Source organism: Cannabis sativa, chromosome 8, assembly GCF_029168945.1.
Source record: "Cannabis sativa cultivar Pink pepper isolate KNU-18-1 chromosome 8, ASM2916894v1, whole genome shotgun sequence".
Lineage (NCBI taxonomy): Eukaryota > Viridiplantae > Streptophyta > Magnoliopsida > Rosales > Cannabaceae > Cannabis > Cannabis sativa.
In genome coordinates, this window is record NC_083608.1 from 37,469,398 (window position 1) to 37,541,486 (window position 72,089).

Sequence of the window (72,089 nt, forward strand, 5' to 3'; positions counted from 1 at the left end):
ATTCCAGAGATCTTCCTGAGGTTGAAGATGGAGTTCGAATCTGCTTGATCTGAAGGGAGTTCAGATTACTTTGTTGAAGGTGGTTCAGCTGTGTGTTTCTTGTGTACTGAGATCTAAATGTGTTTAGATCTCAAAGCTTGAGGTTGTTCAAGCATTAGGTAACTTTGTATAAAAGTCAATTTAGATTACATTGTTTGATTTGAAGAATCAGAACTGGAAATTGTAATTGAATTGATTGTTTAGTGAAAGTTACTGTACCCGGTTCAAGGGAACCCAAGCACTACTCGGTTGGATTGTGTTTCCAATGCAGAGGAAGCTTGTAAATTCTGTGTTCATTGATTTTAAGTTCAGTTCATAACATAGAATTACTCTGTTAAGAATCATCAATTAGAACTTGTAGTAATTAGGACTTTCAGAGGCACACATCTTTACAAAGGGTTTCGAAAGCAGTTATGAGAGGTAGATTTACCATGGATAACCGGATGAACCTATCAAGGCTAACGTCAATGTCGATGCGGATGAGATGGTTGGTGTCATTGAAGATTTCTTTCCTCCTATAAATGATGACGAAAGAGCTGGTGATGATGACATGCAGAGGGGTCAATATTATAATGGCATATTTGAGAAGATTGAGATCGACAGAGTTGTATCCTGATTGCGATTGAATATCCTCACTCAACTTTATATATATGATAGCAGGAGGTAAGAACATGGTATGCCCATAAGATTCGGATGAGACAAAGTATATCTAAACATAGATACATTACCTGGATGGTAACATGGAACCGATTGAGATCATGGGATAGACTACATCATCAAGGAATAATGAGTGCAATGAACTATTATATTTGCGGCACGGAACCAGAGATAAACAATCCTTTTTTTTAGGTGTGTTTATTAAACATTGTGTTGAAAGGGGTCTTCATAGGGCGGCTCTAGGATCTCACCAATACCAATTTGAAAGGATTGATCCTAAACTGGATTAGATGCAATAAAATTGACTTAAGAAGAGGAATTTACATCATGATCTTCAATGTTTGCGTATACATCATTTGGAAAGTAAGAAACAAGATTATATGTGAGCATGAAGTTCAAACTGTACATAGCTTTCGTAAAAAGAATAGAGATTATTGGGGCTAGGATTAAAAGTCTCAAACTAGACAAAATTGGTATAGGTGATAGAGAATTGTTTGGAAATTTGATTTTGGACATGTAATTGCATAGATCAGATTTGAGTTATGAAAGAATTGTAACTAATTTATTTATTTATTTATTTATTTTGATATGGTAAGATCTGGATGGAATTTTAAACAAAAGATATGAAGTGAATTGTAACTATTTGAGTTTGAGCAAATTAACCCCCTTCCCCCCTCTCTCCCAAAAAAAAAAAATAAATAAAAATTGGCATCAATATTTGTCACAAGTGCTTGCTGGGTTAGTCAAAATCCAATAGTTAAAATAGATTTCCCTTTTTCTCAAAAAAAAGGTCCTTTATCTCAATTACACAGCTATGTATGATAGCTATTTTAGTGAAATGAAAACCAGTAAATGAAACCACGTATATAGTACGTGCTAGTAGCCTAGTAGTATGCTGCTTATAGAAATAGAGGATTTATATTCGTACCATATGATTGTCGTCAAATAGGTTGTACGACTCGGATCTAATCAAGAGAATGACATCACTTTCTTGTTCAAGACTTCATATCCTTTTGGAACAAGAAAAAACAAAACAAAACAAAGCATTATATTTTCTAGCTAGGTAGGCGGTGGTGGGATGATCGATGCCATGGCTTACAGCTTCGACATGGTTGGTACAGCTCAAACCTATACCTATAGGTATATAGCAAACATCCTGCAACTAATTAACTAGACTTGAGTTTAGTCTATTCATCCACATAACCAAGTCCTCATATTGAGAGATAACTAATAAGAGAAAATTGCCATGTATGGATTCTGTTGTCAATTTTACACTTCGTTAAGAAAATAAATAAATAAATCTTACACATGAGGAATGTAGCAATTAATTGAAGAATAGAGGGTCCCATAAAAGGTCATTTTGGTAATGAAAGAAAAGAAAAAAATAAACACTTTTTACGTGATGACTTTGGGTAGGCTAGTCCATTCCTTAGGGCGAGTGAGAGCCACGAGAAAGGAAGCCATGTGGCAAAGTTCTTAATCGCGGGAAATGTACATGTTTCTAGTTTTTCAAAGAAAATAAATAAATGATTCCCGTGTATTGTTTTTTTTTTTTTGTGGTAAATGCCATAAATTATCAAAATTTTGTCATTATCAAGTCCAGCATCTTAGATTCAACCAGGTTTGGAAGCCAGAGTCAGAATTGACTCCCATTCCCATGGCCGAAGCTAGGTCATACAATTGTCTGTTCTTCTTTTAAGTCTTCTACTTTTTTCAATTTTCTCGAGTCTACTGTTTGTATTGTTCTGCTCTTGTTTCAATTCGTAATTTATTTATACACATATTTTGTTTCAAATTTTTCATCGTTGTATTGTAGGATACAAGTCCCGTTGCTTATGAAAAGAGATTAAAAAAGCAAAAAAAAAAAAAAAAGAAGCCACAATTGACTTATAAAATTATAGTCTCCATTAGAGATTTCTTACAACAGGAAATGAAATTCACTAGAATATAAAGTAAGAAACACCATTAATGGTAATTCTTAACATGCCCGTAATATATATATATATAATAAGGGTACATTTTTAGACATGAAAGCTTAATAGGATATTCTCTATTAATTTTTGGTTGATAATTTAAGAGGGACTGACTGATTGGGTTGAGTCCTTTCACTGAAGCTTGAGGTTTCTCATCCTGAAATGGAAAACATATTTAAATAGATGAGCATTAATTAGGATTATATAATATTATATATATAGCCGAACAAGAAAGATATATGAGTTGTAAGAGTCAGTTACAAAGTACAGTTTGTTTGATACTCATGATCATATTGGTCATTCTAGATATAATTTGCGTGAGTAAGAAAAGATGAACATAAAAAAGAAGCTCAATCATATTAAGTTACGCCGGCAGGTTCGTAAGATATATATACTATTTATTGAGGCATTGTTCTGTTAAAGTTGAAGAATATACTAGCTATTAGAGTCAAAGTCTTGGAGAATCTTGGAGCATATATAAAGTATTTAGATATGATTTTACTGAAAGGTACTTTTACGTTTCTTTAAGGACCTACTACATCGATGTAAATTGGAAATGGATTTAAATAACTTAAAAATCTGGCTTTGAGGCATGCATATTCAAGTACCATAAAAGGCTAAGTTAGTCAAGAGAAAGTGTCCTTTTTTACGGTAGATATGGCATTAAGTATGTGTGAAAAGTGTGGTGCTTTTAAAGCCATCGTGGTTAAATAATATTATTTTCCGAATATGGTAAAATAATAGGCAGTATATAAATGTGTTATGTTTAGGTCCATGGAATTAAGGTTGGAAACTAGTACCTCTTTTCATCTTCGTTTGTGCTGCCTTGGGTACTCCCTCCAGTTGTCCTATAGTTTGGGAATGGGACTTGGCCTGACTCAATATGCTTGACATCTTCCACAAGGAGTTCATAGTGCCTTTTCACTTCCTCCGGGGTCTTACCCCCGACCGCCTTCGCAACATTGTACCAACGGTCAGGGGTGTCCTTGTCATACACAGCTAAAGCCTTCTCAAAAGCTTTGTTCTGTTTCACAGTCCAAGAGCCACGAGATGATATTGAACTAGATGCCATTATTACTGAAATTTGGTGTTAATTATAGGGACTGATGATTCAGCAATGAAATCAGCAAATGGTCTAGTGTAAGTTTTACAGAAGCAAAAGCAGTTTCGAAGTTGGAATAAGAAGAAGAAACTAAATAAAACAGGTGAAGAGAAGAAAAAGCTTATATATTGAGAAGGGTGACAAAGGTAATGAAGAGATATGAAGACTCAATCAAGTCCAGGGTTGATGAGCAAAGAAGTATGAGTGCATGCTTTTATAAGCGGGAGAAGAGCAAGGGAAGGTGGGGTAGCACTATTGGCAACAAAAAATGGACTAAAATTTAAATGATGTGTATACTTAGGAACCACAAAATGAAGGAGGACAATTGTGAAGAAGAAGAATATAGGAGAATCAGTACTATCAAGAATTGTTATGATTAATATATAAATAATGTAATATGATTATACTATTCATCGTCTCGTGGCATTATAACTAATTAAGCCATGAAGATTAAAACAGTATATATGTGATGATAGATTCTATATATACGTCAAAACACTGATATCTAAAAACTAAAAAGTGGTGGCTTATAACTATGAACTAATTCAACTGGCAAATTCACGCAGTTCGGCTTTTACCTTGTGTGCAAAAAGGCAAAAGAGGGAGGAAAAAAATATTTGGAGATAAAATTGAAGTTTTTTATTATTATTATTATTATTATTATTTTATTTTCCTATTGCATGCTACGAAACATTTAATATATTTTCATTTTAGAGCATTGCTATTAGGTACCAGTGGTGTCTAGTACATTCTCGACATGTTGCGTTACGATTGACTAACGATATTTTAAAAATTATTATATTAAATTATATAGGATCCAATACTTAATTGGACCAATAGCGATATTAACACATAGGATGCCTTTAACATTTCTCTTCATCTTATTATGTTTTCTATGATGATGTCATTTGGTTGTTTGGTTGGATTCATACGAGAGGGATATCTTCACAATGCCCAAAAAAAAGAGAAATAATTGAGTGTTAGAAAATTAGTGTAAGTATTGTGAGTTTTCTTTCGTCAAAATAATGATAATAATAAGGGTAAATACCATTTTGGACCCTCTGTTTTACAAAAGTTATCAATTAGACCCTGTATTTTGTTAAATAACAAAATGGACCCTGTATTTTCTAAAATAGTACAAATAGGACCCTGAATTGATTTTTTGTCAAAATAAAGTTTAATTATAATCCGATCTAAAAATGCTATATGACAAAACTGTTTACATTTTTTGTATCTATTCGTATTAAGCATTGTCTTCAAGTTGGTTGTATTTAAAAAAAAGTTATCAAAAATTAAGCTCAGGGTCCTATTTTTACTATTTTAAAAAATACAGGGTCCATTTTGTCATTTAACAAAATACAGGGTCTAATCTGTAACTTTTGTAAAACACAGGGTCCAAAATAGTATTTACCCTAATAATAATAATACTACTAATAATAATAAGTAATATTTTGAAAAGTGAGTCACGTTATATACATTAAATTATTATTATTATTATTATTATTATTATTATTATTATTATTATTATTATTTTGAGAGAGTAATTATTATAATTAGTGCAATAAAATAAGTTTAGGAGCCTATATTAATAATTCTTTTAACAATATACATAAAAGTTAAAAAAGAAAATTACAAAATTAAAATTCTAAAAAAGTAGAGCACAATGTCTATCATTAGACTAATATCACATGTTTGTGACTCGTTAAAAACTTTTAATATTATTTATTAAAGGGTAAATACCCATTTGGTACCCATTTACCTTCTATTCATTTTTAGAAACACATTTTGTACTTAAGTGTATTTTAACTTTTTATATTTTCCAAAATTACTCCATTTTAAAATATTAACTCATTTTCAATTAATTCAAATATAAATCATTAAACCAAATTAAAAATTAATTCTTAAGAAGTAAATAATTTAAATTATAATAAAAATTTTAAAATAACTTTAGTTAACTAATTTTTTTTAGATCCTCTAAATTAATACTCAAATACCAATCATGAAATATACTACTCTTATGTTACTTATTGGTATTGAAAATTTGATATATTTTTGGCTAACACTTTATCTAGTATACTACATTCTTAAATTAAACAAATTTTTAAGATAATAATTAGTTAAAGAGCTTGATCAAAAAAATACAGAAAAAATAATTATTTATTTGACTTTCACATTATTTTTTTGTGAGGGATTTAAAATCTATATTAAATCAATTAAAAATAATTCAGTAATATATTAAAATAGAATAATTTCGAAAATGTTAAAAAATTAGAATAATAGTAAATGTGTAGTTTTCGGAAACACAAAAGTGATCATTACTTAAAATAGAGGGTACCAAGTATGTATTTTGATAAAAAAAAAAAAAACAAAATAAGTATTTACCCTTTATTAATCAAAATATCTGAGAATGAGACAAAATATTAAATTACACCAACAACAATATGTCACATCACATCACCTTATGCCTTTAATATTTCTCTAAAAAGTAAGATAACACACCTCTTTTAACATCATAATTACATAAATATATATTTATATATAAAATGTGGTTATTTAACGAATTTTATTAGTTTAACGAAATATTTTAAGAATACAAGAATAGTCCGTCAAATTTAACGGTATTAGTAATTTTAGTTTTATAAATATATATATATATAAATATTAATATTTATTATTTTAGATTGATTTGATTGATATATATTAATATTATTTATTTAAGGTTAATTGAACTTATACTAATTTTAAATTAATTTAAATATATATAAACATTAATATATCATTTGTACTATTGAGAAGTTGGTTCAATTTTAATATTTTTAAACTTTATATGTATTTTCCTTTAATTTTTAAAACTTTAAATATTTTTTATAAAATTAATAATTAATTTGTTGCCTTTAATTTATAAAATTTTAAAAATACACATAAAAATAAATACTAAAAATATAACTAAATATACGTGCAATTCACGTAACAATAATCTAGTATATATGTATATACATATACAGTATATTTATAGAAAGTAAATAGATGATAATTAAAATATTAGGAGTTTATTATTATGCTTACATTAATTAATTTTTTTTATTTGTCATATTATAATAGTATTGCAATGAGAGTAATTAATTATGAGAACACAAAACTTTTTAATTAAATAAGCTACATTATTATTAAATGATAAAAAGATATGAAAAAAAAATAAAGAATGAAAATGATAGAGTATAGAAAATGAAGTGTTAGATCATATACCCTCAAATGTGTATCCAACCTGTCAAGTGTAGGCTTCTCGTTTTATGTTGTAAGCCCAACTGTCATAACTGCCATCTCGACAGTTATGACAGTTGGTCCTCCTTAATGTTTAGGTTGCTATAAATACTATTAGACTCGATTTTCTCATACAGAGAACCAAGTGTAATTCTCAGCTTGTAAAGCTTACTCAAAATTAATAAAACAATAATTTTTCATTGTGGTTGTGCTATTGGTTTTGTGGAATACTTTTGTGTGTGTTCATTAGAGTTCTCTTGTTGTGTATGTGTGTGTATGAATACAGTTTGTCATTAGTGTTTCTCAGTAGGTAGTATCAGAGCTTGGAGATCAAAAATCAGATTCAAATGTTTAAGATTCTTGAAGATCGATCCAAGAAGAAATTAATGGGAAATACCAAGTTCGACATTGAGAAGTTTACTGAGAAGAATGACTTTGGATTGTGGCGTGTCAAGATGAGGGCGCTGCTTGTTCAACAGGGTCTACAAGCTACACTTCTTGGTGAAAGAAATCTACCAAATGGATTAACTTTAAAGAGAAGACAGACATTCTTGAAAAGGCTCACAGTGCATTCATTTTGAGTCTTGGAGACAAAGCTCTTAGAGAAGTGTCAAAGGAAAATTCAACAGCTATAGTATGGTTGAAACTAGAGAGTTTGTACATGACAAAGTCACTGGCTAACATGTTATTCTTGAAGCACAAATTGTATTCGTTTAAGTTGACAGCAGGGAAGAACATTGAAGATCATCTTGATAATTTCAATAAGGTGATACTCGATTTAGAGAATATAGGGATCACAATCGAGGATGAGGATCAAGCAATCATTGTACTGAATTCTCTTCCCACAAAAAGCTATGAGATTTTTTTGGATACCATGGTGTATAGTAAGGATTCATTGACATTAGAGGAAGTTCAGAATGCATTAATGTCAAAAGAATTAAAGAGAAAGTTAGAACAACAAGAAGAAGGTGCTGGGAATGGTTTGTTCATCAGAGGTAAAACTCCAAAGAAGAAAAGTAAGGGACAGAACAATTCGAATAAAGGCAACCATAATTCCAAGTTCAAGAAGAGATGCTTTGTATGTAACAAAACTACACATCTAAGAAGAGATTGCCTTGTCCAAAGAACTAAAATTCCAAGAAAGATGGTGATGCTGATGTAGTTTCAGATGGAGAAGGCACTGATGGATACGACAATGCTAGTGTTTTGACAATCTCCAAGAATGGATCAGAAGGTGCTTAGATAATTGACTCAGGTTGTTCTTTTCAAATCTGTCCAAATAGAAGCTAGATTTCAAGTTATTCAACTGTTAAAACTAGTACTATAAAACTTGGGGATAATCGATACTGTCATGCTGAATCTAGATGGAGGAAATGTTACGGAATTAAGGCATGTTCGACATGTACCAAATATGAAAAGAAATTTGATCTCAGTTGCTATGATGGATCAAGATGGTTGCTTTGTTAAGGTTGAAAATGGTACGTTGAAGGTAATAAAAGGACCTATGACAATCATGACTAGAGTTAGTAGGAATGGTATCTATATATTGAATGGATCTTCAGCCAAGAAACATGTTAATTCCACCACTCCAGATAACAACATATCAACAATGATTTGGCACAGAAGGCTTGGCCATATCAGTCTTGGTGGTCTAAAATATCTGAGTAAGAAAGGAGTGTTTGGGAAGGATCAGATCACTGATATGGATCTGTGTGAACAGTGTGTTTTTGGAAAATCAATAAAGATTAAATTTGGGATTGGAAAGCACACCTAAAGTAACAAATTAGACTACCTTCACTCAGATTTATGGGGGCCTTGAAGGGCCTTTTAAGAGGTGGAGCAAGGTACTTTCTAACTATTATAGATGATTATACCAGATATGTGTGGATTCATATTTTCTGAAAAATAAAAATGATGCCTTTAACAAGTTCAAGGAGCTACGAGCCATGCTTGAAACTTAAACTGGAAAGAAAATTAAGAAATTAAGAACTGATAATGGCCTGAAATTTTATGCAAATTTGTTTAATGATTATTGCAGAATGGTTGGTATTGGAAGGCACCTAATAGTTCCAGGGAACCCTCAACAAAATGGCCTTGCTGAAAGAATGAATTGAACCATTCTTGAAAGGGTAAGGTGCATGTTGATATACTCTAATTTTCCTAAGAGTTTTTGGACAAAGGCTACTGTCAGAACATGCTATCTAATCAATAGATGCCTTTCATCTGCAATAAATTGCAAAACTCCAACTGAAATGTGGTTTGGCCATGTTACCAACTATGACCATTTGAAGATCTTTGGATGTGTGGCTTATGCTCACATCAAACAGGGAAAACTTGATCCTAGAGCTAGGAAATGCATTTTTGTAGGATACCTTGAAGGAGTAAAAGGGTATAAGATGTGGAGCATAGAGGAAGGAAATCATAAAAGGAATTTCAGTAGAGATGTTGTATTTTATGAAAACACCATGTACAAGGATCTTTCGAAAGAAAAGGATTCACACATAGCTGGTAATAAGATCAAAGAGAGAGTTCAGATTGAGGTCGAGCAAATTGAGAAGGTTCAGATGGTAGATGACACTGTTGAGCAAGAAGCTGAACAGAAAGTTGAAGAACAAACTGGTGAAGAATCTGGGAATGATGATGAGCATCAGGATTACCAGTTTGCCAGAGATAGGAAAAGGAGAAATATCATACCACAAAATAGGTTTGGATATACTGATTTAATCTTCTATGCTTTGAATATATCAGAACTTGATGATGAGGAACATAGCTCCTATGAAGAAGCTATGGTGTCCATTTAGAAGTTAGAATGGAACTCAGCAACGCAGCAATAAATGGTATCCTTGAGGAAGAATGGCACTTGTATAGTAGCGAAGAAACCAGTAGGGTGTAAGGTGATAAGCTGTAAATGGGTGTATAGGTACAAAGAAGGTATTCTTGGAATTGAGGAGGCAAGATTCAAGGCCAGATTAGTAGCTACATGTTTCACACAGAGAGAGGGAATTGATTACAATGAAGTTTTGTCTCCTGTTGTGAAACACACCTCCATCATATTACTCTTAAGCATTGTTGCTATTGAGGATCTAGAATTGGAACAACTAGATGTAAAAACAGCTTTTCTTCATGGAGATTTAGAAGAGGAAATCTACATGAGGCAGTCAAAAGGATTTTGAAGAAAAGGGAAACAAAGACCATGTTTGCCTGTTGAAAAGATCCATATATGGCCTAAACAGTGCTCTAGGCAATGGTACAAAAGATTCAATAAATGTGTACTGGGAATTGGTTTCAAGAGAAGTGCCTATGATAGTTGTGTTTATGTTAGGTACTCAAGTTGCATTATATATCTTCTCTTATATGTAGATGATATGTTAATTGCTGGGAAACATATGGGAGAAATAGACAAAGTCAAGAAGCTTCTGAGCAAGGAATTTGAAATGAAAGACTTTGGCTCAGCTAAAAGAATTTTAGGGATTGAGATTACAAGGAACAGAAAGTTGATAAGCTTAAAACTTTCTCAAAGTGGTTACATCTCTAAAATTTTATCTAAATTTGGTTTCGCTGATGTGAAACATGTTAACACATCTACTCAACTCTTTAAGCTATCTACTTCTCAAGCTCCATCCAATGAAGAAGATATTAACTACATGGAAAATGTACCCTATACTAGCATTGTAGGCAGTATAATATATCTTATGATCTGTACAAGACCAGATCTCAGTTATGCAGTGAGTAGGATGAGCAAATTTATGGGACAACCTGGTGTGGAGCACTAGAAAGCAACCAAATGGATACTTAAGTATCTAAAGAAGACACCTGAGGTTGGGCTCATAAATGGAACATGTTCTACAACCTCAAATGTAGTGGGATATGTGGACTCAGATTATGCTGGTGATCTTGACACTAGGAGATCACAATCTGGCTATGCATGTGTTTTTGCTAAACTAGTGTACAATAAGTTGGAAATCTAATCTCCAAGCTATTGTGGCTCTTTCTACTAGAGAAGTAGAATACATAGCTTGCACAAAAGTTGTCGAAGAAGCCTTGTGGCTCAAAGGAATAACAAGGGAACTAGGGATTGATTAACAGACTGTTTGCATTCATTGTGATAGTCAAAGTGCTTTGCATCTCAGTAAGAATTAAGTCTTTCATGCGAGAACAAAGCACATTGATGTTAGGTTACACTTCATCCGAGATTTCCTATCAAATGTCAAGGTTTAAGTTGTCAAAGTTAGCACTGAAGAGAATGATGCAGACATACTTACTAAGTCTCTGCCTGCAACAAAATTTGAACACTATCTTAGCATCTTAAAAATCTCAGATTCCTAGTCTAAAATCTGATACACATTATCCGTTCAAGGTGGAAAATTGTTAGATCATATGCCCTAAAATGTGTATCCAACTTGTCAAGTGTAGGCTTCTGGTTCTATGTTGTAAGCCCAACTGTCATAACTTCCATCTCGATAGTTATGACAGTTGGTCCTCCTTGGTGTTTAGGTTGCTATAAATACTATTAGACTCTATTTTCTTATATAGAGAACCAAGTGTAATTCTTAGCTTGTAAAACTTACTCAAAATCAATAATACAGTAATTTCTCAACTTAAGTTTGTGTGGTTGTGCTTTTAGTTCTGTGGAGTACTTTTGTGTGTGTTCATTGGAGTTTCCTTGCTGTGTATGTGTGTGTATGAATACATTTTGTCATTGGTGTTTTTCAACATGAAGAGACCTCACACAACACGCCAAAGCATACCGTATAATATGAGTATTATATACTGTTAGATAGATTAATTAAATGATTATATATATAGATGTAGATAAGTAATAAAAAAGTATTTAGGATTTCTAGTCAATGTTTCTCAATCATATTGATATTAGTATATATGTTTATTATTTTTAGCAAAACATAAAATAAAATTATCACTGATGATATTTTGTAAGGACAATTCTATTTACCCCACAAAAAATTATGCGTACGTTCTAATATTTTAAAAAAATAAACTTAAAATAATTTGAAAAATTAGTATTAATATCTTTTGAATTTTTTTATTATGTTTTTTTGTGTTAATTTGAATGCTAATTTTTATTTAATTTTCATAATTTTTTTAAATCATCTATATATCTTTTATATATAAAATTTGATATAATTTTTCATTTAATTTTTTGTTATAATGTTTGAAATATAATTTATTTTTGTTTGATAAGTATATTTTTTAAGAATATAAATTAGAAGAAATAAAATTAGTATAATTAAAAATATAAATTTTATATAAAATGAAAAATAAAGTGTATTTAAAAGTTTTGAGAGTCTACATAAAACTCTTTGTTAATATTGCTATTAAGTACTTTAAAATATCCAACGTTATATATCCACGTGGCACATTATGAGTGATAATAGTTTTTTATATTATTTATCAAATCAAAATATGTGAGACTTGATATTAAATTACACCAATAGAGATATGTCACTCTTGTGGTGCCTAGTACCTTAAGGGAATGCTAAAAGACACCAGTGATTAGGGGTGGGCATCATCCAATCCAATCCAATTGAACCGAACCGATCCAATCCAATCCAATTACAAAAAGTTGGATATCCAATTACAATTGGATTGGATTGGATGCTAAAAGTTGGATTCTAATTGGATTGGATCGGTTATTGGATGTCAATCTCAAAATCCAATTAAAAACCGATCCAATCCAATTACATTTATATATCAAAAAATTATTTATATAATAAAAAATAATGAAAAATATAATAAATATTTATTAGATTTTTTTGTATGTTGAATTTGTTACACTTGATTGTTTAGTGTATTTATTTTCATGATGTTTTGTTCTATTTTATTACATAGAAATGTTATTATTTTAATTATTTAAAACTTTTAGCTACAATACACTTGTAAGAATAGTATATTATGAAGTATTAAACTTAAATAAAAAGTGATACTTAGTTTTTACGTAATTTTCTTTATATTTTTAAGCTAATATTAAAATTTAGGTGTGTAATTGGATATCCAATTAAAAAACCGATCCAATCCAATTAGTAATTGGATTGGATTGGATTGGATTTTGAGGTCTAATTGGATTGGATCGGATGATGATTTTCCAAATTCAATTACTAATTGGATTGGATCGGATGAGGAAAAAAAGGTTGGATTGGATCGGATGCCCACCCCTACCAGTGATGTCTAGCACCATCCAATGTGTCATATCGCTAATGATACAATTATGTATCGAGTTTCATATAATTTAATATAATAATTAGCTTTTTTACTCCTAAACTACCAAGTTCTGCCTCCTATAACACAAGACTCATTTAATAATACCCCTCGAAATATAACTTTTTCATCATATTTTATTCAATTTTAATTATGAAGCGAGTAACGTGGTGAATGGTAGTCGATAAATAATGGATGCAAATCAAATATTGTTCATCCTTTTTTCTTTAATAATTAAAAGGGACTTTTTTATTTTTACACTTTAAAATAGTTTTTTTTTTTTTTTGTATTTTTACGGAATTCTATATAGAAACTCTTATTGCAATGCTGCAACCTAAATTGCAACTAAAAATCATATAAAAACCCTATTGCAACTAGCGCTGCAACCACTTTAGAAACCCAAACCGTAAATTTGAATAAAAAAAAGTTTAAAAAAAACAGTATTTAAGATAATTCCCCTAATCAAAAAACTAAAAACATATAAATATAAATTATTATATAAAAAAAAAATCTTCTATTCTATTGTTAATTTATTAACGTAAAAATAGTGATAAATATTAAATTGACATCCATTTATCAACTACCACAACCAATTCACACATTTTACGATAAACGAAATTAAATAAAATGTGATGGAAGGACTACACGTTGTTGTAAGAGTTATATTTCGAGAGGTATTATTTACAAGTCGTATATTATAAGAGACACGACTTGAGTGTAAAAAGTTCAAGGGACAAATTAAAATTGTAATTATTCTATAATATTATAATTTTTATAGAATATCGATAACTAATAGTAAAGTGTCACCTCTAAATAGTACTGGGCATCATTTATTAGTGGCTTATAGCAATACTCTACCTTACGGTGCCTTCTTAGAATTTTTTTCTCTCTTTTCCAGCTTTTTTTTTAAATCTGGCTTTTTATTGTAGAATTATTTTATATTGCTATATTATTGCTTATTGTAATACTTCGGTAAAAGGGGAAAGTGATTTGAAGTCTTATTACCTTGTTGAGTAATATTAGATTTGAACTCGATTACCCATGTTTTATTTTGTTTTTTTTATCCTTTTACCCTGTTGGTTGAACAATTATAATTATTATTATGGTTTTAATGGAATATCCCAAACCAATTGCTATCAGGCTCATCATGGGCAACCTAACTGCAATAATGAGAAGAATATTTTATTTGGTCCTAATGATAGGAACTATAAATTGAGTTTTTTTTATTCATTTAAATTTTTGCAGTTCTGATTTTATTTTAATCATTTCTCAGGATAATTAGATGTGAGGAAGCAAAAAACAATTAGATGGAGTAAAAGGAGATCTCCGATCCTTGTACGTTGACTAGCGGTTCCAATACATCCTCTTAAAATATAATGATTTTGGATTTGGTATCAGTATTTGTGACAGCCCTTTTTGCATAAGTCAAATTCAATAGGTAAAATGCCAGATGGTTAATTTCTATCTATAATTTTAGGTCCCTTCTTTATCTCAATTACACACACAGCTATATTATGTATGATAGCCATTTAAATGAAACCACGTAGTAGGTCCTAGTATTAGGGTTGTTATAGAAATATATAGAGGAATTAATTATATATTCGTACCATATGATTGTCAAATAGGTTGTACGACTCAGATCTAATCAAGAAACTGACGTCACTTTCTTGGTGAAGACTTAGTATCTTTTTGGAATAAAAAAAACCAAAACAAAACAAAGCATCATATTTTGTAGCTAGGTAGGCGGTGGGATGCTGCCATGGCTTTCAGCTGCAACTTGGTTAGGTGCAGCCCCATCCTATACCTATAGGTATATAACAAATATCCTCAACTAGCTAGACTTGAGTTTAGTCTATTCATCCACTAATAAACCAAGTCCTCATATTGAAAGATAACTAATAAGAGAAGATTGGCATGTATGGATTCAGTGGTTGATAATTCAAACTGTTTTATTTTAATGACCATATGTGGCTCTACAGTGTGGATATGTCCAAATATTTTAATTGCTTTTTTACAATTATATCAATAGTAATAATGAGATAAACCACAACGTATAGGTAATACAGTTCTTAAAATCAACCTATATCTGTTTTCCATTAAGTGCTACAAGAGAAACACCTTAGTAATAAGCTTCGGTTTCCCCACAAAAGAAACCATTTTCTGTCTTACTTGTATTTCTTACCTTACTACTTTTCTGCTACACTGAAAATGAAATAAAAAATTCTACTTCAAATCGCATTTGCCTTTATCTGTTCACTATATTGCAGTTTCTTCTATAATAAAATATTATTACAATTGAAAAACAAAATACAAAATACACATGTTCTTGTCATGATTACGCATTTTTGCCAACTTCGTTGGAATGCTTCAACAAATTAGGCCTGTATGCATACCACTTTATGAATGATTTTCTTTTCTTTTTCCCGACATTTGAAACTTTATTATTGATTAAAATTTCATAAGTCATGCCAATGTGGCCCCCATTTTCAAGTTGCACAAGTCGCAGTCATGGGATACTGGCCTCACAAGCTAAGGGCTATAGGTGATCATTAGCTGAAAATTACATCCAGCAACTTTTTCTAGGAATCTATACGTAAAAAGAAAAAGGTGATGCTTTGGAATACACCCATCTACTAATTAATTTTTAGAATTCCTTTATCATCCATCAATCATCAAAAGAAAGCAATATCTATGCCTATGGAATCTTCCCTTTGAGGACTATTCAACTTTGAGTGGTCCTCTCTCACAAGTTGGGATATAGGTGATTATATCATGGACTTTGTTATGGCTTAAGGGATTATGTTTTTACTTCAATGACTTAGAAGTAGGAATATTAACTTGATATTAGAGATTATATTAAAACACGTATTGCTGTTTGAAGAGAGAACTAGAGAATCTACATTTTTAAAAAGGAGAAGAAAAAAGGTCGGCTGATCTGCATGCCTTGGATGAAAAGTAGGATTTCTTTCCTTTTCTTTTTTGGGGGGGTTGAATGGAATCTAGAACAAATAAAAATTCCATATAGCTCAAAGTATAAGAAATAAATGATATATAAGTTGGCTGAATTAGTATTTGGTACCTTTAGAAACTTATGTGGAGGATATGCATGGGAAATTACTTCTTGTGTGATTGAGAAGCCTCCAGCAGAACTCATAATATTGAATGGATATATTTGCTATGTGATTTTAAGTTGAGTTATGAGTTAAGGCCATATACAAAGTGCTTTCATACTTGATAACACTTCTGTGGCTTACATACGAACTGGATAAGATAATAAAATGCAGGCATTCAACATTGCTGATGTGATATTTAAGAAGTTGAAAGTGAAAGATAAGAACTTACTAATCATTTTTGGATTGCCACCAATGTGAAAATCTGCCCAACTTTGATCCATCATTAAAAAGTTTTTTATTTCAACAATTACTTAAATCTTGGTGCCGTTAAATTTGGTGGAGGAACAAAACGTTTTACGTACATACAAAAATAATACGTGTTGAGAGACTGCATGACAAAGTATAGCAGTACGTTGATTCTACTGTGATACGGTTAAGTGGGAAAAGAGCAAGATATGGTGGGGTATGATTCTCACTTCGCCACACCGTGATATTTTAATGTCATTCTTGAAAAGTGAAGCCTAAAGTCAAACTTGTCGCATTCTAGCTTGTTGATTGCATCACACCATAATCAAGTTACATATAACAGAGTTTTTACATGCCATTCTTTAGTTTGTAAAAGTTCTTTGAGGAAACAAGGGTTAGTTTGTTAGTTATTATGTCATTAGAGCACTCTCTCAATTTTTTACTCATTCTTTTAAGGAAAAATTTGCGGCAAAAGTCCATAAAATTGTCACTTTGATACAAATTGTCTCCAACCTTCAGGAATAATGGTAATAGTCCACAAGCTTAAATTTTTTTGTAAATCAGTCAATACTCAATTTAACACCTCTATTAAGTGCTGACAAAAATATCACGTGTCAAAAATTTATTGGTCCACATCATAATTTTAATTAAAAATAAATACAAATACAAATACAAATTATATAAAAAGTTAATTATTTTTTTTTCTTTTCTTCTTCTTCTTCATTTTCTTGTTCATTTTCTTGTTCTCCATGCTGCCCAGGAACCAGTGAACCACCACCGCATCCCACGATCCAAAAAATGAACCAGCCACACCTCAACTCTCACGACGAAAAATTATGCTTCGACCACCCTCGCCCCAAACGGACCACTACTCCGTTTTCCCCCCGAGAATACGAAAGCCTCTAATATCTCTCTCGTTCTCCTTCTCTGTACTGTGTTGGGAATGGGTTTGAACAATCTAAAGCTTCGACTAGGAGCTCGAACGACGACCATAGTTTCATCATCAATCGATTCACCCAATAGAGAGTCCTCTAAAAATCCCAATAAAAAAAATCACCAATTAAAAATCTTTTCAGAAAAGAAAAGAAAAAATTAAAGTTTCATTTTCTCAAATTCATTAATTTTTTTTTTCCCTAATATGCTCGTTGTTGAATCGTGACCAAGGTCTTGTTTGTAGATTTTTTGGGATACCTTGACAGGTCGATTGTCGAAGACATGGATTGTTTCATTGCTTGCTTTAGGGTCAAGGACGATTGCCAAAACCACAATCATCATCGTTGGAGGTTATAGCCTCGTCTTGTTTCTGAATCTTCTCATCCCAAACTAACGGTATGTGTGTGTGCAATTTTGTTTTTTGTTTGGTTTTTGAGAAAACTCAGTGATTTACAAGCTGATTCTTTGGAGGAAAAAGAAAATAGTTTGATTTTGTGAATTTTGTTGTGAGGATGATAGTTCTGATGAATTTAACGCTGTTTATAATTTTTATTTTAGTTTTATTTGGTGGTCCCGATTGACAACACCGGGGCTAGAGTGGGGGTGGCTAGGGATGATTGGGATCGACTGGGTACGTTGGGCAGTCGGAGGAGGTTTTGAAGAAGAAAAAGCAAAAAATAAAGAAAAAAATAAAATAAATTATTGATTTTAAAATATATTTTTATTTATTTTAATTTGTTTTAATTAAAATTATTATTTGGACCAATAAAAAAATTAACATGTGGCATTCTTGTCAGCATTTAACAGAGCTGTTAAATTGAGAATTGACGGACTTACAAAAAATGCGAGCTTGAGGATTATTACAGCTATTTTTAGAGGTTGGAGACTAATTTGTATCAAAGTGATCTTTTTAGAGACTTTTACCACAGATTTCCCTTTTTTTTAAAATACCTCACTAAAATTTTACTTTTTCTATTTTACCTTTCACTACAAGAATTTAAGCATTTAGAGGGACATTTTGAAAGACACCAAAAAAATATATAAGATATTAGAAATGTTATAATTTTAAAAGTCGGCTCAAGATTCTAAAGCTTTTTAGAGCATCTTCAATGGTGATGCTTCGATTGAATGCTCGGTGATGTGAATGAATATTTAGAAAGAGCTAACCATTGAGATGTTTGGATGTCAAACTAAAAGGTAATAATGATGCTAAAATTTGGCATTGATGTCATACTTATTTTTTTTTTGAATAAAGTGAAAATAAATAATATATTTAATAATAATATGTAGAATATGGTACCAAATTTGAGGAATGCTTACCATTGAAGTACTTTTACAAGAGTGACAAAAATAATGTTGTGTGTGGGAAATTTCAAGGGTTATCCCTCAAAAATCAAAGGATGATGGTATCAATTTTTCTTCTAGATATGGGGAGATTAAATCACCTCAACACCATTATGGGCACCTCACTCAAGCTTTAGCACAATATTCAATCTATTTATTTAACTTATTACTTAGAGATATTTACACTAAATACTATTTTTTTTTAAAACTTTACATTTATACTTTAAGAAGAAAATTTTTACATTTATACTTTTCCCATCTAATTTTTTTTTTTTACTGTTTTCTACTTATTAAAGCTTCAAAAAGAAAACAAATTCTTTTCTTATATCTTTTTTTAGACATTGACTGAATTATTATTATTATTATTATTTCTTTCTCTTCTCTTTCTATTTTTCTTTTTTATTTTTTTTCCAATTCTCTTTTTTTTTCATCAAACTATTTTTTTTGTGTTTATATATATAAAAAAATGTATATTTTTATATCTCGTTTTTAACACTTTTGCACTCTTTCACAACTTTTATTTTATTATTATTATTTTTTTTAAAAATAAATAAAATACAAACACTTATTCTATTTCTTTTTCTCTCTTTTTTATTTTCTTACTATTCTCACTTTAACTATTTCAAACTATTCTTTAATTAATCACATTTTATAAAAAAATCTTAATTAATTTCTTTTAACCTTTATTAAAATATGATTCTTTTACTTTCATCATTATCTTCATATTTTTTTAACACTTTTTTCTCTCTTACAAAAAAAATTAAGAGATATATTTTTCTATCTTTTACATGATTAATAAAAAGTAGGTTTTTTTTTTGAATATTTTGTAGTTTATTTAGAGTTAATTTATGAATGATTTGTATATTTTACAAGATTGATGTCTTGTTATTTTTGTACTGATTTATAGCTGCCTTTTTGTTATTTATAGTTATTTTTATGTTGTTGTTTAGGTATTTTGTAGTTATTTTTCTGTTATTTTTGTGTATTTTTTTGGGTACAGTTGTTGTTCAATATATGTGTATTTTTTATCTTGTATATTTTTAGTTTATTTCGGACAATATTTTTATTGTATGTACGTGCATTTTGTTTTGCTATTTTATGTTGTTTTTAGTTTCTTTTAAGTGGTTTTCCATAATCTTTTTTATTGAACAATAATTTTTTTTATTCATGTGTATATATATGGTGTATGTTTTTAGTTTATTCCTAATAATTTTTTTATTGTATGTGTGTTGCTTTTAGAAGTAGATACGTATATTTAGTTTATTTTTTTGACACATTTTTATAAAAAATACAAAGATAAGATTTTCGTTTTTATAATTGACACAATGTGTCGTAGTAGATATTGATATATTCATTATATAATACCCTATTTTGAAACTATAAGATTTACAATTTTTATTATTAATGTAACTATTTATTTAACTTTTAAAATATAAATTATCATTTTAACCATCACTAACTCAAAAAGAAAAAGAGAAAAAAAAAATTACAAGAATAAAGTTGTAACAACAAATTTCATAAAAAAAATAATGTAATAGTACAATCAAGTTATCAAAACTAAGTAAAAAAATTGTAATATTAAAAAGTATTGAGAATTTGATATTGTTTTGCTTATTGCAATTAGGTCAATATTTTGTTATTTTTTCTGTTGAATTGTAGTTATCGTTTTGTTGTTTTATAGTTGTTTTCATGTTTTTGTTAAGTTGTTTTAAGGTTGTTTTTTATTTGTTTTTTTATTTTACTGAAACACAGTATTTTTGTAATTTTGAAACTTTAACACAGTATTTTGTAAATTTAATACAGTAAAAATATAAAAAAATTTGTATTTCAGTATTTTTGTAAACTTTCTCGTATTTTTTAGTACTTTTGTAAATTTCGTTTTTAATTATGGAAAGAACCCAAATCATGTCCAGTTGCCTTAAAAGATTAAAAATTATACAAAGAAACAGGAAAAGTGGTTGTTGATGACTCCCAATCCTAATAAGATGAAATCATGGATTAGTTTTTATTCAAAAATTTTAACTGAAAGAATACATATCATTCAAGTAATCTTAAAATGTGTATTTCATCTATAGCAATGACAACAATGAATCTGTGCATGGTTCTATGCTCAAATTTTTAAGTGAACGACTCAACGATAAATTTGAAGAATTAAAGATCTAGAAATCAGCATTGATCATTATAAAGTACTGAAAATTTAGATCCTTTTAAGCACATATAATTCTGAAGAGCTCTGCATTCCTCTACATTTATTTAATAGTTACACCAAATATATAACAATCATAATGTTTTCATAATAAACATGATTAATATTTATTGGAATTTTCTACTTTTGGAGTTTGGAAATTTGACACAAAAAATGAGCTTGTGTTACATTTAGCTCACTATTTATAATTGTGTCCCAATACACAATATGTAAAATAAGAAAAAAATAATTGATTATATTGAAAGTCATTTCATATTTAGTGGGAATATACAAAACTTCTTATTTTTTATTCTTTTATTATTTAAATAATGGTAATATGGTAAATAAAGTAAATAAAGTTTAGTAAAAGTCAATGAATCATAATAATTAGTGACATTATAGTAAATAAAAAAGTAGCATTTATTGTGGGTTAAATTTAGCACAATGCTATATCTTGTGCCGAATTCAGCACAACTTTTAGTATGTGCCAAATTTAGCACACCTTTTAGAACACTATTGCAATATAATTTTTCTTAAGTGTGCTAAAATATAGCAATACACCACTTTTTTGGCACTCTATTAGAGATGCTCTTAGGTGGTGTTTAGTTTGGTGGAATGGAATGGTAATTATAATGGTAATAATAATGTAATGAAATAAAAATTGTAATAGGAATTGATTGCTATGTTTGGTTTGTTGTTGGAATGAAATGGATAATAAATTGACAAAATTATCCCTACTTTAGTAAGAAAAAGTATAAAATAAGGATAAGATAGTCATTTTAAGTAATTGTAATGAGAATTCGTGAGGTATTGGAGTATAATCACTTTTCATACAAGTAATGTAATAGTGACTCTTCTTCTCAGACTGCCTCTCTCTTGTTAGTGATGTTCGAGATTCTTCTATCTCCTCTTGGAAGCTTACTAATCTGTTTTTGTATTTATTTTCTTGTCTGGATTTTGATGCTAAGTGCTGTGTGTTTTGGATTTCTCGTAGCAAAAATATTGTTGCTCACAATATGGTTGCTTGGGCTGCGTCCCATAACATCGTTGGGTCTCTTTGTGCAGGGGATGTAGCACCCCTTGTCGCTACTCATGATTAATCTGTCTGATTTTTTTTTTCTAGTTTTTATAAAAATTTTGGTTTCAGCAAAAAAAAATATAATAGTGATTACACTGAAAAATGTCATTACTAGAGGTTAAAGCAGGGGCAGACCCACATTGTAGCGAGAAAAAAATGTATATGTATTTTAATTAGTTACAACATATATTTGTATTAAAAGATGATATTTATAGACACAATAGTAACCTTGGTGTAATAATTAAGGTAGTTGGTAAATAGGTTAGAGGGTAAAAGTTTAAACCCCACTAACTACACTTTATATATTTTTTTTAAATTTATTTACGCCCCCCCCCCCCCCCCTCACTTTAAATTCTGGGTCCTGGGTTAAAGGCAAATATTAGAATTGTAATCATGATTCCATTACAATGTTGATTACAATAAACTAAATATGCCATTAGATTGGGGTGTTTTCGAACAAACTAACTACACTTTATATTTTCTTTTTAAATTTATTTACCCCCGTTCACTTTAAATTCTGGGTCCGTCACTGAGTTAAAGGCAAATATTAGAATTGTAATCATGATTCCATTACAATGTTGATTACAATAAACTAAACATGCCATTATATTGGGGTGTTTCTGAACAAATAATATTGTGACACATCGTTTAATAAATGTTAATTTGTGCCATCCGCAAAACAGAGGATTACGATGTGCTTTTTTTTTCTTATTTTTTTATTGAATAAAGGGAACAGTCTCCCATTTAAGGAAGGAAAAGCTTTAGGGCTTTTCTTCTTGTGAAGCCCAATCCAATAGGAGTTACCATTTGAGATTGAATATCTCTCGAGTGTTTGTTACTGTAGGTAACGTCGGAGATCCGCATCGTGGTTAGTATTAATTTTTGTCAATATTATTATATTTAATATTTCTTTATTTTTGATTATCTTTGATGTGTGAATTTGTTTCTTGAACAAAGGGCAAAGACTTTCAAATTTTTTCTCTTCAGAGGAATAGGGGAACTAAATAGAAGAACTCAGTTGTAAAATTCATTTAAGGACAATTATTGCATTGTTGTTGTTGATGTTGTTGTTATGAGTGATTAGAATGGGCAAGTTTAAATTATTTTTGTTTTTGTTTGTATAATTTACAATGGATTACATGATATATGCCTTTAACTTTAAGTAGTAGGTGTAAAGAGTATGAACGAAAGTGAAAGTGATAGAAAAGAAAAACTTTATTATTGCATTAATGAAAGATTACGATAGAGTAGATGATTATATATAGCCATAGAACAGAGAACTATTAAGCAAGTTTAGAAACTAATTCTATGATGGAATAACAAAACTAACTAAATTAAACAATAGACTCAAGTAACTAACAACCAGCTCAATATCCCTAACAAACACTAAGTATAGTGTTCTCTAACAATAGGAAGACTTTATAATTTTAGTTTTGAAATCTGGATACATTGGTATATATATGTTAACAGTGGTATATGTGTCTCTCATGTTCCAATTTTCGAAGACTATTATATAGTTCTGTTATTTGTTTTTTTTTTTTTTTTTATTTTGTATTTGGGCGTAAATTTTGTGGAAATCAATTTAGTTTCTACATTTGATGGTTTGGGCTTTGTGATTGTTGAATGTATTTCGCTAATTATCTAACTGTTATGTTATCCATATTGGTGGGTAGATGTATATATTAGAAGTTGGCTTAATCCCTCAAAATGGTGTTGTATTTTATTTGACGGTAACATAATTGTAGCTGACTTAAGCAATCCAACTTTTTGATAAACCTTCATGAACAATGATTTTTAGAAAGAATCATTTGTTTTTGTTCTTCCATGTATCACCTCATATCATGATTTAGTAACATATAAAGTGATGAGAAGTGAAATAATTATTTAGCATTCTTAGTGATATTACAGGTTGTGATACATAAACATGTTAAATTGCACTATAACTCTTCTATCTGCTATAACACTCTTTGATTAATTTGTATGCAAAGAAGCAACTCATTTTGTTAATTATCTACTATTTCAAGCATGGAATAATTGTCATTCTGAAATACAAATTTAGTTTGGCCATTCAAAGCACCATGATTTAGATTATGAGGAACAGCATCCAATTAGTAATTGGTATGACTCTGATCGATGTAAGTTTATCATTCTTCATTTGCATTTATAATTTTTCTATCACTTGAGAAGGATAGTAGAAATCTTCTTTTAATTTATATTATTTTTATGCTAATTTTAATAATGAGAACTTTTTTTTTCTTCCAGTTATTGTAGTTTCATTCTGATAACGAGCGGTCTCGTAAAGTGGTCAATATATCGAAATCTATGTCTATTTCACTATAGCATAATCAATACTCTCCTCTCAAATTTTGCAATTAAACAATTAATTAGTGATAATTAGGCAATTAAAAGTAATTAAGTGCGAATGAAATAGATGCACAAAAAATTGAGGAAAGAACTAAATCATATTAAAACAAAAATAAAGTGTAAAAAAATCTCCATTTACACCCTAATAAAAAGTCTAGCTATTCATAATCATTGTAAACATCTAATAACAACTAAATAAGAACATAAGAAAAGAGTAGAAGAAAAGAACTCGTAAAAAATATTGATTGTTGACCCTGAAAAGTGATCAACTGACAGCGGGATCGACATATCTGATGCTTGCTACATGTGTGCACAAATAAGAATAAGAAATAATAGACAACGGGATTTGTTCGGCCCCCTTGTGATAGCAGATAATAACCTACTCCCCTTTTAATTGTATTGATACTGTGTGTGTGTGTGTGTGAGAGAGAGAGAGAGAGAGAGAGAGAGAGAGAGAGAGAGAGAGAGAGAGAGAGAGAGAGAGAGAGAGAGTTAGACACTTAGAGAATATGAGATTTCTAGCAAAGAGGAGGCTTAGGCAACTTAGCTTTTCAGCTAGAGGTTAAGGCATTTATATAGGACGCCTAAACCCTAGGTTTACAACTTAAATCCCTTGAAAATATGATAGTTAGCTAGATATTTACATAAGACCAAAATTTCCTTAGATTCTAGAAACTTCTGAGCCTGTCTGTTGGGCTTTTAAGGCCCAATTCGCAGCCCACTTATGATGTCCACGTGTAGGTGTGTCTTGTGGGACCCACTGAGCAATCCTTGGCCAGCCATGGCCTTGTACTGGACAGGCTAGCCAGCCATGATACCGTAACCTGGCTTAGCTAGCCATAGGGTCGGCCAGGGGTGGCTGGCTAGCTCCCGAGAGCGAGTAAGACTGTCACTCAACCCCCGTTTGTGTGTCAGGGCCTTTGTTGGCTCAAATGCTGACTTAGCCTTCCTTTTGGTGAAGTGTACTACCACGTGGCACAACTTCCGTCCACATAAGCATGCCATGTCATGAGGATAAAAATTGGGATATCATCTGCTCCCCAAATCCCTATGCGGATGTTTGTAAGGATAGGGACTTTACCAGCAAGATTGATGTTGTTGGGACTGTAGTTAGCTTTGCTAAATAAAAACTTGTGTGTGTGTTGAAGCATTTTGTCTTGATTGTTTGATCTTGTTGCAATAGAAAAATAACTCATTTATGTATCTTTATGATGAGTTGGTGAAGTAAGTGAGAAAAAAAAGGGGCCCACATGTACATAAGTGAGTTTTGGAGGAAAATCCTTTTTTCACTTTCATTTTTTACTTTTACTTTCTCTTACTAGATTTTGGCTCTTGAAAAAGCTCCTCCTTCCCTCTAAGTGGTCGAACCTCTAGGCTTCAATCTCCTTGGAATTTTTGCATTATTTCAACAATCCAAGCTTCCCATCTTCGTCTTCATCAAAATCTAGTTACGGATAAGCTTTCTACTTCCTCTCTTTCACTTGATTTGAATGACTTTGACATGAATGCATGAATATTATTTCTTTTTTTGAACATGCTTTGATTCTTACGTTAGATTGTAATCCATTCGGTATTTTGATCCGCATGATAGCCTTAGGATGAACAATGTGTGATTTATTGATAAAAAAGAATTGAATCTGATCTTCGTTGTGATTCTTGGCTCTTTGAGTCACGAAGAACACAAAGAACACGAAGAGCATGTTTGAGTTCTTGAAAAATCACATATTTTGATCCATTCACATGTGGGCCTAGCCAGCCATGGGTGGCTTTCATGGGGTCTGGCCGGCCATGGGAACTGTGTCCCTAGGCTTGCCGGCCTATGCCTAGAACTAGGGTTCCTGGCCGGCCTCTAAGCTGGGTCTTGGGGTCTGTTCGACCTCTAGGACATGGAACACTGGTCGGCCATGGCCAAGGCTCCAAGCGGGCAGCCAGTTCTTTTCCCTCTTTGGACCACGGTTAGAGTCTTATGGCGGCCTTGGAGGCATATACAACTATGGCATAATGTGTGGTTTCTATTGGAAACTCTGTATAAGGCTAGATAATGAGTCCATTATAGTTAATTGTGCAATTTAGGACTTACTGTGTGTCCTGGTAATTGTACCTAAGATTATGCTTGGTCGTTGGTCAACCTTGTACCCTTTGTTTTTTCTGGAAGATGTCGTTGAAAGTTGTGTTGACTTGAATATATTTGTAGCTTTGTCAGGTTGCTCACCTCCCCTTATTTCTTCCATACAGGTAGTGATCGGTGGTTAATTGGGGAAGTGAGAGTTGTGTGGGTCTCCTACTCACCTCATACTAATGGCAAGCACAAAGAGACTTTGCGTAGGGCTCCCCCGTACGATCCACATGTGGCCATGGTAGCCATAAGGGGTCGAATCATAGTGGAGGAAGAGACTGCCCAGCCTCCTGTCGACGCTGAGCAAGGTGGACTCAGAGACTAGGAGCTCTTATGTAGAATCAAAGTTGGAGGAGGCTACTCCAGTGAGGGGGAGGAAATGTAGGACATGTTCTATCCTCCCTAACCGTCCCTTGGGCCATTATGACGCCTGAGGCAATCCGCTAAATGGTCTTGTCGCGCCTTCAGTAATAGGACTAGATCATGTCCTAGAACAGTCTCCTGTGCCGGAGATATTGGATTCGAAGCCACCTAAGACGAGGTGGGTTTCTCCAGCTTCCGTTCTTTCTAGTGAGGCTTTTGACAAGGTCATTACTAGTGGCCTTGTTGGGGGTGTTCGTTGTGAGAATTCTTGTAAGAACTGTAGGACGCACAGTCCCCCTACGGGCTAGCTAGCATGGTCAGAGCGCCATATAGAGCATGGGGCGGTGTTGCCGCTTCATCATTACTTCTTAGACGTTACAGCCTATTTCAGGATGTGCCCAACACAACTCATGCCGAAGAGCACTTAATATCCTTCGGCGATGTTCGTTTTGTACAGGGAGCTTGGTTGGCCTTCGCCTACCCCTTATGAGATTGGGTACTTTTTTGAGTTGAAATCTAGGCCAAAACAGAGCAGAATTGGCTATTTTTATTTCATCCATCTTGGTCACCAATGGTTGGGTGACACCAACTACAAGGCCATGTCAAAAGTATGCAAGTATGCTAAAAAATACATTATGGCACAAGGCCTTCGCGAAATTGTGCACCACGAGTTTCAACTGGTGCCGCTCTTCAGACATTCCATCCTTACTTTGGAGATAAGAGATAGAGCAAATCACATCCTTTCTTTGTCGGCTGAATAGAGAAATATTATCCATTTGACCAGTGTGGACAACTTTCAAATACATGGCTTATATCACCTTGCTCGTGGGGTTGCGAGAATGACAGCTGTTAGTGTGGCCTGCCCTAGAGATGGGCAAGGTCCTGACTTGGATGATGAAGAAGCATATTTGTCTCGTATTGTACAGAATCTTGAGAGGAGAGGGAGAGAGAGAGCTCTTTGTAGGCGCCTATCCCGCGGGGGTCAAGTTGGTGAGGCCTCTATTTGTATCGGGCCTAGAGGTCCAGTTTCTGATAGACCTACACACCCCGTACCCACAGCTAGGGGCAAGGGCAAAGTTGTAATTGTGAGCTCTAATAGCTCTTTTTCTGATGACGATGGTATTTGATTGTTTGGAACACCATACTTTTATTCTTGTGTTGAATATTTTTGAATGCCATCTGACTTTGCTACTTTCATTTTGCAGGCATGTCTTCCAGGATGAGAGGTCTCGTAGGTGGGCCTTTAGATGAGTCCACCGGTCAAGTGAGGGCCAAGGTGGTCAGGACCTCTCGCGGTGCAGATGCTAGTGGACCATCACTGCCTCCCCCTCCACTAGGGGCCAGCACCTACTGGGTCGCCTATAGTTCAGTCTGTCGACCAAGGTACTAGGAGGGGCGGTAGAGGAGAGGGGTCAGTTGCTAGTAGGAAGGCTTCTGAGTCAGCCACTCGGCGTATAGACATGACTATTCCTTTCTTGGATGAGGTATTGCAGGAGTTGGGTGAAAACATGTGCCTTGTTTGATCAAGAGTAAAGGCATATGCGAGGCATTCAAAAGTTTTGAGGTGATGATACACAATTTTTTACTGCAAGCGTACAGTGTTGTTATAGCAAAGTTTTAAAACTAAAAAGGTTGTCGAACCCACAAGGATTGATTATTAAATTTTACTAAATATTATAGTTTAATTAGACAACGCAAAATAAATTATAATTAATAAAAAAATAATAAGATAAATAGAAAAATAAATAAACAAACAACGATTTTTAATTAGAAAGTAAAAACCTAGAGCATTGGTTTCCCTATTTCAAACTATGAATCTCCATTTATCGATTATCCCAATTTATCTTATAATTTGTAGTTTCAAGAATCCTATTGGAGCAATGATAAATTTAACTTAGAATAACTAACACGATATCTCTATTCAATGTTAATTAAATAAGCACTCATATAGCAATATGATTCTCTTTAAATGAAACTCATAGAATTAGTGGAATCGCTCAATCTCACACTTTTTCTATGTCATGCAATTCTAAGTCTGATTTTAGATTACCTCTCTCAAGTGTAAAACCTAAAATCTCTATACTACTGAATGGTGATCAAGCATTACGAAGATGATAATTAGCACAAAATTGCATAAAAAAATAACAAGAACAAATATGGGAATAATTCAAAAATTTAAATTCATAGTCTAAAATAGTTTCATGAACACTCTAGAATGAGTGTTTAGTTCATAATCACAAACATAATAACAAAAATAATCATGTTCATAATTAAATAACTATATAAAGAAGAAGAAGAAGAAGAAGAAGAAGAAGAAGAAGAAGAAGAAGAAGAAGAAGAAGAAGAACTCTTAATGATGGAAGTTGATGATGATTGCTTCAAGTCTCTTCTCTCTTGCTCTTCAATGTGTTTTCTAATCTCCAAATCGCTTGTTTCTATCTCTCTAGTCGTCTCTCAATATGATTTACATGCTTCTTTATATAGGTCAACCAAGATAGATCAATCCTCTTAGAATTAGAATTTTTTAAAAAATATGATAAGTGCTACGTTATAGCGCTTATACCCTGCGCTATAGCGCTTAAGAGAAAAAATCTCGAACCCGTGCTGAAAATATCTTTTTTTTCGTAAAAGATCATTTTTTTTCCAGTCGGGCGCTATAGCGCAGACTCCCTGCGCTATAGCGCACAGCACCAAAATTTTCTACTTCGATCTTGCTTAGTAAATCATGCATAACTTTTGCGTCTGGACTCTAAATGGGATGATTTAACATGTTTTAGAAATCTAGGAACGAGCTCTATCATTTTGGGTCTCATAAGCTCTTCGAGAAAATAATTAAATAATTATCAAAATGGGCTCAAAGATCTCATTCAATCACAAAATATCTTTTCAGCACAAACCTACACACTTGAAGAAAATACATCAAATCTATACAAAAATAAATACTAATCCATCTAATAATTGACTAAGAATGAGTGTACAAATGTGCACTCATCAGGTGAGCATAGGAGGGTGGTTTGTTACGTAATAATTCAAAAGGAGATTTTTTGTTGAGAATTTTAGATGGTGTTCAATTTATCAAATAAGTGGTTGTTTCCATTACATATGGCCAATAGACCAACGTAATTTGAGATTGAAAAATGAGTGTTCTAGCCATATTAAGAATGTGTTGGTGTTTTCTTTCCACAATTGAATTTTATTGTGGAGTATCAATACAAGAATGATAGTGCATAGTTCCTGTAATGGTGTAGAAGGAAGTTACATTAAACTCATTGGCATTGTCAGTTCTTATTGCTTTAATTTTAGCTAAAAACTGAGTTAGTATAGAAGAATAAAATGGAGGAATGGGAGTTTGAAATTCTCATTTGATTTTCATCATATAATTCCAGGTAAATCTTGATTTGTCATCAACTATAGTGAGGAAATACTTATAGCCTTCAAGGCTAGGGAAGTTAAATGGTCCCTAAACATCTATGTGCAGCAAATCAAATAAGTTTGTAGAAAAATTTTATGAGATATAAATGGTTGTTTTTTTTTGTTTGGCTTGATGACAAGTAGAGCAATGAAACCTAGATTGTTTTTTAAAAGAAAACCCAATCTATTTATTCAATCCTGTCGAAATTTTACAAATGGATGACCAAGGCAATTGTGTCATAGGTCATTTGTTTGAGATACAGTATTGGCAGTATAATTAGATGGTAAAGAAGGTGATAGTGAGTAGTGAGATCTGGTAGAGGAGTGGACAAAGTCTAAACAGGTTCAAAGTAGGAGTTATGTGCAAAATTTGAACCTTGAATTGTGCCTGTCTGATTGGCCTAAGAAGTGGATTTTAATTTCTCTGATTTGTTCTTATCACCATAACCAGGGAAAATCCACGAAGAAAATAACACTTGTCAACAAGATGGCTATGTTTGTGACGGTGAGAGTAAGAAGGCCTAGGTTTCTTGCTTCTAGGTTAATTCAAAGGCTAAACAACAGTAGCCATGAGAGGAACTCTAGATCCAAGTGTTCTTTGTTGTTCTTCTTGAACAACCATGGAAAAAAAAATTGAAATGAAAAGTAAAGGATTGATGAGAAGAATTTGAGCTCTCAATGAGTTATAAAATTCATTTAATCCAGTGAGGAATTGAAGCACCTGATCCATGTTGTAGAATTCTTGTAGACGTTGAAGAGCACCACAAGTGCAATTTTGATGTAGGTTGGAACTCCTTAAATTTTCCACAAAGAGATTTGAGTTTGGTGAAGTAAAAGTTGATGGATTGATCTCCTTATTGAATACTATGAAGCTCTGCCTTCAACTGGAAAATTTGAGGTCCATTCTCTTAATTGAACCAATCGATCAGATCATTCCACATTTCAGATGCAAAATTGAAGAATATGATACTTTGTGCAATCTCTGGAGAAACAGAGTGCAAAAGCCACCACATCACCATGTTGTTACATCTGGTCCAAAACAGAGTGTAAGATTGAAGGGAATTAGTTTTAGAAGACTGCCATCAAGAAATGTAGTCTTATTTTTGGTAGCAAAAGCCACAGTAATAGCTCGATGCCAGGACTGAAACCTTGGTCCTGTGAGAGGAGTAGAAACAAGCAAAAGACCTAAATGATCTCTTGTGCTTAAGAAGTAGGGGTGTTCGCGGTGCGGGTGGTGCGATTTTTGACTATTTTTTCAAACCAACCCGCACATGCGGTTTTTCAAATTTCCCAAATTGCACCTGCACTGTGAAATTAAAAACCAGCAAAAATCGCACCGCAAAAAATAGTGCGGTGCGGTGCGGTTTTTATGGTTTATGCGGTTTGGACTATCATTAAATAATTAAACTATCACAAATACAACAAATTTTGAGCAATCAAAATACCATAAGGCTTGAAAATAAATATGAAAAAAAAAAAATTAAGTGTCAACAATACAATAATTAGTAGACTTTAAGTTTTTTTCTTTTGAAAGAATAGTAGACTTTAAGTTGAATATTCACATATTGGACCTAAATAAATATAAAAATTGGTATTTTTATAATATGCGGTGCGGTGCGGTTTGAACCGCATATTAACAATTCAAAACCGCAAACCGCATCGCACTGCACGATTTAGGAAAAATTCAAACCGCGACCGCACCACAAAAAATTTCAAACTGCATTTTTTTTTGCGGTGTGGTGCGGTGCGGGCGGTTTGAGCGGTTTGGGCGGTTTGATGAACACCCCTATTAAGAAGTAAGGACTAGATAAGTCCTCATGAGCAGGTCGATCTCAAGTTTCCTGGAGAGCTTGTTGATTTGGAGCAGAGGTACTTTTAGGATTCGGAATGGAATCAGAAGAAGTATCCACATTCTCATCATTTGTAGAGCTCCGAGTATAATGCTTGGTTATTATTGCGTGAAGAAGAAGAACTTGATCTTGAGAAGATCAAAGAAGAAAAAAAAGGAAACCGAATTATCATTCTAATACCATATTAGTTGAGAGAATGCAGAATATTCACCTGTTGTCCATCGACTACGCCTTCGGCCTGATCTTAGGCCCTGACTCACCCTTCGTGGACGAACCTTGCAGAGGAACCCTTAGGTTTTCGGGGCATTGGATTCTCAACAATGTTTGCGTTACTCAAGCTGACATTCTCGCTTTAGCAAGTGCTGCTCCTATGTAAGGAGCGAGGTATTGTAATGTGGTCGAAGAATCCGTCGTTTCCGCTACCACAATAGTGTATTTTATAGTTCCCTTTTCTTGTAAAGCAGTCACCGCCTGAACCACAGAACATGCTTTTTGAGTAATTGTATTATTTTCATTAATCAAAAAATAGAACTTAGATTACAATATATAGAGCTAAGCTCATACAAGGAAAGAAAAGAGATTTGGGATTTTGTTACAACTATGTAACAGAACTCACTAAGAGAAAAGACACGTGTCAAACTAACTAAAAGCTTTAAAGTTTGAACAATGGCCGCGTAAAGCTTATCTTCATCTTCTTCTCTATTATTTATTAGTTATTTGATTTAAATAATTGCAACAAAATCATGGTAAGTCTTTTTCCAACAAACACATAACATACTTCCAAACATAATCAATTTATGATTTTCACATGTTAAAAAGAATTTCTAGAAGAAGAAAACTTATATACCTAACACGAACACAAAAACAAACAAATACACAATAAAAAAATAATAATAAATAAATAAAAAACCTATTCAACTCAACCACCCATCTCATCCCATTATCCATTCTGTTCTCTCCTAGCGTTTCATCTTTTACACATCAAGTGGTACCATGGTACTTTTATTTCACATGTGAAAAATATTCTTGAAGAAAAATAATATACGTACCTCGCCAGAATACAAAATCAAACAAACATACATATATTTAACAAAAAAAATATATATATTTATCTATTAAACTCAACCATTAATCCTTTATAATCTTATCCCTATCTGTTATTCTTATTCATCTGCATTTTCAACTTTTTCTCCTTCAGTTTCTGAATTGGTAGTAATACTTACTCTAATAATGGCGGAACCAACATGGGAAGAACTCCTTGGACACAACAACTGGGAAGGCATTCTCAACCCTCTAAACCTCAAACTCCGGCAACTCCTCCTCCGCTGCGGCGACTTCTGCCAAGTCACTTACGACTCCTTCAACAGCGACCAAAACTCCAAGTACTGCGGTGCTTGCCGCTACGGCAAGTCCTCTCTGTTCAGCAAAGTATTTCTCCAAAACGGCACCGACTACGACGTCGTTTCCTACCTCTACGCCACAGCTAGAATTAGAGTCCCTGAGGCCATCTTACTCCGTTCCCGCTCCCGCGAATCATGGGACCGAGAGTCCAATTGGATGGGCTACGTGGCAGTAACGACAGACACGGTCAGCAAAGCCCTTGGCCGCAGAGAAATCTACGTGGCATGGCGTGGCACAATCAGAGACTACGAGTGGATCAACGTGTTGGGAGCTGATCCAGAGTCTGCCAAGCCTTTGTTGAGTAGTGAAGATGAAGATGATGAAAAGAATCAAGCTCGGGTCATGAGAGGTTGGCTTACCATATATACATCGGACAATCCAAATTCCCCATTCGTGAAAACAAGCGCACGAGTTCAACTTTCGACCATAATCAAGAGCTTGATAAACAAGTACAGAGACGAGAAACTGAGCGTAGTTATCGCCGGGCATAGTCTGGGGGCCAGTCTGGCTGTTATAAGCGCATTTGATATAGTTGAAAACGGCGTCGTTCCAAAGGAAATTCCAGTCTCTGCTTTTGTCTTCGGATGCCCTCAAGTGGGGAACAGAGAGTTTAGAGAAAGGGTGGAAAGTCATCAAAATCTTAAGATTCTCCACACAAGGAACACCATTGACCTCATAACATTGTATCCAGGGCCACTGCTTGGGTACGTGGATATTGGGACCGAGCTGCGGATTGATTCTAGAAAGTCAGAGTACTTGAAGGCGTCGATGGTGCCAGGAGACTGGCACAACTTGCAGGGGATTTTGCATGTGGTGGCGGGTTGGAATGGGAAAGATGAGGAGTTTGAGCTGAGAGTGGAGAGGAGCTTGGCATTTGTGAACAAGTCTTCGGGGTTTCTCAAGGATGATTACTTGATTCCAGATTCCTGGTGGGTTGAGAAGAATAAAGGGATGGTATTTGATCAAGCTAGTGGGGACTGGGTTTTAACTTCACCTGGTGATGAAGATTTGCCTGTGCCTGAGTTTTGACTTTTAAGTAGTAGTAACGCCATCTACGGTCTACCTTTATTTTTGTTTGTTCTCAAAACTTGTATTAATTCTAAATCTCTGCCACCCACCAGAAAAGCCACGCCCCATGTGAGATACAAATGTTAATGTTGCTTAAGAAGCTGTTGGATTGTTTGAATGCTTTTTATTAGTAAATTAATATTTTTTGGCTTTATATATAATTGTTAATATTGTACTATATATAATAATTATAATAATAATAATAATAATAATAAAAATAAAAGTGATGGTTGTCTTATAGAGTAAGTAAAAAATATAAAGCGATAAAAAAAAAGAAATAAATAGAAGTTTGCTTAGAGAAATGTGATAGGTCGCAGTAATACATATTACATTTTAACGTTAAGTGTGTAAATTGATGTCATGGATGGAGTTAATGGAGTTAACGTGGCTGTCAATTCATTAATTGATGTGGCATTTTTTGATTGGATGGACAGAAAAATTGACAGGAAATTTAGCCAGACAATCTTGATCCTTCTATTTGTGCTTTTGATCCTGAAAAGGAATTTGTAAAAATAGACAAGCAAAAACTATAAATATAGCTGTGTTAATGAGAGCATTGATAGGCACTAAAACAATTCTAGTGTTGTTCGTTAGAGTGCTTTTACTAATAGTACATATACAATGTGATCTAGTTTGTAAGACCAATAATCTTACGTGAAGTGTTACCTAAAAAATCATTAATTTATATAAAATATATATTTTAAGATGATATACCGAAAATGCTAAGTTGGGCGTGGTATGACTCATAGTTTACTTCATCATCCTTCAGGTAATGTTTTGTTACACTTTATTGTATTTGATGAGATTGCTAAATGCCTTGCCTTGCATTAATTTAGAAGGCTCATTTTTTAAGTCCAGGATAGATAGAGGGACGTTTACGGGTTCTTACACCAACTCTCAGACCAAGAGATCTAATTATTATCTCTTTTCTTGTAATATTATAAAAGTAAAATAGGAAGCTATACCTTTGAATCTAAAAGAACGTGAAACAAAAGCCTGGTATAAAAGTGAGACATGCATATGCGGTCCACAACTGATATACTATATTGCCAACACAATGCATAATGCTCTTGTTCTTGATGGAAAGAGGAAAGCATTAGAAAGACTGAAGATTTTCCAACTAAGAGTCATCACACCAGAAAATTTAGAGAACCATTCTTGCAAAACATAGGTTTCTGCACATAAAGTCTTGTCTTCGGAAGATTAGCTATTACAGATTCATGCGTAAAACTTCAACCAAACACAGCATAGGTGAAGCTTTCCTCCATTGTTAATTTTCAAAGATTACTTTATTTCTTTCCCCGTAATTTCACACCAAGAGCTCTCTCTAGCTTTGTTATGATCTGCTGATTTGGTATTGCTTTACCAGATTCGTACTCCTGGATAATTTGGGGCTTCTCATTGATAATCTGCCAAAAAATTGAAAAATTATAGACGATATCAATAATATATACATATATATAATGCGCTAATGAGTAGCATTTTGGTAGTAGAATAAGAGGGAGAGAGGGTGGTCTACCTGAGCGAGCTGGGACTGGGTGAGCTTCTTGTCCATCCTAGCTTGCATTATAGCTTTTTTCAGCTCCGTGGGTACACGATCATCTGTACTTGAAATGATATACATGTTATGCAAGGAAATCCCAACCCAACAGATACAAACATGACTCGAAACCATATCATTTAGCCAAATAGCATATAGCTATACAAATTCATTCAACTCAACATCTAAACACAAAGAACATAGCAACATGATTTAATAAAAAAAAAAAGCAATTGAATTAGAATGAGAAAGTAAAATTGGAATAGGTTTATTAATTGAACAACACCATGAAAAAACCACTGATTCGTTAGACATCCTTAGTCGTATAGTAAGGAAACCAACACATTACTAAGCAGACAATGAAAGGAACGCTGATTCAATGAAAACCAATACTTGCACTTTAAGAAAGCCAATGGTACCTTCTTCAAGCTCCATCATATTACCAAAAGGTAAAATAATAAGCATACACAATTGAATACTACAAATGAGCCGGCAGACTAGTACCTGCTCTGAGAAATCATTTTCTAGTTGAACTGTGAAAGTAATGATATATTTCCCCTTTGAAAGAATAACCAAACAACTTTTTTATAGTCTTCCACTTTTGTCAGTAATTAATGAAACATACTATTTCCTCAACCAAAACCACATGCCGTGCTTATCCTTGTTGCAGTAGATAAATATCAATGATGACTAATTATCATGCACCAAATTTATTATAAACGCAAGAGAAGAATAAAAAAAAAACTGTGACGTGTTTAACAATATAATACTAAGAGCATAAAAGAGAAGCACAGAGAGACACTGAGAATAAACAAATTGATTAGTAAAAGCGAAATATTTTAAATTCACACCGCCATACAAATTCCAACCAGAACATCTAAAACTGCAATACCAGCCAGGTGTTAAAGACTATCAACTTAATTGTAAACCAACAAAAGCAGGCAAAAATAGATTGTCTTGTTTGTTTTCTAAATCATACAAAGCATGGAAAACAAACAAATGAACAATTCAACAAATCAGAGAACAAAGCAAAGTCAAACTAACTCACGAGCAAGGTTTTCTGTTTCATCATCGAGCTTCCTTGTGTTCAAGGATGTGCTACTAGAGGCAGCTTTGTTTGTTCCTCCGGTAGCTGTATCAAATAAGGGGGAAAGGTCAGAATATAGGAATGGTGAAAATCTCCGGCAAACCAAACGCAAACCCACGAGAGTTTTAATAGAAATCAAATCGACATATATGCAGACAAAAATAGTTAAGTTTATGCACTTAAGGTTCTGGAACAACGGTAACATACAAGATCTCTTCAGTAATCCAATTTGAAAATGCAAACAAATTTCCGAAAATTCATATAAACATAGAAATTAAGAAATATTAATATGTATAAAAATTAAACAAAATTCTAAGTGAATTTCTCAGAGAACGAATACAGAACAGTAAATTCGAAATAATTACCAATCACGACTCAAAATATATGTTTGGGTACAACCTTTAACAAATCAGATAAATAATAATTTTTAGATTATATGTTTTACATTTCTGTTTCATTCATGTCATGTACGATGAAAATAAACAGAATATATAAAATGAAAAGAATATAAAACAGAAATACTAACATTTTTTTAGAGTTTCAATCTCAGCACCGGCCCGGCGAGCGGCGTTGACGGCTTTCTCGTCTTTCTTGGCGGCAGCGTTAGGTGCCTTCTTCCTGACAACGACGGGCTCCCAGTCCTGAGTGATGTGTCCTGACATGGCTATGGATATGGCTTTTGATTGAGCTTTCTCTCTCTCACTCTCTTTCCTCTATCTGTTGAACTAGGGCTTTGTGGAAATGAAATTTGGGGATATCTCCTTTCTGATGACTATGCTTGGTCTGTACGCCTGGATTAGTTTATATACTCCCCTAATCCCAGATTCTCTCGCTCACTGATATTTTTCGGCTGTCAAAAGTTGTGGGCTACTCTTATATATATCCAGCCTAACATTCAGCCCAAAAGTTCATAGTGATCAAACGAAAATTTACAAAAATACTGAAATTTGAGATAATTTTTACAAAAATACTGTCATACGGAAATATTTTTAAAAATATTGTATTTTTATAAAACACCAGTAAACACAAAACAACTAAAAACAATAGTGGAACAACTAAAAAAACAACAGTAGAACAACAGTGAAAACTTAACACAGTACACAGTATAAAACTTACACAGTATTTTTGAAGAAAAAAACATAGTATTTTTGACAAAAATTCTACCCCACAATATAAAAGTAAAAAAAATAAAAATTTAAGTATGTGGTAATTATCTCATCATAAAAACTATCAGGCGCAATTATTACCGAGTCACACCAAGCCTATGACCCAAAAAATTCATATAAAATGAAAAGTTCCACCTCACAAGACACATGAATTTAAAACATACCAATTACCAACCATATTAGCATCATCAAAATTATGCTATTTATAAATAAGAATAACCTCTATATTGTAATTAGTTATACATTTTTTAAGTCCCGTATTAATAAAATATACCTCTATATAAGAATAATTAGATCTTAAATAAATATATACATATATTTTATAAATTTACTTATGTAAAATTAATAATTTTATTTCAAAATATAGTACATGTATAAATATTATATGTACTCGAAAATAATTTTAATATAATATAGTATTAAGAATTGTTTATTGGTATTTTTGTTACATTGATATTTTTTGATATTTTGATTTTTTTTTTCAAGTGTAACTCTATTTAGTTATAACCTCTCAATTAGAATATTATTTTCTTGGTCCCAAGTGTATTCTTGAATAGAGGTTCTACTGTATTACATTTTGGTTCCAATTATACTTTTGCATTTAAAAAAGGGTAAATACTATTTTAGACCCTGTATTTTATAAAAGTTACCAATTAGACCATCTGTTTTGTTAAATAACAAAATAGACCTTGTATTTTCTAAAATGGTACAAATAAGACCCTGAATTGATTTTTTTTATCAAAATAAAATTTAATCGTAATCCGATCTAAAAGTGTTATGACAAAAATATTTATATGTTCTGTATTTATTTATATTATAAATTGTCTTTAAGTTGATTGTATTAAAAAAAAGTTGTCAAAAATTAAACTCAAGATCCTATTTTTACTATTTTGAAAAATATATGGTCCTTTTTGTCATTTTACAAAACAGAGAGTCCAATCAATAACTTTTGCAAAGCATAGGATTCAAAATGGTATACCCTTTCAAAAACACATTTCTCTCTCTAACTCTTTCGACTCTCTCTCTTCCTCTCCATTAGCCTGAAACCTTTGAAACCCCCAAAGGCCTCCACCACCAAGAGACATTGAATGATTGATCACTCCGACACAATTACTTAACTTTTACAGAATATTTTAATTAATTAACAGAATATTCTATATAAAATGTGGCTACGTGACAAAATTCTTAGTTTAACGGTGTTTTTAGATTTTCTATGTTAACTTTAACGAAATATCCCAATTACTTAATAGAATATTCTTTAGGGTGATTCTACAATGCACGGATGTACTCATATACCCTTAAAAAAAAAATTAGTCTAATTTTTTTTCATATTCATGTACGTTATAACTATTTAAGATAACCTACAAAATTTTAAGAAATTCCGAATAATTTACAATATAGAAAATAATATTCAGGCAGTCTATTTTACACGCGTATAAAATAAAATAGTCACTTGTGCAATACATTATTTGAACGTAATTTTCGGCATATTAAACTTTTTCAAATTTCTTAAAATTTTGCAGGATGTCTTAAATAACTATAACGTACATGACCATGAGAAAAAATTTGACTAAAAAATTATTTCGGGTGCTAAAACAAATAAGAGTGCATCAATGTATCTATTTTAAAGGGGTGCATTGTAAAATTTCCCTATTATTTATTAATTTTATAATATTCTTATATATATTTAAAAAATAAAAATTATGTAAATTTTTTATATAAAAAAGTTTAATTTTATTATATATATTTAATCATAAAAATTATATCTATATATAACCACATCTATATATAAAATATATATTTAAATCTTAATTTCATGATAAATTTTTTATTTTAAAAATGATTAATAATATTGTTCAAAAAAATTGATAATGATATATATATGCTTCTAGTAATTTGTACACTTTATCATAACCATACTCTGTTACTTACAAATTATAAAAATGTATCTATCATTATCATTATTTTTTTAAATATATGTTTAGACATAATATATAAAATGTATTTTAAAAATAATTAATTTTCTAATCAAACTCAAATTGTATCAAAATATTTTCTAATATAATCTTTTTATATGGAGATCAATATAAAATACGTATAACAATAAAATTTATTTTTTTATATACATATAAATTACGTATATATAATTACATCTAAAAGCACCCAATATAGCCTGAATAGTTAAAAAAAATTCTCAAAAATTAAAATTTCAATTTTTATTTTAAAAATTAAAAAATAAAAATACATTATCTAATTAAAAAAAATTTAATATACATATATTACAATAAGGCTAATTAGTAATTTTTCTCCCCGAACTTTGACATGTACTAAATCGTGCCCCCTGAACTTTTTTGGCTGTTAAAAATTCCTCCCGAACTATTGAGGTTGTTAAATTTAAGGACTTTTGTCTAATTTCATTCAATTTTACTGTTTCAGTGATTGTTTATGTACTAAACCATGCTCCCTAGACTTTGATATCTACCAAATCATGCCCCTCAAACTTTGATATGTACTAAATCATGCCCCTTGAACTTTCATCCATGTTAGAATTTTTTTACTAAAATTAGACAAAAGTCCTTAAATTTAACAATCTCAAGAGTTCGGGGGGAATTTTTAACGGTAAAAAAAGTTCAGGGGGCATGATTTAGTACATGTCAAAGTTCGAGGGGAAAAATTACTAATTAGCCTACAATTAATATAGGTGCCGTTTGGTAACACTTTTGTTTTTTAATTTTTTAATCACAAAATGAAAGTAAAATTTTTGTGTTTAAAAAATTTATTTTTAAAAAACAAAAATGCGTTCTGTAACCACTTTTGTTTTTCAATTTTAAAAACAGAAAACAAAAGTGTGTTCTGTAAATTTGATTTTATTACAGTCGGGTCAAGATCCGGGGTTGGATTAGGGTTCGGGTCAGAAGCCAGATTCAGCGCCAAGGCCGTGAGGAGGGGATTTGGGTCCGGGTCTGATTGTAATATCCAAAGGATTGATTAAGAAAAAAAATTGCTTAAAAAAGTTTTGAAAGTGAACTTTTTTTGTTTTTAAAATTTTGATTTCTAATTATAAAATTAAAAAGTAAAAACAGTTTTATAGAACATATTTTTAAAAAATATTTTCACTTTTCCATTTTTAAAAACAGAAAACTGATTAAAAAAGTGTTACCAAACGCTACCATAACATTTAAAAAACTAATATTACATTTAATATTATTACTTAATATTACTTAACATTAACCTAATTATATATATAAATTTATGTGCTGACCTTTTTCTAACTATGCAAAGTGGTTTGGAACCATAATTCGATCATTAAATTCGTGGAATATGAACACAAATTTTATTCCACACATCACTTATTATACGGAAAGTGCTTTTTTCAAATTACTTTATTAATGATGAAATGACCATAGAATTAGTCAATTATTCTAAAAGAATTATTATAGATTTTTTGTTTGGTTTATAAATTATTATTATTCAGCAAAAAAGTATGTTCTGATTATTCCCTTGCTTAATTAAAATTTATAGCATTAATTTGTATTCATAAAAAATAATAATATTTTTTTTCACTAATATTGTTCTACTTTGTTTAAATAAGTATTTAAAGATAATAGTTACTTTCGTAAAAAAGAAAAAGTTAATTAAGATTTTTTGTTTTGTGAATTTTAACATATATTAAATTATATCTCTTAAATTTTTAAGACTATTAAAAATTTCTCTAAATTATTAGAATTGTTGGATTTAAGAACTGATTTTTTAATTTTTTTTTTTATATTTTAGTAAGAAAAGTCTAACATGGATTAAAGTTTTAATAATTTGATTTGGTACATCTCAAAGTTTGAAGGATATGATTTGGTACATCTCAAAGTCTAGAAAGCATGATTTAGTACATAATCAATCACAGAATTAGTTAAATTTAATGAAACTAAACAAATGTTCTTAAATGCAACAATCTCAATAGTTTAAGAAAATTTTTTAATAACTAAAAAAGCTTAAGGAATATAATTTAATATATGTCAAAATTTAATAGTAAAAATCATAATTAACCAAAAAAAAAAAAAAAACAATAATAGTTGCTAGAAGCAAAGGTCCTCTTTACCACTATTCTATCTTTTCTTCTTTTGAAAAGTAACCAATGATCCTCTTAAATGCTATAGGAGACAATTTTTTACTACTTCCTCTGAAAAAAGAACATAGTTCTTCTGAAAATAGACAATTTTCCCTTTCTTTTTACTAAAAATATGATTGGTTCTCAACCAAAATAGCAGCAAGTATCTTCAACTACTCAACCCAAAATTAAAAATAAAAATAAAAGATGTATTTGTTTGAAGAAGACCAAACTAAATTAAGCAAAAAAAAACCAAACTAATATTAAAACAGTAACAATCTCACTCACTACATTTTACCCGAAAAACAAAAACATGTCGTTTGCAACACGAACGACATAAAATTCTATGATGTCTATTTTTTCACTAAGATGCCTTTTACTTGAATTTTTTTTTTTTTTTACTGGACCCCAATTTTCATACCATTCTTCTTTTTCACTTTTGTCTCATTTTTTTATTTTTATTTTTAAGATAAAAAATTAAAATATATTAATTTCCATTTATTTGAGGAAAAAAATAATTAAAAAATAATTTAGTTGTTATGAAGGCACTGTGAGCCGTGAGAGGTATATGCAGACAGCGCAGGGCCTAAGAGCTCTGCGAGTCCCAATTGGTGGGTGCTCAAGAAGAGAGGAGCTGTACCAAAACCCCAAAACTCAAAAACCCAAGACAGGTAATGACGTAGGCAAGATCTTCTTCTTCTTTCTCCACAGTTGTATATTTAGCCTAATCCACCTCTATCTCCATCTCTCCTCCTTGTTGGGTTTATAATTCATCCATCACCATTTCAGGTTCTGATCCAATTTGGGTCTTCTTTTTATTCGAAAATTCTCCCCCAATTTTTATGATTAATTTTTCTTTTTCTAACATTTTGGGATTTTTGTCTCCGTATTGAATCTTTTCAATTCTGCATCTGAAATGGGTCTTACTGTATACGTTGTTTCTCTAATGGGATTTTGTCAAAATTAATGAACTCACATCGTTGCTGTGTTATACGGAGACTAAACTATGCCATTTGTTATGTTTAACCTTCACACGAAGAAACATGTTGTTATATTCTATATTTGGATTATGTTAAAAATTTGATCTTGTGATGAATACGTTTAACTTAGTTTAATGTGTTTTTCTATGCAGTTGCTTGTTAATGAGCTTAGGAGGGAGAGTGTGAACATGTAACTTTCGATGCAGATCTGTTGCCATTGGATTACTTTTTCGAAACAAAGAAATGGTTATGCAGTATAAATAGATATAGCCTTAGCCAACTGTGTTTTGGATTGTCTGCGAAATCAAAACAGTTTCTTTTAGCGAAGGCGTTACCAGCTTACTGATATCAGGGCTGCTGTCCATTCAGTTAAGTTGGTACCGTCTTTGCACCATGCCATATTATATTCAGAGACTCTTTAACACTTGCAAAGCTTCGTTTTCCCCGAATGGCCCTGTTTCAGAAGAAAGCCTTGAAAAAGTTCGTGCAATGCTAGGTGAGAATACATGATTCCTTACAGTGATTATTCAACTTATTGCCTGCCTGCCTGCCTGTCTATTTTGTTTTGTTAGTTATCCAATGAAATCTATATCAAACAAATATTGTATGAAGATTGAATGGAACCTATACAAAGCTTGAAACTTTTGTAAACCACTCTAGGAAACTTGATTATATTCTTTAACTTTCACATGAATTTCATTGAGTCAGCAAACTACCATTTTTATTTTTTTCAAAATCAAGTTTTATAGGTTTATCAATGGCTGAATGAAGATTGAACCACCTGCACTGTCTCATTAGTGTCACTATTATTTTCTCTTGCTGGTATTTTTTGTTCACTTTTTAAATTTTTTATGTTCTTAAAATACATTATGTGGAGTTGCACTTAGTACTACTCAGTCTCACAAAAACCTACCCACCAGACCACGTGAGCTAGCTTCAAATGGTTGATTGAAATAGTCTATTAAGCTTTTCCTTTGGGTTCACTGCACAATTTATGTGAAAATGTCTCCAGGAAGCATCACAGTGTAGGCATTTGTGTCTTTAAAGTTTCTCAATATTTACCAAGCATCCGATCTGCTCAGTTGGTTGACATTTAGAGGTGGATGCACATGCCCATTCTGATATGCGATATCTTTTTAAGACTTCTAGATGATGATTCATCAAATATGTTTACTGATGCTTTGACAGGAAACACTGGCTTGTCAGTTCAGTGTAGATAAATACAGATGTACCCTTTAGAAATGTAGTGGAAGCTAAAAAACTTTCTTTAACTATGCCTACTGATATTTTTAATATCTTTTCAACATACTAAGGCTGATAAAACTCATTTCATAACTTGTATGATAAAGGATAAAGGATAAAACATTGAGAGCTGCTATGAGGTCTCCTATAGTCCCAGTAGAACTATCGGGTTTAAATTTATTGAAAGAAACTAACATGACAAAGGAGAAACAAATTCGATATTTGTTTTACAATGAAGAAGTCATAAAAGCCTCATGCTTTTTGTATAAAAACAATTACATCTTAAATGTGTAGGATAATCCGATGGAGTATTGAGTATCCATCTATTGACAGTCACATTTCAGTATAAAATATGCAATATATATGAAATCTTTATTGGTATTAGATGCATTTCAATGTGTATACACTATGCAGTATGGGTCTTGCTCACTTCTTCAATAACTACAAAACATTGAAAAAGAAACAAAAGAAAAGAAAAATAGTGACTGTGTGTGAAGATACGTTGGACACATGTGATGTTTGAGTATGAAAAGTAGCCAAACTTAAACTGCTTGTACTTAGGATTTCAATGCATGTTTGTTGACAATATTAAGTAGTAGCTCACTCTGCACATTTAGACCAATTATATATTATTTTATTGTTTGAACATGCTGCCAGTTCAGGTCCATAAACTATGGTTTATACTTGGGTAGATAATGATCTACTTTACGATAAGTTTTTTTAAGAAATCGGTACTGTATAGTGTGTATTGGTCCACAAGTCAAATGATTTTGTTTTTGGTTTCTTAAACACTGTAAACTTTGCCTACTTGATATACAAGATTTCTACACATTCTCCTTCGACATTTCTACTTATCTAGAATTTTAGGCTACAAGTATTTATGGCTCATGAAATGTCTTATATTTAATCTTTGTCACAGTTACATGCTTCTCATGGGGTCATCACTCTACTACTAGTTTTCACTGTTTTAATGATATAATTGTATTTTTCAGAAAAAATAAAGCCTTCTGATGTAGGTCTAGAACAGGAGGCACAATTGGTACGTAACTGGCCAGGTACTTTGCCTGAACGTAATGGCCGTCATCAATCACTGCCACCAATCAAATACTTGCATTTGCATGAGGATGACAGCTTCTCTGTAAGCATTAACTTTAAGTGAATTGTGACTTTCAACCAAAAAAAAGGAACCACTGATTGCTGGTTACAAATATATATTGGTTGGTTTTTAAAAGCAATCCAGGAAAAATATTAAGTCAGGTTTTGATACTAGTAGAACATCCAACTTATATAGTTCAAGTAGAATTAAAGATGACCATTGACATAAAGTTAAAGTTTCACCGAACTTCTTTGATGTTTCTGATTTTTTCTCAGATAGGAATTTTCTGCATGCCACCTTCTTCGATCATACCTCTCCATAATCATCCTGGAATGACTGTGTTGAGCAAGCTTATTTATGGTTCATTATATGTTAATTCCTATGACTGGCTCGATTTACCAAGACCAGATGACCCTTTTGAAGGTGCGTTTTCCCTCTCTGCGACTCATCACTCAATTATTTTCATCTTTAGATTCATGCACTTCGTACAAGAAGAAATTTTTTTAGGGGTAGTAGACATTAAATTGCATGGATCAGATGGTTCGTATGTATTTATAAACACCCATACCCGGGCACCTCTTTGTAAGCTTGAAGCTGGAACTGTATATGGCTGCTTATTATGCTTAATACTTTCTCTTCCTCTCTCTCCTTTTTGAGGAAGGAGGAATTTTTGTTCTTCAAAGAGCAAGGGTAGGATACTAACACAATGTTCATCACAGTAGTAAACAAAATGTATGTTACTTAATAGCTGATTTCTCCTCTGTGTGTTATTATTTTCTCATTTGGGTGGTTTAAGTTGTTTACTTTAGTTTTCATGAGTGGAATGCTAACTGTGTTTGTAAGCTTGAAGTTAAAACAATACACGGCCTGGTAGCCCTCACCTCCCTTCTTTATGGGAGGATGGTAACAATGAACCTTCCAGTACTTTAAAAATTGTTTCATTAATATGTTCTTATTCTCATTTAGGATAGGACGATTTATGCATCTTGATGATACATTTGGAATAGGGGGATCTGGGTGCAGTGGAGTTTTAGAGTTTTCAAGAATTTATTTCTTGTTTTTTTATTTTCATGAGTGAATGCAGGGATTCTCAGTTTATGTTCTCTCTTTTGGTCTGATAGTACATTGGTTGGTCTTTATTAACATGTCTGATCTATGTCAGACTTATATGTTGTGACCAAGGATTTCAGAACTTGTAGCTTACAGTTTATATCTTGGATTGTCACAGTTTATATCATTGTGAATAATTTGGATCTTCACAGTTAATCAACTTAGGTTTCAATAACTAAAAAGTTATGGTCACTTGAGGATTGCAAAATTTATTGGATAGGTAGATTAAATGTGTGAGTGGTCCAAAATTATTGAAAAGAGAAAAGGGAAAAGAAGATTATGAAAGTTGTGTGCAGCATCACTTGGTTCCAGAATTGCTAATTGTACTTTTTTTTTTGTCAACATCACTCTATTGGATTGAAAAAATAAAGGAGCACCATAACAGATTATTGCCAAATGTACTTTTAATATCATTAAAAAGAAAGAAAAAAAGAAAAGAAAAGAAGACGACAAGAGAATAGAAAGAAGCTAACTGACCATCATTGGTCTTTAGAAACTTTTTTCAAGCAAAATTTCTAGTTGTCTATCTTCATTTACTTGATAATTTCCACTAGCACAAAGCCACCTTTTATATAGGCCCAAATTTCATAACCTAGGCTGGAAGATAAGAGGGAAATCTGTACCTTGCCTGAAATGGGGACAACTAAAACCCATCTATAAAGAACTGAATAAGTTTTCTCTGATTAAACAAAAATCTGAGTTTATTGTAATAGTTAGTTGCATGGATTGCCATGCTTGAAATGACCACAACAGTTTGATGGTGCTCTGCTATGTGTTAGTGTGTATGGTAGCTGTATAATGAAGTTGAATACTAACAAGTCTATTGTAGCTTTTCACGGCCCAGCTGTGTCTATTTTTTTTTTTTCTAAATATGGCTGAGGATTGTAGAGTAGATGCTTATTTAACTGGCTTATGGACAAAGTGGATGCTAATCACAAAGAACTTAAAAAAAAATATACATTTTTTGTGCTTTCCAATCTACAAAAGACATAAACAAAGAGATTTCATGTAAAACCTAATGAAATTAGAAACCGATTGCCTTGGTTTCTTCTTCATGGATTCTAACTGTCGATGCTGTTTCTAGTAGGGTTTTTGTTCCACATCTATAATTGGTAAAAGGAACAAATGTAGCTTGCTGTCTTTATCTGTTTCTCCACTTCCACTTCCACTTCCATATCCATTTTTTCTGCTCATTTGACTTGAATTGATCAACAAGCTGTTCTTAAATATGTGCAGCTAGACCAGCAAAGCTTGTTAGAGATACTGAGATGATAGCACCCTGTCCAGCGACAATACTTTATCCAACAAGTGGAGGTAACATACATTGTTTCAGAGCGTTGACTCCCTGTGCCATATTCGACATCCTATCCCCACCATACTCATCAGAAAATGGACGACATTGCACTTATTTCCGAACATCCCCAAGAAAAGATTTGCCAGGTAATGAAAGCTTTACTTTTTTTCTTTTAACGAGTAATGCCGTCAGTTTCTATTTTTCGGCGATCTATTAGAAGTAGGAGTTCTTTCAACTTGAAAGATTAAGTGAATTATAATTCACACAAGTCTATATTCTTTTTTGGAATAAAGGTAGCCTTGAGTTGGATGGAGTTACAATCCCTGAAGTGACTTGGTTAGAGGAACATCAACCTCCTGACAACTTTGTGATTCGGAGAGGGCTGTACAAGGGTCCTGTTATTAGAACTTGAGAATTTCTTATTTTGATGTTCCTTACATTTTAGTCAAATTTGGTTTACTTGATAGGAAACATTGAGGGGAACTATGGTATATGAGTGGTTGAAATGGCCATGGCAATAATGTTTTTGGCTATGTAAGTTGGGCATTTGGTTTTGTACATAATAAAACAGCCGTACACTCGTTGATTTACTTACTGACCTCACATTAAACTTGTAGAGTAGTCTCTGAAAGTTGGGAAACACTTGTTGTTGAAGGACTATTCATCTCAGAATTGGTTTGTTTAATTATGCAATAATGATATTAGCTTATTACAGCCTTGTCTTCTTGCCCCACCCCCCAAAATATATCTTTGGTTCACAAAACCAAGTATTTATGCATTTCCAAAGCAATTCTGATTCACCAAGTTTGGCTTTGCAGTCTCCCTAGCATTTTCATATGTTTAATGAAATAATCAATATTATTTGTTCAATTTGGTTTCTGTTCCTATCTAACCATTTAAAGTTATTGATTTCCTAATTTAGTTTTCAAGCATAGATTTTTCGAGGTTAGACATGAAACGAATTCGTATGGTCTTTAAACATTTACACATTTTAATTTTGTGCTGTTCATATGTTCTTGAGCCACCCATCAGGCCCAAACCGTAAAAGTACCCCATTTTGATAGGGAAATTTACATGGTATACTAACTTTTTTTTTTACAAAAATACTGTCAGGCGGTATTTTTTACTTTTTTACTGTATTTTTTTATAAGTTACATACTGCAGTATGCTGTGTTAAGTTTCACTGGTGTTTTACTAGTGTTATACTGTTGTTTTGAGTTATACCGCTTTGTGTTTTACTGGTGTTTTATAAAAACACAGTATTTTTGAAAAAATTTCCGTGTAACAGTATTTTTGTAAAAGTTAACCAAAATTTCAGTATTTTTGTAAATTTCCCTTTTGATATCCACATCTTTAGCTTTGAATATGATTAACGAAACGATTTTTAATTTTGTCGTTTGAAATAACTTAGTACATAATTCAAGTATTCAAATTCCTGCTAGTGAAAATTTTGAGCTTGAAATAATTTTTGAATGAAATTTTAGTCTAAGAATATATTATTCGACTTATTAACTTTCACAAATTATTTAGAGAATTTAGTTATGTTAGTGCTTTGTTCTTATTAGAAATGTAGAAAAGACAAATCCACAGTGTAACAGAGAGTGTTAATGAGAGAATAGACATGTGATGGTTGTGTTGATATAATATGATCATCCAATACAATACAACAGTTCTTCTGTTGTGTGTGTATGTGTGTCTCCAAGGTAGTCAGATCTGATAGGGTGCCTATGTTCGCGGCGACTCTTTTGCCAACGCACCACTTGAGTGAGTGAGTGACCATCTTTACCAATATATTCTTCAGCATGATATATACAAATATAAATAATATATATTCTCTTCATTTCTATATATAAAATCCATTTCTAATTACCATACACTATAATTTAACGACATTTTAATATTATCGACCATCTCTTTTCCATCAATATAGGCATGATTCGCGAGTATAATACATTTTTTTTTTCATTTGAAAGGATAATGCATTCTTTCTATTAAGGAAATTTTATCATGAATATATATATTTTAGCCTCTCATTTTTTTTATCTCAAGTTCTTGAATTGAAAAACATGAACAATCAAGTTAATTTTATTATATCTTCTCAAAAAAAAAAAAAAAGTTAATTTTATTATTATTTTTTTTGATGTATAATAGATATAATTAATTAATTTATTTTTAATTTAATATGTGGTTTTTATTCAATCAAAAAATTAAGGGATTTGTTTGACTTCTTAAATTAAAAACTGTTTTCAGTTTTGAAAAATAGAAAATAATTTTTAAAAACTAATATGAGGTTTTTGGCTAAATTTTTTAAAAACAATTTTTAAAAATTGAGTTTTAAAAAACTAGAAAATAATAAACATCAAATGTTATTTTTTATTTTCAAAAATATTTTTTTTATCTAACATATTCATTTTTATATTTTTGCTCCAGGTCGGGTTCCTAGTATAGGTCTGGATTCAAGTTCTCGTCGGGGTTTGGGGTTCAGGTTCAGGTTCGGGCTAGAGTCCGAGTCGGGGTTCGGGTTCAGGTCCGAGTCAGGGTTCGAAGTTCAGGTTTGGGGTTCGGGTCTAGGATCTGGTTCAAGGTTGGATGGGTTCATGTCGTGGTATGGTATAGAATATTATTTTTTTAGTAAAGAAATCTAAAAATATTTTAAAAAATCCGAAAAATAAAAATGTAGCCAAAAAAAAAAAAATATATTCTATTTTTGAAAACTGAAAAAGTAAAGACAGCCAAATAACCTCTAAATTTGCTAGTAGCTAAAAATGTAGGCGCACATAATTATAAACTAAGAATTCCATCATATTAATAATAATAGTCAGGTATAATATGCATCATCATAACGTTAAAAGGGAATTAGGGGATATGAACTTACGTAATATGAACACTTCCAATTTTTTTTGGTTAAACAAATCAATAATAGTATAGAGCGACACATACCAACTTTTGAAGAAGTTAGCTATAGTAATTAAAACTATTCTATTAGATATTATAATACTATATTAATATTAATATGGCGCATAACCCGGTCAAGAATTATATTTGACGGGTCAGTGGAACCAAGTTGTCCTATATTATGAATTCTCTGCTCATTTCTTTATTTCTTATTAACCTATTCTTTTGTCACTATTACTTACTTACATAGATCGAAATACAATAATAGTACTATATACATTAATAGAAAATTCCTCATTTTCTTAACTGCACGAGACCCAATTTCCTTCTCCCCCAAACTTACTTTATTATATACTTCGAATATTTGTCTTACTATATTCATAAAAAAATAAGTAGATCAATCTCTCTCGCCCTCGCTCCCTCTATTTAATGATTTAATTAATTACAGCTATTAACTATATTATAAGGATTTTACTTATTTTAATTTTAAATATTTTGGATCCGATAATATTAAACACCAATAATATAATTCTTTTATAACATTTCTCAAACTAAATATATATGCACATATTTTCGAGTCAAATTTGGTTGTCTTGTAGCCCAACCTAATCCTTGAGATGATGATGCCTATTTGAGACTTTTTTTCATATTAAATTAAGTATGTCTTATGTCATGACAAAAATATTTAAATTCCTTCAAAGATGCCTTGGAAAGTAAATTCTTGGTCATTTAGGAAAAAAACATTGAGATTACAGACAAACAAAATAATCCAGGGAATATTAAATGGATCTGAATGAACATATAAATAAATTAAAATATATCATAATCTAATATCTTTCTTATTCCCTATGCTCGATCGATCGAGCAAGCAAGCTAGCAATTTATTTATTTATTTATTTATGAATATATTGTTTGTTTTTTTCTTTTTGTGCTTATCTTTTCCACCTTTCACTCTTCTTCTGGTCCTCTAATAGTCTTATTACCTCAGTTTTTATAACCCTATATGGATGCTATTATTCATCATAGTCGTGATTCTCATCATTAATTCATTTGTTATTTATATAGGGGCTATATATATATATGTATAATATTTCTAGTAACTCAAAAAATAAAAAGAAATATCGTCGCATACTTAACCATATTATTAGCAATCATATATTATATACTCATCTCTAGCTATAATATCTAATATATTAATTGTAGTTTTAAGGTATTTCTTATTCATTAAAAGAGAATATATATATATGAAAATATAAAATAAATTAGTTTATGTTTCTAGCTAGTATATACAACCAATATTTCTATTGAAGAACATGTTAATCCTAAAAGACGGATCCGATCCGATGCATGCATGCAGCTCATTAATTTATATATATATATATATATATATAAATATAGGTGTCTCTAAATTTATATCATATGATATGTGTACTCTTGTTTATTTTTTTCTTCTTTTTTCTTTTTTCAAGTTGTAATGTAATGTGAATTTGTGTGCGTCAGTATTGCTCTTTCAATTATTATTCCAAGATATATGTTCCCTGTTTTATATAACTACCAATCGAATAATGTTCAAATAATTAACGTATTGTATTTGTTTAAAATATTACATGTACATCAAATGTAGAGAGAGAGAAGACTATATAAATGGAAAATACAAATTTGAGCTATATATATATATATATTTTTCGTCAACATCAGTTTGAGCTATATGTTAATTAAACAAGGAGGAGAGATATTCGATTCGATTTGACTCGACTCGACTCTACTCTTTAGTCTTTCCCTCCAATATTATTACATTAAGCCTTTGTAATATATAGTGATATATATATATTCATCATTAACTTGTTATCAATGATACACATTGATTATATATTTCAGTCTTTCAGAATAAGTATATATATATAATTAATTTTTTCGAAAAATGATCGGGTACATTTGCTTTGTTTAGGCTTATTATAATGTAGGTTGTAATGATTCCACACATCTTAACGAGAAAATTTAGTTTAGAGCACATAGTACCTAATATTAATATAGAGTTAGATGTTTTGGTGGATTCTTTATCATTTTGGCATCTAAAAAACCTTTTAATCAATTTTTTTTTTCATAAGTGTATGCTATATTTATTTTATTAGGACCACCTATAATTTTTTTAAAAAAATTCGGAATAATTTGTCATGCCAAAAATAAAGTTTAAATATTTTATTACACGTGTGATTTTTTTTTATGCGCATGGTAAGTAACTGTTTGAAACGTATTTTTAGCATTATAAATTATTCAAAATTTTCTAAAAAATATCCAACTAGTCCTAAATAAATACAATGTGTGTTATGAAAAAAAAGACTAAAATAGTACTTCTCAAATCTCAACAGATAAGAAGTTTACTAAAATATGGTGTACAAATATTTCCAATATAGGAGCTGTTTGATATTTGGTATTAGGAGAAGTGAAAATGAGAATTTGAAATATTTTCAGGAGCTGACACAAACTTTTGCATTTTAAAATTATTATTTTTTATATATGAATACTAATGTATATAAATATATTTAAAATATGAAATAATTCCCCCAAATTAAAAAATGATATATGAAGTAATTCTCCTATTTTTTTATATATTTTATTTTATAAAAATATATTATCAATATGTATATAAATTGACTCTTTATAATTATTTATTATTGTTAATTTTTTCATAAAATTATATAAAAAATAATAAATAAAAATTATTTTGAACACTTAGAAAGAAAAAAAAATATTGAATTATTAGTATTTTACAAATAAAAAAAATCATTATTGTAAAGAAAAAAAAAGTTGTCACATTCCATTCATACGTAAACCAAACAAAGTAATTTTTATATTATTCCCAAGCATCATTATAATATTACTGTGCACAACCAAACACGGTAATGTTACTTTTCTAGGTTTATCATTCTCTTCATCACTTTCCAAACAATATTAAACTTATTCCCATGAAATGAAATCTGCATACCAAACGAACCCTTAATACATACATACATACTTTTAGTTCAACTTATACATATGTTAAAATTGTTAGATTGGAGCATTATTTTTGACTTTACTTTTATATTTAACATATAGAAAAATTATATTTTAATACATATATATTAATATAAAAGTATACATATTATTGGAAGGGTAACCATTTTAATGATTCTTTTTTGTTTGCTTTTTGTTCTAAGATTGCTAATAGTGTGACTCACTCTGTTAGTAAATTAATTCTTTCTTTGGATAATTATTTTATTTGGTGGCTTCGCTACCCCTGCCCTAGTTGTATTAGTGTCTCCTTGTCTTGTTACTCTTTTCTTTTTTAAGGGTTTTCCCATTGGGAGTAGTCCTGAGGTTTTTATGAGGCTAGTTTTTTTGTTGTTGTTTTTTTTTTTTTTTTAAAAAAAAAGGGTTATATTATAATTATAGAAGATATCTGTTGAGATTTTATGCTCTAAATAAAACTCATTTAATCTTATTTACTATCAATGGAAGATTATAAATTATTTAGATTTACATGTAGTTTTCATGATTATAGTTTTAATATACATTTTTTTATTAAATCTAGACCATATAATTATTCACAATTAAAGTGATGTCATCACAGTAGAAGATAATTGTGATTATATGCTTCAAAGTTTTTAGTCCTAAAATTTATCAGTGCATTGAATTTATACTGACGTGATAATCAGTGATAAAATTTACTTACACAATGATATGTGGAATGTCCTTTCCAGGCATGAGCAAAGTATACTAGTATCGGATGTATTTGGTATACATTGGATTAGACCGATATCAACAGTGAAAATATATCATAAACTTACAATTATATCTTTTCTAAGTCAATATCACTTAGTTGATCTTAGATCAATTTTTCTGTTTGATCTGAAAAGGAGTACCACTCATAAAGAAAAAGGCTTCTACCATCTCTACCAGTTTAGTGTGTATATTGCTAACATCACTGAAAGTAACTGCGACCTTTATTATGAAGAGTATTTTTATACTCCCATCATTCCTTCAAGGTATGTTACCTTTCAAAAGGCTTTCTCTTTCAAAAGACCTACTTTGCTGATTGACATGAAGCAGAGAGAAGATGCCATGCTGTTCATTAATGACAACTTTTTCGCGTAGGGCTGATATCAACTTGCCAACAAATGTATGTTGATGCTCGCTTTGCTGATAACTCTTGGACAATGTCTCTAGAAGATGAAGAAAGTGGGCAGAGCGGTACTGTCATTAGGTTTGAAGTAATGTCAGAAGATGATGGTCCTCCTTATAATGACCCAATTTATTTGAGGAGAAATCTGTGTCTCTCGACCAAAGTGGTGATAGAGTTGTACCAGAGATGAAACCGAAATAGAACCCTCAGGTTGCACTTAAGCTTGTGTGCCTTAGGAAGTTGGGGAATCAGCAGGTTGTTGATGCGCCACTAATCAAAGCCTCATTAACTTGATTGTTTGTCTTGCTTTTTGTATTTCTCTTACGTACTAACCACTTATTGTTCTGTTGTCCCATAGATAATATGGGGTTTCTTTCTGCCATGGCAACCTACTCTAAGTAAAAGAAACATGCAACCAAGACTGACGAACCTCTTGCTCCATTCGAAGAAGTGTAGGAAGAGAGACAAAGTTATTGTGGCTGAAGCTTCTTCTCCATTAATAGATCCACATGTAAAGGGAAAGAGAAGTTTATTGAAAGTGAGGACGAGCCTTCTGCTTCCTCGATGGCTATTTCATTGGATGAAATTAATGTGGCTGAGTTAAGCTCCCATGAGACGGTGCTTGTGGCCAACCTGCATGTGCAAGGCAAATTTTGTTGGGGTATGGAGAGGCTCTAATTACTTTCAACGTGGAGATTAAACCTTTGGGAAGTTGGTTTCTACTAAGCCTCCTCATGTTATTCCCCAGAAGGGTTTCTGTGACATCTTTGAAGTGAATATCTTATGTCGCATTCACTTCTCTCTTTTTTGTCAAAGTCATTTTCTAACATTGTTTCTTCACTTGTAGGCTTGTGTGGGGTTTTCTTATGCTATGGACAACAAACATAAGAAAATTGTTGAACTTGTAGGGAAGTTTTCATCTATTAAGCAAAGATCCTCTGATGTCGAGACCAAGGTTACCGACTTGGAGAATGTAGTAAGTGAGCTTGAATCTAGTGTCTCAGATCTTTGAGGTGCCACAAATAATGCAAAGGACTAGGAAAGAGCTTGAAAAAAGAGGTTGCTACCGTGAGAAGAAAAACTTTCTAAGTAGAAGTCCTTTCTCAAGTCCCTTGACAAAAAGACCTTGAGTGTTGCTGAATTGGAAGGTCAAGTTCGTTGTTTCAAGGGCAAAGTGGCAGCCTTAGAGACAAAGGCAGTTGCAGATATTTTTCTTTATGAGGGCTACTATTTTGATACCGTTTACAACTCTTGGTCGGCTAATGGAGGGGCAAGTGACTTTAACTGGGAAAACTTCTCAAAGGACAAGATAGAGTTATTCTCAAGCCAATGTGAACGACGTGCAAATGATGAAGCTCTTCACGACATTAATTTTTTACTTAAATGGTGATGCTACAACCCTAATCACCTAAACTTTGCTGTACTCAAAAATGCACCAAGGGAAAATACAACGCAAATCAAGGAGCTATTGAAGAATTAGATAGCTAATCAGGACATTATCTTAGTCCTCCTTTTCTTTTATTAGCATTTAGCTTTAATATTATAGTGGGTCGTCCTGATGACCTTTTAATGTAGATATACCTTTATAAAAAATTTATTAGAATTTGTTCTAATTTAATTATAAATTAATCCAATTCAATTAGATTTTATTCCAATAGTTTTTTTTTGTTTTTTTACTTTATCCGTTACCATGTCACCTTTAACACTTATACAATATTTCATGTCTTAAGAAACTCAGTTATTGGGAGTAACGTCAACATTTCTTAACATTTCTTTAACCCATTAAAGTACTACTCAGGTGTGCATTTCTTTTTGAATGCCCATGTAAACATACTAGGGCGTATATGCCCTCCAAGTGATAAAAAAGTTCCTTCATTGGTCAGTTTCCATACTAAATCTCGTTGGACTTTCTTGATCATGAATCTTGAGGAGCTGTTACATGTTGAGCACTCATCTCCTGAACAGGAGATTTGTGGGTTGGCAGTGCTTAACTCATTAAAGAAATAACTGAAGTTACCTCAAGACCAACTCTATAAGCTTTACTCAGCTCTTGAGAGCATCGTATGTCTGTGAGCTGTAATTGATTAATAACAATAAAGTACCAAAAAAAAACTATTTTAACATTTTTATTCATAAAAAATTAAATACAATTACATAGTACTCATAGCTAAATTGAAAAAAAAGAAAAAGAAATAGCATTCATAAATTTGCATTTTTATTAGAAATAACTGAGTTGATCCCTGCCACATTGATGCCCTATTCGACTAACAGTGTAGAGACCATAACTTCGCGATGGACCTCTCAACCTATAGATGAATTCTTTACACCATTTTGGTTCAAGAGACGATCGATTCACTTGTAGGAGGTAAAGTGAATCTCGATCGAGTCATTTGAAGACAACTGCTTTATTGGTAATATCGTCTCAAATGCTCCCCAATCTTAGAATCAAGTTTCGAATGTTATAGAGATCATTAATGCCTACGTCGAGTAATTCAATCAATAGAGTGTGCGAATACTTCCCACTAAATCCTTTGAACCTCTATTATATCTAACCTCGATCATCAATGCAACCCTCTCCACTAATATAGTCTAGCTTTACACCCAAGATCAAAAAGATTTTATTAGGCTTGTAATATGGGACTTAGGTTAAGGTCGGATAAAAGTTAATATTGCTATGGCTTGTAACCTAATCTCCTCAATTCATTAAGGACCTTTCTTTCTCTCCCAAGCTCTCACCGAAAATTTATATTTAACCCACAATGAATGATTCGATTCAACTTTAATTCTCTTGCTATAGTTACTTTCCAACTAACCACACACACACACTTGAAACTCTCTCTTTCATAATATATATTGTTTTTTTTTTAATATTATTATTACAAATAAAACTAAGAATGAATTTTAGAGGTTAGGTTCGATGACTAAAGGATAAGATGAATCATGGATAAGGGGATACAGTCATTGATATTTGTTAAGAAAGAATAGGCAAATCGGCTCAAACAAGGGTGACTAAGTGAAATGACTATTTAACAGGATAACTCGAAAGACTCAATCGTCCAAAGATGACCTAGATTATTTCTAAGTTGTAAAGCTAGCTAAGATTTCTCCTTAAGGATTACACTAAACAATTCTAGTCGCATAAACTTTCTCAAAGTATCGTTATTCTAAAAACTCAAAGAAAATTGGGATTATATAAGCACACACCTAACTCGACATCCATATATCTTTGTCATTGTTTAATAAGACACTCAACAAGTAAGAAACCTAACAAAAGTTTTAATTGACACCATAACTTTAATCTACTTAATGATAATTACTATTTCTTTACCTCGATCATAATTGAGTCACAACGATAATAACTGTATCTTAACATGCTAGGTTTTATGGATATACTTTTCTTACCTTGAGTTTTGATTCAGGTGTATTAGTCGACCTGAATGCAGAATGATCAACGATTCTGGGCTCTATGTCACAACAACAAAATGAACGATTAATCACTTGACCTAACCTGTTCTAGATCTTTAATTTGTCACCATAAGTTCCCTTATTGATAGATAGTATAGAAATACCCTACATATTGATAACATACAAAATTGAGATCCTACACAAGTCTCAAAACGGACGGTCCATTCTAAAAATGGTAGACCTATTTTAGAAATAAGACGGTTTAAAATTTGCCTGTCCGATCTGAAAAAATTCATATCTCACTCAATCTTGAGCCAAGCCTTACCAAATTTTTTAGAGCACCTAAAAACATCAAAAACAAAAGTTTTTATGAAGAAATCACAGCTAAATTCTCAATAGATATGATGTTACCAAGCCCAAGCCAAGTTTGAGTTCTTTAAACTTAAACTTGCATAACTTTTGCTACAACTACCCAAAACACTTTAAACCACTTCTAAACAGTCCTAAAAAATCCTAAGTTTTCCTAGACTTCGTAGATTCCCAAAATAATACCTACTACAAATAGCTACTGAGAACCAACAAAACCTATGAAAACCAACAAGTTTTGTGTTAGGGTTTACGGGTCATACTTAAGTATCACATCGTAGACCCCCACCCCAACTCTATCTTCCTTATCAGTGAACCGGAAATAGTGCATAGGTACTCTTCAATGCAGCAGGGCCAAGACGACGTGACATACTACAATCACGTACATAAGTGCTGCCCTCCCTTCGGCTCGGCAATATGGAACCTCTCAACAGCTCCCGTTCTTTTATGAGATCCAAAGAAGGAGCTAGAAGATGAAGTTTTGACTTTAATTCCAGCTATAAGAAGCTTCAAAGATTGAGAAACAACCCTGATTCGTTCTGGTTTTAGAGGATTCAAAAATGGAGAGAAATGAAGAAGAAAATATGAATTTGATGATTTTTTTACATTACATCTTTCTTTGACTTTCTTTTCTTTTTTTGTTTCCTTTTTGTTTCTTCCTAAGTTGCTGCTCATCCTCAAAAGGATGAGCCACGTCCACACAACAACTCCATAAAGGTTGACTAATCAAAGGGCCAAAAGACTATCCACTAAGTTACCTCATAAACCTAGGGGTAAAATGGTCTAATTTCGTTATTTCGCTAGATCCCGTTATTTTAAAATCAACTTATCACAATAATTTCATTAAGATTACTAACTAAACTTGCTGTGATATTTTTGACCTCCGATCGGATCCCCAAGGTCGCTAAACCTAAAAATATTTTTATTCTACAAATAACTCTCATTATACCCACATATTCCAAATAAATCTCCGTAATTAATAAATTACACTTATTTATCTACTCATGGCGATAATTCCTAATTCACACTGAATTAGATTAGTATGATCATAATCTCACTCATAACTCTCTAATTAACCCATATTTATATAATAAGTCTTAATTATTCATAATTTAAATTTTCGGGATATTACAATCATTTTTCCCACTTTGATCAAGAAACTCATTTAAAAAAAATCGTATCCTGCCTCGTCACTCTACTACCACCCAGTTTCTCCTCTTTAGAGCTTAAACAATCTAAATCCCCAATCATAATTTAAGGGATCTTCCAAGACTTAATTTTGTTCTACGATTCCCTCCAAAAAATTACCTTCTCAACCTCATAAGGAGTACCATAAACTGCTAGTAACCTCCACATAAAGTTAACTTAGGGATCCCATAAATGGATGTTGAACACAGACACCCCAGTATCAACTATTTGAATCTTCAACTCCATATTCCATCAAAGCAAAATCCTCCAGCTAATCCCTTGCAGGAATACAAACACAACCATGATAATCCAAAAAACTAGCAATGTTCTCCATTCAATCCTTAGTACATAATTTTTGTTTCCATGAGAAAAATATATTGCGGTTTGTATTTTCTCACCTAGACCCCTAAGACCTGAATTGCTGGGTTCCAAGCAAGTTCCCGATAATTGTAAAAAAGAACTCTCATTGGACTTGGGGGGGCTTATAAGGGTCGTCTCCTCGCCAAATTGAAAATTATGAATGCTTTCAATGTGCATTTCCACTAAATTTCTAACCACACGAGTCTCCATTACCTCAGAGTTTTTTGATAAATCCCCAACTAAACTACATGTCTGAGCTCTACAACTTCTCCTTTTCTCTCTTATTTTCGAATAAGAAGAAGATGCTCCACTACCCATTTTGAATGGAGTAGTCACTGTCCTAAGGGAGAACTGAGGTAAAGAAGGGTCTTCTTTACTAAATTCATGAGTATTATTTGGGAACTTCTACACGAAAAGAACAAGAGATAAACTGACCTTCCTTTTCCTGAGTTGTGGACAATGGTGAACCTGGTCTGAAACATCAACAGGGTCATGAAAGAGAACATGTCTGAGCTGAATTTGTCTATGGGAGGAGGGCCCATAAATTATTTAGCCAACCCAGTCTTACCAACATTTTTGGGCCAAGAATAAAAAGTGGGTTCAAGGTGATTATGAGGTTGCCTCAATTCGCAAAGTTTAATATGTGAGTTTTACGATTTGATCATAGGGCCCAACGTAGTATTATAGTAGTCAAAACCCTACCATCTTCAGGGGTAGGAAAAGGGCAGGAAGAGTATTTTTTAATAATCTCATATTCTCTTTCAAAAGGTAGCTTACTCGAAATGTCTCTACGCAAGAAACTAGGAGAAACTGAGTGAGTCCTTCTATCTCAAACTATCATCTTGAGAGTGCCTTTTAGAAGCAGCCACTTCCTCGTCCCTATTGTCCACTGGTACTGAAGCTTCTCAATAACTTTCAAAAATTTATCAAAACTAGAACCTAGCTATATGTTGAACTATGATGATTTTCTTTGTAGATCTACCAATAGGATTAAAGTTAGGAATTGCCGTCTGAGGAGCTATGATAAGACTATTTCCTCTAACTGTTGCAAAAGACGACAGACTCAAAATGTGCTTTCTCAACAATGAAGTTGGAGCTGGTCTCGGAGCGGAAGAGGACCACTTTCTTTAAAAGAAAAATGATAATATATTGTTTTTAAAAAGAAAATAAAAATTAATCTATTGGTCTTTCAAATTAATAACACTTAAATCAAATATATGTGAAGATATTTATATAGTAGTTATATATTATGGATGACTCCAACTCACATAATTAGATTTTGAACATAATAATGAGAAAGTTTTTTATTTTTGAAAGGGATATCAACTTTTTTTTTTTTTTTTTTTTTTTTTTTTACAGCAATAGTTATTCTCTTATGTTGTACATAATCAAACTGAAAACACCAAAATCTGGATATATAGATAATTTGAAATTCTCTCCTTTCATGTATTGATATTTGAATTCCTATACTTCCATTTTCAATACTAAACTCAATTAATATATATTTATATATATTCATTCCATTGCATTATTGTAGATCAGACAACCTCTTGATATTTTGTTTTTATTTACTAAAAAGTAATTTAGGAACTTATTTGATGGAATAATATTGCTGTATAAAATAAAAATCTGCAACAAACCCAATCCCAAACCCTACATATATGAAGCAGTGGTCATCCAATAAAGATTATAATACGGATAAGTGGGCATACAGGTATTTTATTTATATATATTATATAATATATATATATATATTTATATGACAAAGACAACCTGTCTAAATTGATGATCAGGAACAATCGGAAAAAAGAAAGGCTCGAGAAGTCACATGATTTTTAACAGTCCAAAGAGACTAGTCTTATTGATATTTTTTTTTACTAATAATACTATTAACACAAGTCGTATATTTTCAAGTGCAAAAATTGTCCGACCATAGTCTTGTTGCAGTTATAGCTTAATTATTAATATATTAATTACAACACATGAAATGTACATATGGCATTAATAATTGAAGTGTAAGATTTATGTTTTAAAAAATTATTATTTATTCACTCATGGCAGGGAGAGTGCTCAATTTCCACATAATATTCCAACCGAGAGCTCTTACTAATTGAGAAATAAATAAAAAAATATGTAAAACAACAATATTTTATTTTTATTTTAAATAAAAAAAGCAAGGTATAGTATACTTCCTCTCTCTTCTTTTCTTTTAGTTTCTCTGGTATCAATCTCTTTCTGTATTTTGCTTTATTTCTCTTAAGGGTTTTGGAGGACTAAATTGATCTGTATTAATTCATCATCAAACTGTTATTACTGGGTAAGTTTCAATTTAAACCTTGTCTGCTTTTATTCTTGTGTTCTTAATTTCTGAATTCAAAACTATTAGGTTGTGAATTCAAAACTAGCTCCTTCATTGAAATTATACTCATTGAACTGATTAAAATCATCCTGATGTGTATATATATATATATATACTTGTGGTCATGTAATATAATCTAGATGATAAGTCTCGTCTTTTAATTCTTATATTTATATAGATATATTTTTTTTTTTGGTCTTCACACTCAGTCCTATTACCAAATTGATATAATAATAGAGAAGCAAAAGTTGGTTCATGACAGTGAATGATTTTATATATGTATTATTTCTGTATATTTTTCTCTAGCTGGCTATAATTAAATGCACTTCATGAAACTAATTCGCATAATTGGATTAATTAGTTTGATTTTCCAACGATTACTCAATTTTTTCATCATTATATTCAAGCTACGTTTATTATATATCTTATACTTTTAGTGATAACTATTCTTTTTTCAGTTAATTATTTATTTCAGTAACTATAATAATTAATGGTATATAATCAAAAATGATTTTTCAATTTCTTCTTGGTCTTCTTCTTTCAGAAAAGCATAGCACACAGCTACACTTGCATATTTTGAAAAAAATATTTCAGTAATATAATAAGTAACAGTGATAGTTAGATCTGATCATTTCTTATTTATATTGTAATATTAGTAATTAACTAATCATAAGTTTTGCTTGTGTACTAAACTACAATAACACAAATATGATGTTTATGAAACCCTATACTCCTATAGATTATGCAATTGCTTATCCCTATATGCATATATATTATATATCTTCGATCTAGGGGGTTGTGTATGTGGCTCAGCTCCCATTGCCTAGAAATAAGAAATTGTCAATAGCAAAATATGCTTCTGGCTCAGAAATTAATGATAAAGACAGATTAACAAAGCCAAAATTTAATATAAAAAAAAAAAACAAACAAAAAATTGAAATCATAGGTATAAGGCCTACATGTACAAGCTAAATCTTTTCATGTATAGTTAATCGATTCTTAAATGCTTTTGATAAATAAGATCATGACATTATTTTATGCATGCAATTATAGGTTTATATTAACATTGATATAAGCTCACTCTAGCTATACAAATTAATACACACATTTATTTGTTTGTTTACTACTTTATGTGGCAATTCCTTATTAGATATAACTAAATATGCTATACTAATTATTACTTTCAGCAATGTACAAAGAGAGCTATACCTAGCTACAGTACTACCCAATACTATGCAAGTAATCTACTACAGTACCATGAAATTTTTTATCAAGAAATTCAATAAATAAATAATACGCACACATGGTGGGTGACCAGAGATTTGAGAGAACATACAAAGATAATATTGGTGCTGGAAATGACATTCAACCTATGAAAACCTCATCAGCACCCAATTTATCTATGCAGAAATCATGTTCATCGTTATTCGACTTAAATGAAGATGCAAATGTATTATTAGATGAAGATGAAAAAACATCTCCAAAAGCATATGAGGAAGAAGAAGAAGGTGAAGATGAAGATGAAGATGAAGAAGATGATGATGGTGATGATTTGAGTTGTAATTATAACAAGGTAAATGTATTGGAAGAGAATAATAAGGTAGGAAGTAGTAGTAGTACTAGTACTAGTACTACTAGTACAGTTAGGCCATATGTTCGATCAAAATTGCCAAGGCTTCGTTGGACTCCTGATCTTCATCGAGCTTTTGTTCATGCTGTTGAAAGACTCGGTGGACTAGAAAGTAAGTGTAGCTAGCTACCTGGCTAGCTATATATTCCTTTCAAATACAATTCTCTTGATTAAAAAATGTTCCTAACGTTACTATTTATCAAATATAATCATTGTATAATAAATTCACACTTGTTACAGGGGCAACTCCAAAGTTAGTTTTACAGCTGATGAGTGTGAAAGGGCTTAGTATTGCTCATGTAAAGAGTCACTTGCAGGTAACTTATTAAGCTCTTGAGATTAGTACAATAATTAATTTGACTCGTGTTTAAGGTGATACACGACTGACTTTTGTTAAGTAACAATACTAGCTAATAATCTGATGCCCTAAACTTTGAACAATTTTTTTTCTTCAATATATATATCACTGAATGTGAAGTCAGATTCGAAGTTATTGTTTAAACACTGAGCTCAAGCTTTAAGGTTTAAAAAATTGTTTGACCAGAATTGAACTTAATAATGTTACTGATCAACTTGATTCATTTTGTAAAACACATGGTCAACACAAGAGTCAATGGCCGGCTTATTCATACTAACACAGGGGGAAAATTAATATATTCCTATATTATATCCATTTATATCTTATTACATACTTTAATAAGGCTCTAATTTTTGTAATTCAGATGTATCGAAGTAAGAAACTTGATGAATCTGGCCAAGGTATGTAAACATTTTTTTTTTTTTGAGAAATGATGATATGTAGAATAACTTTATTTTAACAAAAAATTTCTTTGATAATCGTAGTTGGTAAGGAGATCATGACCATGGATACGTTTTGTAGTCACTATGATGCACACACTTTGTATATAACAGTGACTAAAATATTCAATATTTCTAAATGTTGGATAATATATATATCTCTATATTCATTTTGTTTTGTGTGTGGTAAATATACTAATTAATTGGCTCTAAAATGTTATATTTTTGTACCCTATCTTTTCCTTTAGGAGTAAATGTGACTAATCTTTTCACAATATTGCCCAAAAAATATTTATATATATATTTATATATTCAAAATAATGCAATTTTATAGGCAATATAGTAGTGATGGAATGTAGAGAAGTGCTAGAAAACTCACTTTATACTCTATTTTGCACTATCTCGTTCTATCATTAGACATGTTCTTTTATTTATTATTTGATTATTTTTTAAAATATAAAAGGTTTGAACTAATGTCATTTTTCAAGCATTTATATATAGGAGGTGCAAAATAGAGTAGAAAAAAGAGTTCCTTAGGATTTCTCTTGGATATATTATAGAAAATAAAATAAGTGTAATATTTTAAATTAGGTATATTTACCACAAAATAAAAAAAATATATAAAAATATAATATTGTAAAACATTAGATATTATTTGAACCTGGAATCAAAGTCAAATTTATGTATGATGTGAAAATAACTGCATATAATGAAATAAAATATAAATATGAGAGGGAGAAAAATCAATACATAAATTGCATTAATTAATTATGTTTGAATTTGTACGTGTACAGTCCTATCTCATAGAAATATGGGTATGCAAAGAGATCATATTATACAAATGTGCCAAAGATTCAGTCCGTATGGCGGAAAGTTTACAATGGACAACAGAAGCTATAGTACTGCTACTTCTTCTACTTCAACCTTTAAACACCCAATTACTTCCTCAAGGTATTATATATCACACATGATTTGATCAGATTAATTTACAGCACTACTTTTGAAATTATATATATTCTTTTATATATCTCTCTTCTCTTTCTCTCTCTAGATTTCAACATCCTTGGGCATTAGGAGTCAATGGTTCGTTGAGTAGTGCAGGTTTGACCAAAAACTCCATATGTGAAAAAGTTATGGTCCAAAATGGAAACAAGATAATAAGACCAATAGTTAGTTCATCACATAATAATGATAATAATATTAATATGTTTGGTGTAAGAGATGCAATAACAAGAACTGTTCCACTTAGACCGTGTCAATTTCTTGAAGAGAAGAAGTGGCCTCCACGAGATATGATTATCCCAGGAACTACTAATCATCCATCTCACCTCAAATTTTCTCATGCCGATTGTAATAATATCATCAGTTCGTATGTTTCACACAAAGCAACCCATTATTATTTCAGATTAATTAATATACTGCATCATCCACTATATTATAAGTACTGATTTCTTTTGTTCATTTCCCACAGCTATGAACCCAAGTTAAATACCTTTTCTCAGCTTGATGAGGTAATTAATTATTCCCTTTTTTTATGTATATATCGACATATTCATTTGATTTTGATAAGAATCATGGTGCTTTGATTTAATATTTTTATATATAATATTCCTCAGATCTTGTCTAATAAATTTTAATGTGATAATAATAATAAAAAAAAAGTGATAACTAAAAAGATCTAACGTTATTATTCAAAAAAAAAAAAAAAGGTATGATCTAACGTTCAAAATAAGAACATTATTTAATTATGACATATAAGAGTTTAAATATTAATGTAAAATTGAAATTTATATATCGACAATTATATTAATATTCTTAAATGAAATTTTCTCAGACTAATTGTCCAACAACTCGTGTTTTGGAGGATTCAAAACTAATTATAATGTCAATTTTTTTTTAAGACTAAGTATATGAAAAAAAAAAAATATATAGGGTAATTTTACAACGTGCCTTTTTAAAAGAATGTACTGATACACTTTCTAGAAAAAAAATTTAGTCTAATTATTTTTATGTTTGTGTATGTTATAGTTATTTAAGATATCATACAAAATTTTAAAACATATTTAGAATAATTTACAATATAGAAAGCAGTGTTCAAATAGATTATCTCATACACGTATAAAATAAAATAGTCATGCATGCAACACACTATTTTAACCCTATTTTCGGCTTGTGAAATTTTTTTTTTTTTTTTTAAATTTCTTAAAATTTTACAAGATATCATAAATAGCTAAAATAAATATTATCACGAGAAAAAAAATTATTTTGAATACCAAACTGGTGCATCTATGCATCTTTCAAATTTTTTCATATATATATATAAATATTATAACATTGATTTAGATACTCTAAATTATTTAGAAATTTCTCAGCTTTTGTAACTACCTGCATTTTATTTTATTTTGGTAGTATCAAATAATGCACCCGCTAGTTCTGAAAAGTTCTTATTCATACATTATAGTATGATAAAAAAAATAACACATTATTATCATCATATTATCTGGTGTAATGATGAATGTATGTAACAACTGTATATTACATACGTATACTAAGTAAATACGTGCTTAATACATTTAAGTCTTCGGAGTGTATCAAACTCTAAATACAAGTTGAATTTTGAAATACAGGTTGATAGGTTAAGAAGAAAGCAGTATGAAGTCGAAGAGCGTTGCAGTACTAGTAATGCTCCTATAGAGAGGTTAAAGGAGAACAAACGTTTTCCCAATTTGCATCTGAGTTTAGGTGACGGACGTTGTGATCATGGTAATCACATTAATGTTCATTGTCAACAAATTACTAGAAGAGCTGCAGATGAAACTGAAATTATGCTTTCTCTGTCTCTGTCTACAACTTCACCAACTCATCAACAACCACTATAATACTATATATATAATATGAGTCATCACATGTCATACATACAAAAAAGTCAAATTACTACACACTCAAATTAAAATATATATATATTTGAGATTTTTCTTATATATATATTAAACTATTCATTGCAGTAGCTAGAGGGGGCGTGGGCCTGTTATGAATGAACCAAGTACGTACTTTTAGGATCTGATACGTACGTATGTAAGTCCACTATGTTAATAGAATAAGAAGGCTATGTACATACGTACGTATAGGAGTGTGAGTTGCTAGATCTTGAAAGTGCTTGTCTTGAAATTAAGTAGCCACATTGGCTTCGTAAATTAAGTGTATTTGATTTTTTTAGAATGACGATTATATGTATAGTCTTGTTATATATAGTTTGTTTCTATGTATCACCACATAAAGAAAATTTAGCAACTGAAACGTGAAAGTTAATTATTAGAAAACTATTTCATATTTTCTCGATGCATGTAAATTTGTTTGTGACTGGCTTACAAAAAAAAAAAAAAGAGAGAAATTCACTTGTTGCTAAGAATATATTGCTTTCAGAATCCTAGTAGAGCAAAGAGTTATTTGGGTTTTATCATCTCCTAAAAGAAGAAGTTATGGTCTTAGGGAAAAACACTCATCTCCTACCAATATATATGTGTGTGTGTGTGGGGAGCGATTCCATCTCGCTCGTGTAAATGGATTGAATGACTTCCACCTATGATCATAGCCATTTATACATTTTAATACTCAATATTTAAGGATTGACTTTTTATTTGTTTTTAAGATTATTAATCTGACACACTTAGATCTATGATGTAGGGGTAGTCTATCAAATTATATGTATTTGTGTAGGATTAAAGAAGATTAATTGTTATTAGTATTGTAGAGCTTTCCACCATATTGTGCCAAATACGAAGAACACAATGTTTAATCTTCATGTCCTTGTTGGTGTTTGTATGGTTATTAAGAATGTTATTTTAATTCTACCAATATTATATGAAATTTAATTATTGTATAACATTTGTATACTATTTGATAACAAAATTATTAATTGAATCATGGAAGTTGGTATTGGAAACAAGTTGTGGTAGCAAAAGAAACTCTCAAAAAGCTTACTGGTACACAACAATTTGCACAGAACATGTACCAAATTGCTGAAGGATACAACCTGCTTTGTCCAATTCAAAACAGGGTTCATTGGTGTGATGAAGTGTGGGGGAGGTTCAATATCCCCAAGCACAGTTTTATACTGTGGCTAGCTGTGCAAAAAGACTCAAAACAAAGGACCGGCTTCTGAAATTTCGAATCATTTCAGATGCAGATTGCTCGATCTGTTTGCAGCAAGAAGAGTCAATCAAACACCTATTTTTCAGGTGTTACTATGCACAATGCTGTGTGGAGAAAATCAAAGAGTGGTTGTCATGGAGAACACAATCTTATGATCTACATCAGCTCCTCAAGTGGATTCATAAAAGCAAAATCAGCAAGTTTAATAAGAAGGTATTGGCGGCTGCCATTGCTCACTTGGTATACTTGATTTGGTTTGTAAGGAATGATAATTTGTGGAACAAATACATAGAAAACAAAGATGTAATTGTACAAAGAATTAAGAATAGTGTTAAGCATAGAGTAGAATTAGTTTGGCCAAAAAAGATTGGTCAAGAAGATAGAGAATGGTTCCAAAAGTTGTAAAAGCTGTACAAAATAGATTTGAGATCTTTCTAAGTAAAGATGCTCTCTCATTGTAATGGAATGTAAAAAGTTTGTGGATCAATAATAAACTTGCTGATTTATCAAAAAAAATTTATTAATTTATTATGTTTATTTTTTTAAAATAAATGTATTATAGTTATACTATTTTTGATATTGTAAACTATTAAATAATATTTGTTGTATTCAATTTTCGATAAATGTTTATAATATTATTAATTTTATAATAATGTTTATTCAAAATTTTATTTAATTATTACATGTTATTTATGAAATAACGTAATTCTTATTAAAATATGAAATTAAAATATTATTTATAAAGCTGGAAGCCTTTGCCGTCAGTTATAAACTACCATTTAGAGTATTTTTTTCAACAATTATAATAGCCATTTAAAGTGATATTTTTCTGACATAAACTATCATTTTAACTTACTTTCCCATCATTTACTATCAGACGAAAGTCTTTTCTAACAATTATAAAATGTCATTTAAAGTAACTTTTCCTGACAGTTGTAAACCGTCATTTAGATTGACTTTCTCTAATAATTATAAACTATCATTTAAAGTTCCATATTTTTACTACACCTACATAGCCAAAAATTTTGAAAATTGACGGAACTAGTATAAAAGATAGTTTTAAGCTAATAGGAAAGGCCAATTTTATAGTAGTGCAACATGTTCACGAAGGCATTCTGGTCCTTAGGGACCTGCCGGATAGTATATTAAAATTCTAGAGTAGTTCTCGAGCTCTAGAGACTTAGGCAGCCATCTTTTCTTCTTTAGTTTAATACTCCCCTGATATTTAATTCACAACTAACTAGGAGATGCTATAAATCTCAATGATTTCGGCCCCAACTTCCTTAGGTAGATGCAAACCAACAATCATTTCTTCAGGCTTTCCTTCGTTGTTGGAGGTGACAAATCAAATCAGAGGGCACTTTGGAGCTGGTTTCCTTGAGTAGAAATCCAAATAATTTTGGCTCCGGAACCTTTTCCATTTAAGGCTCCGACAACGTAGACTTTTTAGATCATTTGAAATACCCTAGGATTAAGAGAAAGGATTAGCAAAACCCTAACTAGATAATTGTGTATTATTATGGAATTATATTATTATATAATTTATTATATGTGAATTAATATGAGATATGACATGTTAAGACCCCGTTGGTGAGCCAGGGGCATTTTAGTAATTTTGACCCGAGAAGGGTTAAATTGTGAATTTAATTTATTTAGGTGCTTATGGACTATATAGTATGCCTGTTATGTCCTTTTTCAGGTGTATTCTAAAAAGTTGGCGCGGTATAATCACAATTGGGTATTTCGGGCCGAACCAGGTTTGGGGCCGAAATACAATTCTTAGATTAATTATTGGCATTTTATTTAAGCATGAATAATCTGAATTTATTTGAGTATGAGGAGGTATTAAAAGGACTATTTTGTCCTTAAATGTTTATAAGAGGGATTATGTGGCCATATGGGCATTTTGGTAACTTGGTATACTTTGATTATTTGCAACAAATGAATATTGATTGAAAAATGAATTTCATTTTCTGGTTTATTCTCCTCAAAGCCGCCTCTCTCTCCCTCTATTTATCTCTTTCTTTCAAGTGTTGAATTGGTGAGGTTTTTACTTGATTCAAGCTTGGATTTGGTGGCTTTGTGCTTGGGTTTGAAGAGATTTGAGGTAGTTTCTCTTGCTGGTTTATAGTTGAGTTTATTGTTGAGGATTTTTGTAGAAAAACAAGAAATTCTGTTGTATTCTCTTGAAAATGCATGTGGTTAGAATTTGTGTTAACCTTGATAAGTTTGGGTGTAATTGCTTGGTTTTGTATTGGATTATGTTTGATGAGTTCTAGATGAGTTTTTAGGGTAATTTCTATGTGTGAATTCAAGTTTTACTTGTTGTATTGTTGTTGGAATTAGAGGTTGAAGCTTGCTTGAAAGTTCAAGTTCTTGTTTATGAATTTTTGATGGATTCTGCTCAAGTTTGGAGCTTTGATTTTTATGTTGTTTAATC

At 31.4% G+C, this 72,089-nt stretch overlaps 5 protein-coding genes and 2 long non-coding RNA genes across 8 annotated transcripts; 5 read left to right on the forward strand and 2 right to left on the reverse strand.

Moving 5' to 3' along the window:
• Positions 1 to 2,569: 2,569 nt before the first annotated feature.
• Positions 2,570 to 4,269, reverse strand: LOC115700854 (protein RADIALIS-like 1). The gene is made up of 2 exons (XM_030628519.2): positions 3,470 to 4,269; positions 2,570 to 2,826 (listed from the first exon to the last, which is right to left on the reverse strand). Exons 1-2 carry the CDS (start codon positions 3,739 to 3,741, stop codon positions 2,802 to 2,804), a joined length of 297 nt encoding a protein of 98 aa, XP_030484379.1. The 5' UTR covers positions 3,742 to 4,269; the 3' UTR covers positions 2,570 to 2,801.
• Positions 4,270 to 21,866: 17,597 nt separating this feature from the next.
• LOC133030292 (uncharacterized) lies at positions 21,867 to 28,672 on the forward strand. The gene is made up of 2 exons (XR_009684142.1): positions 21,867 to 23,012; positions 28,193 to 28,672. It is a non-coding gene; the product is annotated as an uncharacterized LOC133030292 (long non-coding RNA).
• A 4,424-nt stretch (positions 28,673 to 33,096) lies between these two features.
• On the forward strand, positions 33,097 to 34,871 carry LOC115701058 (phospholipase A1-IIdelta). The gene has a single exon (XM_030628749.2). The coding sequence runs from the start codon at positions 33,479 to 33,481 to the stop codon at positions 34,676 to 34,678; it is 1,200 nt and encodes a 399-aa protein (XP_030484609.2). The 5' UTR covers positions 33,097 to 33,478; the 3' UTR covers positions 34,679 to 34,871.
• Positions 34,872 to 35,738: 867 nt separating this feature from the next.
• LOC115701080 (multiprotein-bridging factor 1b) lies at positions 35,739 to 38,509 on the reverse strand. Its single transcript, XM_030628778.2, has 4 exons — positions 37,871 to 38,509; positions 37,306 to 37,389; positions 36,237 to 36,319; positions 35,739 to 36,126 (listed from the first exon to the last, which is right to left on the reverse strand). The coding sequence occupies exons 1-4, from the start codon at positions 38,004 to 38,006 to the stop codon at positions 36,007 to 36,009; spliced, it is 423 nt and encodes a 140-aa protein (XP_030484638.2). The 5' UTR covers positions 38,007 to 38,509; the 3' UTR covers positions 35,739 to 36,006.
• A 4,618-nt stretch (positions 38,510 to 43,127) lies between these two features.
• Positions 43,128 to 49,048, forward strand: LOC115701071 (plant cysteine oxidase 5). 2 transcript variants are annotated; one of them, XM_030628764.2, is made up of 6 exons: positions 43,128 to 43,283; positions 43,745 to 44,088; positions 45,827 to 45,972; positions 46,206 to 46,353; positions 48,277 to 48,480; positions 48,628 to 49,048. In XM_030628764.2, the coding sequence occupies exons 2-6, from the start codon at positions 43,986 to 43,988 to the stop codon at positions 48,744 to 48,746; spliced, it is 720 nt and encodes a 239-aa protein (XP_030484624.1). In that variant the 5' UTR covers positions 43,128 to 43,283; positions 43,745 to 43,985; the 3' UTR covers positions 48,747 to 49,048. The 2 variants fall into 2 exon arrangements, with proteins under 2 accessions (XP_030484624.1, XP_030484626.1); XM_030628766.2 differs by having other exon boundaries at positions 43,155 to 43,401.
• Positions 46,360 to 47,464, forward strand: LOC133030290 (uncharacterized). The gene is made up of 2 exons (XR_009684140.1): positions 46,360 to 46,620; positions 46,781 to 47,464. It is a non-coding gene; the product is annotated as an uncharacterized LOC133030290 (long non-coding RNA).
• A 13,353-nt stretch (positions 49,049 to 62,401) lies between the features above and the next one.
• LOC115700229 (uncharacterized) lies at positions 62,402 to 68,815 on the forward strand. The gene is made up of 8 exons (XM_030627795.2): positions 62,402 to 63,027; positions 64,257 to 64,811; positions 64,940 to 65,016; positions 65,422 to 65,458; positions 66,292 to 66,448; positions 66,549 to 66,866; positions 66,969 to 67,008; positions 68,125 to 68,815. The coding sequence occupies exons 2-8, from the start codon at positions 64,373 to 64,375 to the stop codon at positions 68,374 to 68,376; spliced, it is 1,320 nt and encodes a 439-aa protein (XP_030483655.2). The 5' UTR covers positions 62,402 to 63,027; positions 64,257 to 64,372; the 3' UTR covers positions 68,377 to 68,815.
• The last annotated feature ends 3,274 nt before the right edge of the window (positions 68,816 to 72,089 follow it).

What these genes read in the sequence shown, in the direction of transcription:
- LOC115701071 (XM_030628764.2), top strand. Translation starts at nt 43,986, where the DNA reads ATGCCATATTATATTCAGAGACTCTTTAACACTTGCAAAGCTTCGTTT. An exon ending in AAAAGTTCGTGCAATGCTAG is followed by an intron (nt 44,089 to 45,826) that starts GTGAGAATACAT and finishes TGTATTTTTCAG; the next exon opens with AAAAAATAAAGCCTTCTGAT. An exon ending in CCCAAGAAAAGATTTGCCAG is followed by an intron (nt 48,481 to 48,627) that starts GTAATGAAAGCT and finishes TTTGGAATAAAG; the next exon opens with GTAGCCTTGAGTTGGATGGA.
- LOC115701058 (XM_030628749.2), top strand. Translation starts at nt 33,479, where the DNA reads ATGGCGGAACCAACATGGGAAGAACTCCTTGGACACAACAACTGGGAA.
- LOC115701080 (XM_030628778.2), bottom strand. Translation starts at nt 38,006, where the DNA reads ATGTCAGGACACATCACTCAGGACTGGGAGCCCGTCGTTGTCAGGAAG. An exon ending in TGAAACAGAAAACCTTGCTC is followed by an intron (nt 36,320 to 37,305) that starts GTGAGTTAGTTT and finishes TTTCAAGTACAG; the next exon opens with ATGATCGTGTACCCACGGAG. An exon ending in CCCAGTCCCAGCTCGCTCAG is followed by an intron (nt 36,127 to 36,236) that starts GTAGACCACCCT and finishes ATTTTTTGGCAG; the next exon opens with ATTATCAATGAGAAGCCCCA.
- LOC115700229 (XM_030627795.2), top strand. Translation starts at nt 64,373, where the DNA reads ATGGTGGGTGACCAGAGATTTGAGAGAACATACAAAGATAATATTGGT. An exon ending in AAGACTCGGTGGACTAGAAA is followed by an intron (nt 64,812 to 64,939) that starts GTAAGTGTAGCT and finishes CACTTGTTACAG; the next exon opens with GGGCAACTCCAAAGTTAGTT. An exon ending in ACTTGATGAATCTGGCCAAG is followed by an intron (nt 65,459 to 66,291) that starts GTATGTAAACAT and finishes GTACGTGTACAG; the next exon opens with TCCTATCTCATAGAAATATG.
- LOC115700854 (XM_030628519.2), bottom strand. Translation starts at nt 3,741, where the DNA reads ATGGCATCTAGTTCAATATCATCTCGTGGCTCTTGGACTGTGAAACAG. An exon ending in ACAAACGAAGATGAAAAGAG is followed by an intron (nt 2,827 to 3,469) that starts GTACTAGTTTCC and finishes TTTCCATTTCAG; the next exon opens with GATGAGAAACCTCAAGCTTC.